We start from the raw sequence: 71906 nt of genomic DNA, 5'->3' as shown, positions 1-71906 counted from the left end.
GTTTTGGAGCTTAAAGATGGTTTTAAAATAACAATTAATAAAATAAGATTGAGTCTTTATTTAAAGTTGAAGAGGTGATTGGTCAACGGGTCAGCTCAGTTTTCCGTGACTCACGTTAACAAATGTTAACGTCGAATGACCAATTTGTTACAAATCGATAACGTTAGTGATCAATTTGTTACTTTTGATACTTCAATGAAAAAAAACTTACTCAAACATTAATGATCATTTGTGTACTTTACCCTTTAATTAATATATACTTATGTCCCTTAACTCACCAGCATTCAGTTGAGTCATGTATTATTTGATATCATTTAAATTAGATCTCAACTTCAATTTTTTATGATCTCGACTCGGTTTTCGAAATAATTAGAGAAAAATGAAGATTTTAGCATGGCTTAGGTTTTGAGTATGGGCCTATGGCCTATGGGGTACTTGGAGATAGGGGTGTAAACGAGCCGAGTCGAGCTCGAGTATTGCTGAGCTCGACTCGATTCGAAAACTCTGAAATGGAGTTTGAATCGACTCGAAAACTCGCGAGCTTTAAATTTTCAAGCTCGACTCGAACTTGAAATCTTGAACTGAAGCTCGTGAGCAGCTCGAAAAGGATCAAAACGATTTTTTTTTTCTTAAACTTAACTCGATTAAAGCCTCAAACTCAAACTCGAATCTGAACCTCAAATACATGAAAAACATACTATATTTAAAAAATCAATACATAAATATTAATATTATTAATCATTTATTTTTTTAAAAATAAAATCTTAATATATTATATTTTCAAGCTGCTCACGAGCTTTTCGAGTTGAATATCAAGTAGCTCGTTTTGGCTCATTAAGAACTTGAGTCGAGATAGAGCTCGAGTCGAGTCCATTCGATCCGAGTATTTATCGAGCCTTGATCGAGTCAATCTCGGGTAACTCGCGATCTGTCTCATCTCATTTACATCCCTACTAGGAGTAGAGTGATCCAAGGAAATGATATGTAGTTATTGAATAACTTGGCACCAAGGGTTGAGAAAACAACCAAGCCAACCCACTCATGCTTGGCTCAGTTTCAAAATAATAATACTAATAAAATCTAGTAGGCTGGTAAGGTACTCAAATGAGATATTATGGCTCGAATCCAGATTGCTTAACTACTCGACTTGACACTAATTTGAAATATACACAGGATTTGATATTAGAATGATAAATTTATAAAGTTTTAAGGAAATTTTAGGAGAACGATCGTTCCCTTTAACTTCTCTTATATCAATCCTGGATAATAATCAAGTTATTTGTAAGTTTTTTTTAGCAAAGTTGTATTACTTATTAACCCCATAAGAAGAAGGATTTCTGCCCTTATTGTACAGCTGAGAGAACTCAGGAAAGCAAGGAAAATTATCAGGCCAAACTTTAATATTAAACTATATTGCGGTATTTATTACGAATACGAATATGAATATATAATCTTCGTAAAAGAGTTTTCATAATAGAGGGAAAATATAAAGAAATATTGAGATAGGGTGCATAGCAGCCTAGTCGCATGCTAAAATATCAATTAATTTCTACACGTAATAAATAAATAGATGAGGAGAATTGTTTTTCATTTCCATGTAGCACATTGCTGAAGCAACGAAGAAAGTTCCATAGAATAAAGGGTAAACTACATATTTGATCACTTTTATTTGAGTTTTATAAACGTATGATCATTAGATTCAAAAAACATAATACACAGTTACTTTTGTTTTATTTTAATTAAGATGTAGTCACTAAAACGTTGACTTCTGTTAGTTTGATGACATGACACATTACTGAAAGGGTTTATTGTTTTACTTTAACCTTGAACTTTAGATAAAATACTAATTAGGGATCATTTTATAAATTCAAAGTAATACAGGGACAAAGTTCTAAAGCGCCCCTTTTTAATATACTTTTATTGTTGTTGTTCTTCTTAATGGTTTTATGCGTACCACAGATCAAGCAATTAGAACAACATCTCGTATATTGACATCTAAACAAATCAGAACAAAAGGATATGCATCGGATTTCATACCCAAGTTCAAACATTACTGGGTCTGAATCAATAGTTGAACTAATGAACATACCTCATAAAACCATCTGCACATTGTTAGAGATTAAACCACCTTAATGCTTCTCAAAATTGAGTTGGAGCATTTAGACTTGTCAGCACAACTACAATGTTCTCTTTCATTACGGAGACCGTAATAATCAAGAGAAAAGATAGGGATGTCCCATGTCCATTTTGTCAGAGAATCAGAGGACTTTGTCTAAGATCAACCATGGCGTCTTCCATGAATAGCCCCCAATAAAACATACCAAATGGACTAACATAATTATATACACTAGACACACTAAAATGAAAGGACACTAAGTTGCCTCTATATCTGAAAGACTTCAAACGGAAACCTTCAAAAGTGAGAGATTGTAAATAGGGGCAATCAAGGACAACTAATTTACAAAGTCCTTTGGACTCTTTTATCTCTAAAGATTATAATACATTGTATTTGGAGATTGTCAAGCTTTTGAGAAATGGAAAATTTGGAACCGAAGAAGAAACTGCCCTATTAGAAAGGTGGCTTAATGATATAAGATACAAAGATTCTACTTTCATTGTGTTTAAATACTGTTGGGTTTGAAGTGGGTAATTTTCCTCAACCCACCAATGATTTCCACATTTAGGTGAAGCAAGATTCAGCTCCAAGAGCAAACCAAATGGCCTAGGGAGTTCTTGTTTACCATATGAAGAATCAAGTTAAAGTGCACCATTTCTGAAAACGCAAGCAACTAAGATGGCTCTCTGTGGCTGAACTCGAATACGAAACTCCATTATTTCTTGATCTGTGGTGTTGGTAAAATAGACTGCTGCAAAACGAGGCATTAGCATTGACTGGAAAAATATATATAAAAATAATCGATTAATTGTGTCGTGGTATTATCCACTGCCTTAGAAACGAATTCACCCCGATGTATGTAATCGCTGCAGTAGGGGGACCGTTCCCCCGAGGTTAACACGACTCTCCAAGAATTTGTACACCCAAAAACTGGAGTGAACTTGGTAATATTGTTCTTCTCTCAACTCAAACAACACTCAAAAGAGAATAGTGTTTCAAAGCAAATGTTTGCTTGGAATATCTCAAAATGAATGAAATTGCTCACTATTTATAGGCTAAATAGTGAGGGCAAAATGGTTATTTCCAATACCAGTGGAATAACCTAATTTGAGTATATTTCAAATACTATTGGGATAACCTAACTAGCATATTTTTAATACTAGTGGTATGGTCTAATTTTGAGCATTATCAACATTCCCCCACTAATGTGAAAGAATTCTTTCGTAAAGATGAGAGAAATGAAGTTAAAACACGAGAAGAGCAATAGCGAGATTAGTTGCTTAAGCACTAGTGAACGTATCTAGAACTAGTACATAGTGATGATGAGCAATCCTTCTCTTAGATAAGTGAAACTAGTCTTGAACTTTCTAAGATGGGGGTAAACTCATAACACACAACTAACCCCTTCATCCACCAAAGTCCTCAATGTGTCTATAAAGAGTATATACAAAAGTGTATATATGTTTAGCCCTCTTTCCTCAGGATTCTAATAAGTGTACTAGAAAAATGGCCTAATGTTTTTCATAGAAGGTGGCTAATCATTCTCACTTACGTAAGTTATTTCATCAAGTTTATCTCGATATAAACCACTCAAACTGAGCTATGAAATAATTAAGAGCTTTTATAATAGCTCAACCTCACAAAGAGTATGGTGACTTTCTTCAAGTTCATTAAAAATGAACCACCCAAACTCTGGATAAGAAGTCATTAAGAATAAATATTCAACCTCATAATTCGGTGAATTCAATATGTCCTTCTCACTAGGAACTCCCATTCAATATGTCATTCTCACTAGGAACTCCCAAACTCTTGGGTTTGAATTCATTAAGAGTTTAATAAAACTCATCCTCTCAAGCAGTAAGTTCATCCAATCCTTCGCGATTAGAACTACCCACTTAACTTTAGGTTATGAACTTATTAAGAATAGATATTCAGCCAAAATCGGTAAATTCATCAAGTCTTTCTCACTAAGACCACCCAAATCCTGGGCTATGAATTTATTAAGAGCAATTAAGCTCATTATGGGCATGCACATTATTCATCATAGGGATAGGCAGTAGGAATATGCACTATGAGTCTTTCCATGGTTTCGTTTGACCACATAGAACTTAGATAACTAAGTTGGGTATCCACCATGAATTCCTCAACCAATGTCTTTAGGCTCACCCCCTCGACGAATCTAGGACCAAAGATATGCTAGGTTCCTTTCTGACTTCACATACTCTAAAGAGAGCACTCCATTATTTATTAAGTGCTAATTGATTCATGTCTTATACGAATGTGTCTTTTCTTACCATTGTAAGCTTGGTTCTTAGCCAGCTTGTGAATCACACAATAAAGAAATCAGAGAAGTCGGTCTTCCCTATAACGAAATATCTGTTAACAAGCTTTTGAGCCACTCGGCTTCTTGCACAGCTAGGTCAAGAGCTATAAACTCTGACTCCATGGTAGAACGAGCAATACAAGTCTGCTTTGATGATTTCCATGAGATTGTTGCTCCATCTAAAGTAAAAACATACTTGCTCGTAGAACTTACCTCATCATTATCAGAAACCCAATTGGCATCACAATATCCTTCCAGTATCGCATGAAAGCCAACAAACTCAAGTTTCCAATCCAAAGTACCCTTAAGATACTTAAGAGCAATCCAGTGTTCACCACTTGGATTATGAGTATATCTACTTAGTCTACTCACAGCATAAGCAATATCAGGCCAAGTATAGTTCATTAAGAACATTAAGCTTTCGATTAATTTAGCATATTCAGTTTGGGAAACACTACTTCCTTTATTCTTAAAGAGATATATGCTAGGGTCACAAGGGTTCGAACAGGGATGACATCAAAACTGTCAAATTTCTTTAACACTTTCTCAAGATGGTGTGTTTGACTTAAAGAAAAACCCTTTTCAGTTTTGGTAATTTTGACTTCTAAGATTACATTGACTTCTCCCAGATCTATCATCTCAAATTTAGTGGACAAGAAAAATGTTTGTTTTGTTAATGGACTCAATGTTAGAACTGAAAATCAACATGTCATCAATATACAAAACTTATGATGACGCAATCAATATCAAACATCCTCGAATACACGCAAGCATCTGAACCATTCACAACAAAACCAAAACTTAAGTATAGTTTTATGAAATTTATTGTACTATATTCTCATATAGATCTCTTTATCTAGATCTCCATTCAGAAATGCAGTCTTAACATCCATTTGATGTACTCGCAACTTATGAATGGAGGCTAGTACAAATAATGTACGTATAATTGAGATGTTCATAACAGGAGAGTAAAAATCAAAGTAGTCTAAAATAAACTTTTGAGTGAACCCATTAACAACTAGCCTTGCCTTGTACCACTGGATCAAACCATCTGGTCTCATTTTCTTCTGGAAGATTCATTTGCTACAGATTGGTTTAAATCCTCTAGGCAAGTCAACTAATTCCCAAGTATGATTAGACATTATCGATTCTAGTTCATCATTAATAGCGTTTTTCTAGAACTAGTATTGATATATCTTATAGCCTTGTTAGGATCCTCATATAATATTTAAGCTATATGATCAGAAAGAGAGTCAAAATCATTTATCTCAGAAAAAAAGGAAGTGGTAAAATTTGGTCCAAATAGCCTTTTATTTCTTCTAGTCTCGAAATCAATTTCTTGAGAAGACCTAGAATGAATAATAGAAGAAGTTGAAAGAATATTTTCTATTTAAGTTTATGCATTTAATCTATATTTTAAGACACCCCCACATTTCTAACATTTTAGGATATCCATAAGTGTCTTGTAAAACGTGTAAACAAATACTCAATAATACTAGAGTACAATTTGTTATGAGTTTTAGCCATAAAACTATATTTTAACAAACTCAAGTTTTGTTTACACATGATTATATTCTCAAAGTTTTGAGAAGTTCCAAATCATTAAGATTAAAATGCATAAACCAATATGAAATTCTTTATGACTTTTTCTCGTTCAAAATGAATTTCGATTTTTCCTAACATCAGGAAAAATGATCTCAAGTTTAATTAAAACAAGAGATTTTAGAACAAATTCTGAAATAGATAATCTTTTTTCTTTCCTTTACTTTAGGAAAATCACTTAAAGAGATTTAATAGATACTACACACTTTTAGTAGCAATAGTGTTTATCATATTCTCTTTCATGATATTCAACATATTAGCCTTAAATAGATCATCATATATTTTATTTACTATGACTAAATTTGGTATTCCACTCAACCAAATTAATATATACTCTTTTAACTTCTGCACTAAGTTTTAAGAGTTTTTATCTTGTCATGGTATTGGAATAGTGAGCATAGTAATGAAAAATGCACCAGGTAGGTTTCTATGAAAGAGAGGTGGTGCACTAGGCACGCTTAAGTACCAAGTCTTCAAAGAACCAATCCTAGACATGCACTTTCATACTCATCACACAACTTTCCAATAAATTATTTATAGATTTTCTCTTTCTTAAGGCTTCTTAAAGAATTATGCTTGATACTTTTAATCATAATAGTATCTTATTAAGCATATATATTTCGGGCTTGCACTACTACCTTGTCCTTAGTAGTACTACCTTAGTCTTTACTAGTGGTTTTATTTTATTTCATAGTATCCACTGAGTTTTAAAGACTATCTTAAAGGCTCATGTAGTCTAATTCATGTATTTAAAAGGCATTAATTAACAAGCAACAAGTCTAAATAATATGACCTTGCAGGTAGAATGAAAATTCCAATTAGACTTGTTCATTCTCACCATGCAAGCAACTTCATTCTTTGCATCATCATTTTGAAGAGTTTTCTCGTTCAACATCATCTTCATGATTCTCCAAAAGTGCAACTGTTTTGTTATCTTTATAAATTTCTTAAAAGAAATTATTAGTACGACAAGAGAGTTGACATTTATTTTCAACTTACTATTCAGAAACATAATAGTCTTAACCCCACATGAAAATAAATAGTTACTCATCTCCACATGAACCAAATATCATACATGCATTACCTCTCATACCGAAATGTCAATGTTCATAACATTATAGTCATGTCACATTTGATTATAGCATGCAAGTTTCAAAATTGAATGTTTAAAAAACACTAACATTTATATAGCTATTAACAAATATTTATATAGCTATTTAATAAATCGTTCAACCTACTATTGAAACTTGAAACATTTAGATCATATAAAGGCTATAATAAACATTGATGTATAAAATTAAATGTCATGAAACTGCCAACAATAAATGTTTTCATATAAATTTCATGTAAACTTTTAATACACAACTTTATTTCATTTAAATTGAATTAATCATGCATAACCTTGATTCATGTTTAAATGTTTCTATGCATTAATCATTTAATGTTATAATATACAACATTTTATAACATTTCTTAATGCACATTAATTTAAACGTTTCTCTCATCATTTTATTGCAATAAAGCATAAAACAAATCATTCTTCATGTTATTTCTAATCCATGCATCGTTAATGCATTAATCTCATGCATTTATCACTTTTAAAACCAATGTTAAAAACAATATTTAATGGCTTTAATTGCTAACGTGCATATGTTTTAAACCTCATACATTATTATGCATTATTATAAAAAAATCATGTGCATTATTATGCAATAAAAACCCCACGCATTAAAAGACTTTCAATGGTTTTAACATGAAATTGAACTGCCAATTAAATTGATAGTATTGTTACTATAATCAAAGTAACATACCAGACGTTTGACAGCTTTTCTTTTCATCAGAAACACAAGCAACTCTTTTGTGGTTCCAAAAATCCCAACAAAAATTACAATTCACGTGGAATTTGCTTGTTCAAAGCCTAAATCTGCTTTGAATTTCAACTATGTTCGAGCATAGCAGCAATATGAATTCGTTTCTAAATTGTTGGTAAAATAGACTGCTGCAAAACGAGGCATTAACATTGACTGGAAAAATATATATTGAAAAATATATAAATAAAGAATTGATTAACTGTGTCGTGATATTAACCACTGCCTTAGAAACGAATTCGTCCCGATGTGTGTAATCACTGCCGTAGGTGGACCGTTCCCCCGAGGTTAACACGACTCTCTAAGAATTCGTACACCCTAAAACTTGAGTGAACTTGGTGGTATTGCTCTTCTCTCAACTCAAACAATACTAAAAAAAGAAGAGTGTTTCAAAGCAAATGTTGGCTTGGGATATCTCAAAATGAATGAAATTGCTCACTATTATAGGCTAAATAGTGAGGGCAAAATGATCATTTCCAATACCAGTGGAATAACCTAATTTGAGTATATTTCAAATACTAGTGGGATAACCTAACTAGCATATTTCTAATACTAGTGTTATGGCCTAATTTTGAGCATTATCAACATGTGGTGCGCATAAAAACCATTAAGAACATGAACAACAAGAAAGGGGTGTGCGGCGGCGCAAGTGGGGAAGCCAGAAGAAGAAGAAAAGTATATTAAAAAAGGGTAAACTAGAACTTTATCCCTAAACTACTTTGAATTTATAAAGTGGTCTCTAATTAGTATTTTATCTAAATTTTATGGGTTAAAGTAAAAAATAAACTCTTTTACTAACGTGTCACATCATTAAACTAACGGAAGTCAACGTTTCAATGACCACATCTTATTTAAAATAAAATGAAAATAAATGTGTATTATATTTTTTGAATCCAATGGCCATACTTTTATAAAACTCAAACAAAAGTGACCAAATCTGTAGTTTACGCTAGAATATAACAACACTTTGTGGGGTTCAGTCCACATCGAACTTAGATCACAAAAAAACATGATAAATGAGATCACGATAGTAACAGTTCCTTGTTCCATTTTAAAGATAAAGGGTACAATGATATCGCCCTGGAAGCCCTTAAAAGCTATATGGGGACCAATCATAAACCCCTTAATCTTAATGCTAACTACCCTTCAATTCAAACCAACGTCCCTGCAAATTAAGGACTTCTTCCTATGATGAATGTCTTCCTCTTAAACCAACGTGATTCACTAGCAACAACAAATGACTAAAAGGACTTGAATCAATAAACACAAACACTAGTAGAGAAAAAGAGAGATGAGTCCAAAGAGGTTGGCAGAGAAACTGATAGAGAAATTTCAATGCTGCATTTCTCCACCTTCACTCAAGTCTTATAATTTTCTAAAGCTCTAGTTTTACTTTTACCTCATCCCCCCCCCCCCCAAGTCTTTCTCTGTCGGTACCATCCATGTAGGTCTCATCTTCTCCATTTCTTTTCTTCTACATTTCTCCACTAAATCTCATGATTTTAAGTGATTATATTCATGTTTTTCTTTTTCTGGTTTTTTCAGGAGACCTGCGAAGATTAACCCCTTAGACCTCAACTACTTGCCTGATGATTACACTAGAGATGGTAAACAGGTCTTCCAGGAAGGTTCCTCCTCCGGTAAGTTTCTTTTGAAGCTTTACTGATTTTTTGTTGGTTTTATTTATAGTTTATACACTGATTTAGGTAGATTAGGGTTGTGGTTTAGTGGCAAGAATGGTCTCATCGGAGTTACTTTAATTGGTGTTTATCTGAAAGCAGGCTATAGGACAAAGAAAAGCGGCGCTAAGGATGAGAAAGATGAGTGCGGCAAGGTCTATGAATGTAGGTTTTGCTCGCTCAAGTTTTGCAAATCTCAAGCTCTTGGGGGACACATGAACCGCCATCGCCAAGGCAAGTCATGTCGAATGGTTTCGTTGCTGAATTTCTCGGTCTGGTCTGGTCTGGTTTTCCATGTTTGTTTGATTTGATGTAATTGCTGTTGTTTTTGGGTGATCAGAAAGGGAGACGGAGACACTGAACCGAGCTCGGCAACTGGTCTTCAGCAACGATAACTTGTCGGCCACCCCTGGCCATCTAGGGTATGTTCCTTCAAGCTACCATCCCAGTGATCCAAATCTGCCGTTTAGACCAGTTTGCCCACCGAGATTGTTTTCCGGTTCTTCACCGACACCGATGCCGCCGCCGCAACCATATTTACACCAGTCGCCATCGCTCCTCGACTCCTCCCACCCTTCCCAATACCCAACTCACGGAACTAACGACTACTATGTAGGTCATGTGCTCGGAATAAACAGCAGCTTGTCACGCTCACAATACCATCAGCAAAACCTAAGCTATCTATCTGGACCGGACTCTAACTATGCCTGCATCGGTGCCCCGGTTGGGAATGGTTTCGGTCATGGTCCAACATGGGGATCGGATTTGGTCCGACCAGGACGAGTCGGTGGTGCTGGTTCGCAGCAACATCTGGACCATCATTCAACGATTCGATTTGAAGACGGGTTCATGAATTTGTGAAATTTCTTTTGATTTAGTTAGTTAAAATCTATCTATATTTTAATAAAAATTCGAGTCTCATCAACCTTAGACTGAGATAACTTGTGTTAAAACTTATTAGAAATGAGTATGGTGATTATATCTATTTTAGCATACGACATTTTATAAATTTGTTTCCAGAAATAAAAGCATTTGTTTGATGGAACATGTGGACAGTAGGGCAGCGAAAGTTTTTGGTTTATGTACAGAGGTTGTTGCAGCTTTTTCAGCACGTTTACACTCTCAACTAGCTTGGCTTTGAGCTCTATGGGTATTGTTACCCAATTGTGGGTCAATGGGGACTACAAGCTAGGGCATCAGACATTAACTTTGATATTGAACCGAAAAACTACTGTCACTCAAATTTTGAGGAACTGAAAAATATAACCGGTTAATACGAAGTTAAAGAAAGTTATAATTGATTATAATAAAAAAATATTAAGTGTAATCTTTTAGAGTAAGTTTAATAACATCTTAGGTTAAAATAAAAAATATTACAGTTTCTACAGTAATTATATAAATTGCATAATTGTTTTAGTCGTTTAATGTTAAAAAATTTATGTAAAATTCTCAGTTGTATAGAATTTATTAACAATTATATAACTTTTTAAAGTAGGCAAAGTAACATTTTAGGTTAATAGCTATCACAATATAACATTTTCAATTGTAACTAAAATTATTACCAATTCAATAACTCTAGATAAAATAACATTTTAGGTTAAAACTCGTCCCAAATTAACTTTAGTTTTCCCCCACCGCATAATAAAACTACCGTTCAAATTTTCATTTATATAAATATTTTATTTTGTAACATAAAAATTTAATGTCATGACGTTAGTCACATTAAACATATTATTTTATTTTAAATAGTCTGATTTGATTACAAAATAATATCTATTAATACTTTTTCTTAACTATCAACAATGTACACACACCCTACAAACGTAGTTGTTTGAACCCAGAGACGAACAAAAGATTTTATGTTAGGGGCATACTTCTAAATTATAGAAAGAGATAAACTTATAAAATTTCACGGAGCAAAAATATATTTTTAATAGAAAATATATGAGAAAAAAATCTAAAATTTAAATTGGGGGAGAGAGAATGCCCCACTCATCTCCCCTTGTTCATCCCTGCTCGAACCCAGAATCTTTAGAAAAACTAACGCTCACTTTAATCATTTAAATTGCTTAATAAATTCACATTAAATACGGATTATTAAATATTAAATATATCATTAAATCTGTTCATTGTTATGCATTAAATATGTTCTATTTGTGACATTTTAACTTATCATGGTAGGGGGAGAAAGTTGATGAAGAAAGAGGAGTTGGTTGGAAGTGGAAGAAGAGAGAGAGATGGGCCACAATGGGATGTATTCATGAGCCATGACTGACAGCATATCAGCAGTACTGCATTAATATTAACTACAAGATTTTAATTTAACTAAAAAGAAAAGGAAAATGTATTCAGTGCTAATCAGACTTTTGTCGATAGAATTGATTGTTTTGTCGTCGGGAAAAGTGTGGTGATGGAGTTTCAGTCACTTTCTCTCTACTCATTGCCCATTCTGTGCTAATGCAAACCACCTGCCTCCTTTATCTTATCCCAAATATGATTTTTGGACGATTTATAGGAATTTGTTTGTTTCCAATAAAGAATAGTGTTTCTAAAACTGGTTTGATTGATCAAATGAACTTTTATCAGCTTCAAAGCGCAGGCAGTTAGAGGAATGGGGAAACAAAGATGAAAGGTCAGCCTCAGCCTAACCCTAGTTATAGACCTAAATTTTGTCATGGTATCATAGTTGCATTCACTCGTGGTCGATGATCCTTTAGCCGCCTCCTCCGTCTTATTTTACACTTGTTACCAATAAATTTAACTTCATCGTTGCGGTTTGTCATTTGATTCTCGTAATCAATTCATTGATTACAAGTGTACTCGTGACATCTTCCCTTATGTTGGGGAAACCGAGTTATTTTTCACACGAAAGTAATTTTAAAATTGATCAAAAAGATCAAAATTAAAACATACAAAATATCGTCTACTCCTCGGACACCACAAAATGGATGATAATTTCACTATTAACAAAATATTACAACAAATGAAATTCCTTAGAATTCCCAAAATATTGCAAAGTGGGAGAATAGAGAAAAAAACGTTAGAGATAATTTTTGGGATGATTTCAAATGAAAGTGTTTAGGCTTATTTATAGTTGAGTTTCAATAACTAAACTTATAAATAACCTAATAGTTCGGGGACCAAATATAAATTTTCCCATGTGCAAAAGTCGGCTACTTGCCAATTTGTCAACTTGAATCAACTTGTAACATTTAGTGTCCATCGTAACCACTTGTCAACTTGAACTTTTGATACATTTAATCTTGCATCCATTTTTTTAAAATGGTTGTCATCTTTTAATCTTTGGTAGTAACAAAGTTGAACTTGAATTCTTTGATGGCTACCAATTTTAATCAACGCTTGTTGATATTCTAACTTATAGGCATGTAAAATTACAAGTCACACATATAACACCTTATTCAATCTAGTTAATGTTGTTGCATTGAACTCTGATCTTCAAATCTACTCATTGTGATTAATGTTAAATATTGTTCATTATATCCATCTCTTTTTAATTTTATTTTGTAAACATGTGATTTATCTTCTGATCTTTAACTCACTTATTATGATTACTACTAAATATATTTTACCATATACATCTCTTATTAGTTCTATTCTGTAGTTATATGATTTGTCTTCTAATTTTCATTGCTCTAAGTTCTCTGTTTTGAGTTAAGCTCCTCTTTCTTCAAAAAGATACATTAGTGATTTGTTAGTTAAAGAAAATATAGTTAGGTCAAAGTATACACCGACACCTATGATAGTAGTATCTAAATTCAAAATTGATTATAGATAGGTATTTAAAGATGACCATCTCTATTGAAGTATAGCAGGTGAACTTCAATATGTATGTCTTATGAGACTTGGTATTATATATACAGTGAACAAGGTCAGTCAATATATGAATGACTCTCATGCTATCCATTGAAAAGTTGTCAAGGACATGGTAAGATACCTATGTGGTACTCTTGACTATGGTTTGTTTATCCAGTCAACTGAAGTATTAAGTTTTGCTTATTACGTTGATGTTGATTGGGTATTTTTGTTGTAGATAATAGAAGGTCAACAAGAGATTACTGTATTTTTTTTTTACTCAAGCCCAGTTGTATGATTCTTTAAAAAGTAGGTAGTGGTCTCACGTTCAAGAACTGAAGCTGAGTATGGGAGTGTTACAAATTTTGTCTCAGAGTTAATTTGGGGAAGGATATTAATGTTTAATTGGTAAAAAGAAATCAATTTGAAATCAGAATCATGATCTAATGTGACTATCCGGGACCAGAATAGAAAAAAATCTGATAGAGAAAGATACAAGTGCATGTTGAGCCACACTCTAGTGCATTTAAACCATGAAATGGTAGTTCAAACTTTGTCCCTGTCCTTTCCCGAGTCAAAATTCTGGCATGAATTTATACAACATTTAGCTTGCAGGTTGAACCTATTCTGTAGTTCCCTTGAAACTCGAAAGACATTGTTTTGGACTAGCTATCGTCTTGTCCAGAATGGTTAGGTGCTCTCGTTGATTAACCTGGACAAGCTTTAAAGAAGGAAATCATTGTTTTGGCACTTTCTTCAACAAGATTCTGAGCGTAAAGCTATTACCGTAGAAAGTTCACCCACATACGTATTGTAATACAAATCTGAAAGCACTGTTTCTCTGCCTGATGAATCTTTCAAAGCCCTGCATGCAGAGGATCTATGTCAACCCTTCAGTCCCGTACCTTTCTCTCGAATATATCTCGGGATCGCACCGGTGAGAGACATGGATATATGACACTCTTGCCTTCGGCTTTAATTTTTAAAACATATATATATAGTAAAAAGAACTCTTTGAAATTGGATAACCATATGGGAGGTTTAAGTACTGAAATGAGAGAGAGAGAGGGATGCAAACGAAAAACATAAGAGGGCAGAGAAAGCTGACGGCTATACTCTATATAGCCTGCGTTAGTTCTACCATATAACACCAGACTGAGAATGTTTAAAGCTGCTGTACGTCTTTATATTTATATATCTAAGCTTATATACTCATTTAGTATGACATCTTATCTTAATTTAATACTCAACATTTTCTTCTTCGGTAATCGGTATACTATAGGATATCATCTAATTAACTTGAAACCTTTATATTTAGATTTTCATTTGCAAGAATAATTGAGTGACTTCAGTGGTTAAATGAAGTATTTTCTTCTCTTGAAGTCTTATATTCAAGCAATTACGTCTATAGGGTTTGTGCTGTCAATAGTTAAAAAAAAAATTTAACATATATTATCTTATAATCATCGTATACTGTTAAAAAAATGACATAGGCAGAAGACATTTACGTGAATTAATTCAATGATTATATACTTAAAATACAACATAAATCATACGTGTAATAGTAATCATGTCGAGCAACTATATATGTAAGGTGTGTGTGTTGTCAATGGCTAAAAATGATAATAAACATATAATATATTTTAATTATTCCGCTATTAAAAAATCTAGATACAAATTAAATTAATATATTTTAATTATTGAGTTAATATCAGAGAACGCTGCTTTAACAAAGCACCCAAACAAATTAATACTAATAAAGAAAAAAAATGAATGACTTATGTTGAACTTGAACCAGACAGAAAACGATCCTTCACAATAACAGGATCAAAATGAATAGAAAAGTAGGACTTTCTTGTTTGCAGATCACGCTATTTCTTTGTATATAACAATGTTATTTTATGTGTAACACCTCAAATCTGATTTGAATAATTACCTTCGAACATTCTTTAAACACAAAAGACACTTAAAAACATTAAGATCGTGCGAGATGCATAACTTTGTTCACTAGTTACACCCCAATCCGAATAACATAGTATATGTATTGTTTCTTCAGCATGGGGTTAGGGTTATTTTCTTTGATTTCTTTTCCTTTGGTGTTCCTTCTTCTGAGAGCTGCTAAAAGAACTGAGGACACATCGTTATCAAACTCCGGTGGCAGCGAGTATCAGTGGGGTTTGAAGGTAGCGTAATAATGCAGGCAAGAGAGAAACGCTGAAGCTTCATGCAGGCATGGAAATGTCTTTTGAGAAAGAGACGTGGGTTTGAGTTGCAAATCCACGGACTAAAAACAAACAAACATACATACACATGTTAGAAAAACATAAACACAGCTGTAGTTTCACTAGTCCTATGATTTTATATGCTCTCATGCAATACACATTTGTCTCTGACTGCATGCTTGGAGATGTCGAAAACATGAAAAAGAAAACTGCTAAATGATATATATATATTTGTGTAAAACTAGAAAGGCTAAAGCTTAAGATGTTAAAGGGTCTGAGAGACTGAGCCTATGGCTTATGAGAGGAAAAGAGGTTGGGTCCTTTTGGGAAACCGGCAAGAATTACAAGTATTTCACAAGTAAATTTTTACTCACTTTTCTCACCACGTATAGTTCTGCTGTACGTAATTTAAAGATAATTTAAATTAATTTCGATATTATTATGTTTAATCTAAAAAGTTATATAAATTTATAACGGTTTTGGTTGATCGAAAAATTATATTACGCGGATTTGAGGTATACAAATGAAAAATATTATAAAAAATATAATATTTTTAATTATAACTGATGCAACCTAAAAAAATTACTCTATTTATCCTAAAAATTTAAACTTTTAATAAGATTTTCGGTTGTAACAAATGTTTATCATATTTAACCTTACAGTATTTTAAAATTTCCTCACATACACGAGGCATGAGAAACTCCTGTTTGATGTGTGAAATTAGTCCATCTGTTACACTTTATTATATCACTTTGCTATTTTAAAATTTTTGTAAAATATTTTTATAAAAATTAAATATATTTTTTATACAATACCTAATTCATAATTTTTTTCAAATTCTTAAATCAAATGTAACTATATTTGAGTACATTCAAACTTATAATTTTAAAGAAGTGTCAATTAAACTGATACTTAATTGACGATTAAAATACTTTTAATTTTCAAATAAGTAGGTATTTATATTATCACCTTTAATTAAATGGATGATGTGAAAATTAATCTAATATTTAAAAATATCATATAAAAATATCAATTCATACGCATCATTTTTTATTTTATTTTATTTTCATTCATAGCCTTAAAAAATGGTATATTTTAAAAATAAACAACACATTGATAAATTAAATGGTTAAGAGTTAAATATTAAATAATTGAGAATTATATTTAAATAGATACTACTTTGTATTTATCTTATGTTAATAAAATTATATATTCGACTCAAAATATCTAACAGGTCGAAGAGTATCAGATTTGAATCATCATAACCACCTATAATTTTTTTTTCAAAATCTTTTACCAAAATTAAGTAATTTAAGATAATTGAAAATTGATTAATTAATACATATGAATTTTTTTATTAAGTTATGGGGATTACAATGTAATATCTGTTTTAAATACTTTCAACCATTTGACAATTAACACCCAATCACCCTTGCAATCGTTGATGCTCGAACCTACAACATTTAAGAACAACAATAATTCCTTTAACCACTGAGATAAATTTATTTGTATCATATGAATTAAAATAATTTACAAAAGTGAAGTTTGAAAATTTAAGTCAATTATACATAACACTAATATTTAGTCAAATGAGTTTATATACTAAAATCATTAATTGAAATATTTAAAAGTTTGAGAATTATATTAGAATGAAACTACAATTTAAAGATGTGTGATTCAGTCAACCCATATACAATATAAGGTAAAGTATTATTCGAACCATTTCACATTTGGAAATTATAGAACGTTGACCTGAACAAAGTGGCCCTCTCCACTAAAAATTCTCTTTATTTAAAAATTAAATAGTAAAGGGAATAGACTGTCCACCTTTATGATAAAAGAAGTAACCTGCTGATCAGCCAATCCACACCTCAGTCAATTCAGTCCAATTACAATAGTTGCATCAAAACCTAGCACCGAGCATCCAGCCATGAAATAATATCATTAAGGACAGTTAAAATTCTGTCATCAGGTTCCCCTTCCAGAATGCAGTGATACCCTTCTTCATACAGCTTCAATGTCTTGTCCTTGCTCGAGGCGCGTTCATAAAGAAAACGACTCACCGCTGGATCCGTTACCTTATCCGCAGCTCCGTGAAGAATCAGCAGTGGAGTCGAGACCTGCAAATGTAGAACCAATGTAGATTGCAGCAATGCAGAAGCATCCGGCGTGCTGTGCATAATGAGAAATATAACAGCATATGAAGCTAATTAGTCGGGAAACCACCTTCTCTACTTGCTTCTCGATTTCCTTTGTGGCATTCAGGAGTTCAACCGCTGTTCGCAGTCGTGTCCGGTCATCGTAACAAATCACATTGTACACAGCCTTGAAGGAGAAGACATGATACAACACCATCATAAAGCAGATGAATTAAAATGGTAGTTTTTGATCATCAAAACTATATAAGCTACTCCATACAAGGTGACTGAAGGAAACATTGACTAACCATCTTCTTTTTCCTTGGATCTCTGAACATCAAATCAGTTAGATCTTTCTGTGGAACAAACTTTGCTGTTGGCATAACTTTAGATAGAAAGGTCAAAACTTTCGCAACCGGTTCCGAAGGCTTAACATCATCTGCGATCTAATCCGCGACAAAAGTATCGAACCTCAGATACAGAATGTGAACTTCAGATGTCATGAAACAGCAAAAAAAGGGTCAGATACAGCACTGGATTTGAACTTACTTTACACATTGGGGCTACAAGGATCATTCCATCCCATCCATGTGGATCCTTGAAGTGGACTTTGAGTGTAACAGCTCCACCCATGGACTGTCCCAATATGAAGCAGGGCAATCCTTTCACTTCAGGTCTTTCTGAATATCAACCACTCCAATGTAAAAGTGCAACAATGCATGACAAAGTTATTGACAAAATTGCATACCTTTGATTTTTGCATATTGTTCTATGACATTGCCAGCTAATTCATCAAAGCTATAGATGTAACCGTGCAATCCTTCGGAAAGGCCAAATCCAGGATGATCGATAGCATAAACACCATAGCCGGATGCCGCAATGAACCTAGCAATGCCTGTAATTCAGAATTCTCAATACGTCAAACAAAGTCCTATGACATGTTTCAACTACAGGAAATAAAGTTTACAATATGAATCCATGATAAAAGGTCTGACCTTCAAAGAAGAAAGTACAAGTATCACCATATCCATGGCAAAAGCACACAGTACCCTTAATTTTAACCCCAGGTTCTGGAATCCATCGTCTAAAGAAAATCTCCAATCCCTTTGAATTTCTCTCGATCCACTACAAAGAAACGTCAAAACAAGATTGTTAAGTTCAAATTTCTAAACTTTATTAAATAGTGTCCGTCATCAGAATAATGACCGTCAATAATGGCCCGCTATCAGAATAATGGTCGTCGTATAACAATAATGGTGTTGTTGAAACCGTTAGTGCTTAACCGCAATAGCACTTATTATATCCACCGCTATACAATAACAAAAGACAAATTCAAATAAATAAAAGAAACGCCTACCTCCTCTGTTCTTACACCAGCAGGAGCCATCTGCCACCAGTCCCATATATTTCCCCCATGAAAAAAGTATAATAAGAAAGCATGTATTAGCTACTGTTATACAATAACAAAAACTAAAGTGTAATTATTTTAGAGATGAAGCTAAAGTATAAGGATTAAATTTAAAATTTTTGAAGTGGTATAGGGACTCTCAACCAGAATGAGCCAGCTAAGTAAAAATAAAAACAAACCTTGAACAAGAGATGATCAAGCTGCTGGTGGACTGGGACGAAAGCAGATCGAACTCTTCTACGAGCAGCAGCGTAGTCGAGATTCTGTGAAGCAATGGAGTTCAACTCCTCGCTGACGCCCTCGATCGTCTTCTTCATCGCTGCAGCGGCTGCCACCGTGAGGCGACGAGTTCCACGAGGTTGAAGCGGTGGTTTGGGAGAAGCGAAGGGAATCGAGATGATTGATCGTGGATGAAAGGATGGAGAGTTGAGTTTCGATTGAAGGAGAGGTGATCGGGATCTGAAAGTTAAATAGAGATCCATGGCTAACGGCTTCGGCCTCCGAGTGACGGTTTGGTGACGCGCGGAACTCTAAATAGTCGGCTGCAAGTTGTCGTGGGTTTACTATTATTGTGGCATTTGGACGGAAAAGCGGAATAGAACCAATTGCATTTTATTACATTTCCTGCCCACTTACCTTAAATTATTGCTCGAGGTAGATCCACGTGCTCTTTTTCTTTTTTAATAACAATAAAACACGTTACCGAAAATAAATTAAAACTTGAAAAAGTGTGTTTTGAAACAGTTTTTCTCAATCCACTAACATTTGAATTTACCTTACAAGAAAAAAAAATATTTCACTTACAAATTTTATAGATTTAAATACGTATTACAATTCATTAAGACAATTAAATAGTTAAAAAGAGTATTATTTATTCTAATATTTTTTGTTCGAGTAATCATATTTATAGTGTATGTATGCATTATCAATAATTTAAAAAGATTTTAAATAGATATTACCGTGTAAATTATAATAATCCTAAACTATTAAAAAATTAATGTTTTAGTTTGTGTAATTTAAGGTTATTGATAAAAGATTTTTATTTTGGATTTGTACCTTCATGCCCTCCATATAGAACTACGAGTGAATCCATTTTACATGTCCTCTATGAACTTGATTCAAGCACCAAGGCATAGTCAATTGGCGAGGAGATTGCTTTGGAAGTTGGACATGGAGACGATGACCCTTCATTTGCCGGCACTCAAATGCACCCGTGGATATAGAGGTGATCATCCTTAAAATTTTTAAATTTATATATATATATATTAGATTTTATTTATTTTCTATTAATAATTTATTTTTATTCTATAAAAAATTTTAAATATTTTTTTAACATAAAATCTTATGTGGTCCTTGCTTCTACGCGTATAAATTGTGAAGTTGACAAGCTTGCATTTGGGTTTCTTTTTTACAGTCCAATTTGCGTGTTTGTATTCTTGCCGCTAGTGGCATTGAGTTGAATACCACCTTTGGGAACTTCTCATGTCATTGCAGCTTGGTTGATGTTAAAGATAGATGTAAAAATTTAAGTTAAAAGTACGAATTTAAAATGTTATATAAAAATTTGTATGAATGTAAAATTAGATAATTAATAAAATTTATAAAAAAAATTAAAATATAAAAGAATTTAAAATTTTTAAGGGTACGATCCGTTTATCCTTGGTTCTTACAAATGTTGAAATGCCTAGTTTCAATCAGAAAATTGCCTTGTAGAGGCCTTTACGAACTTTGTTTATATATTGTTGTTCTCTTCTGATGTATTTTTGTGTCATTGTGTGTCGGGATGTCTAGTGCCTTTGGTTTTAGGCTCTCTAATTTCTCGGATTTCTAAAAGTAAATGGTTTTTTTATTCAGTAAAATTAACGGCTAAAATAGAATGATATTGATAGTTTGAGGATTAATATAAAATATTTAAAATTTAGAGAACAATTTAAGATGAAAGTCATAGTTTAAGGATTGATATAAAATATTAAGTGACATGTGTCATGTTTATATATATTTTAAAATAAATATTTAAATATATATATATATATATATATATATATATAAACACGATTGAATTTAACAGTTGTTACAACATGAACTCCTAAAAGTGTAACATCGAAAACATTTAACATCTGAAGTTAACTTAAAGTATAGTTTGGACATATATTTTTACATTAAGCTAAAATAGAAACATGAGATGTCTCACTTACCAGATTTTTTAACAACCGTTAATGTGTGGGCCTTTAAAAGCATAACAGATAAAATGTTAGGCATCAAAAAGTGTAACGGAGAAAACACTGGACACTTACTTTTAACGAAATTTTTTTTTAAACACCTAAAATTAACTTAGAGTACAGTTTGAATTTTTTTTACATTAAGCTTTTTGAAGGCCTAAACTAAAAAAATCCTTAAATTATATTTTACTTTTTTTAATTCATTAAATTATTTTTTAGTTAAAATAATTATTTAAACTATTATATATAATCATTTTAAGTATTCAAATTATTTATTGGTCAAACTAAGTTCTTGAATTATATTTTTATTTTTATTTTAAGCTCTTAATTTTTTTATTCAAAATAAATATTTAATTTTGTATGACGTGTAGAGACAAAGCTATGATTGAACTATGAGGGGATTAAGTGTTTAACTTTAAAACAAATATGGTCTTAAAAAGTAATTAAATCATAAAAATAAAGTGATTAAGGGTTTAATTTCACTAATTTTAAAATTCAAAGACCTTCTTAAAATATTTAAAAAGCATTTTCTAATCATCAAAAAATATTTTCATATTTTTTTAATATTTTGACTTTTACATAATTTTAATAATTTTATTATTATTTTGACTTTATCATCTTTTTAAAAAAAATCTTTTATTGTATTTAATTCGGTGTCACAATTTTTAGTATGTATAAAAGAATAGCTGAACTGAATTGCAACAAAAACATGTAGCAATTTCAACGTGCCCATAACGTTGGGGCATATTACTTTTGCTATACATAAGCTTGTGACTTGGTCCCTAAGAGAGCTCAGGCAAAGATTTCCAATATCTTAACCGAATCAAATTTTCGACATCCATAATTTATTAATTTAAATTTATTTTTACAAAGATCAAATTTCAAAATTTACTCTATTCGGTTGATTAAGTATCAATCTAGTTTCTTACAAAAAAAATATCAATCTAATTAATATTAGGGTAAAGTATATAAATAGTCCCCTAATATTTAGGATACTTGCATTTTGGTCACCCAATTTTTAAAAATTGCAATACAGTCGTTGAACTTTTAGTTTGTTTTCAGTAAAATTCTCGACGTTACCTCCCGTTATTTTTATCTAACGTGGCACGTTAACTCCGTTAACCCTTCTTCTTCTTCTTCCATAAAGCTGCAACTTCTTCTTCTTCCTCCATAAAGCTGCAAAAAATTCCTTGTCCCTATGTTATGTTTGAGCTTCAAGTGATGATATTCAGTTATTCACTCCATAAGCTGTGCATTTTTCGCTCTCTCTCGTTACAGTTCAGCTGCAATCTCTGCAATGAAATTTAAAGTAGTACTCTCACCTTTCATTCCTTTCTCTATTGCACACATTGCCGATGCGTTAACCAAGCTCACGTAGGGTTGAAGTTGTTTCCACCATTAATTTAAATGATGAGATATTCCCAAAACCTCAGATAAAAGCTTCGAAACAAATGGTAAACACACACTTTAACATCCAAAAGCAAGTTAGAACAACATGAAGACAGAGTTAACTTGCAGACAATCAACTCGAATACAAAGTCAAAAACTTTCGGAGTAGAAACCAATCAACTCGTTTACTTTTAGACAAAGAAAATGTTAACGAGGAGAAGAACTAAGAAATAAGAACAAGGCAATGAACTGATCTTTATAGGGAGAGAAAGATATTCACATTACACTTTGGCGTTTCAGTTTTGAAAGAAAAGTAATCAAAAGAGAATGCTGAGAGTAATGTGGCATGTAACCCTACGTGCATCTCTTTCTATCTGTCTGTCCACTTCCTCTTTTTTCCCCTTTCGTTTTAATCTCAAACTATAAAATATCATAAATAAAATGGCATTTAGGTTTCTAGCTTAGGGTATGTCAAGTCCCAAGTTCATTTGATAGTTTAATGACTGTATTGTAAGTTTTAAAAGTTATGTGGTCAAAATGCAAATATCTAAAAGTTTGGGAACTCTTTCCCTTAAAATTATTATAATATTTATGAAATTATAAATTCAAATATATTTAATAATTTTTTAATTCAAGAATTAAACGGTTATAAATAATTTAACTATCATAATTTACATAAAAAATATTCCGCATTACAAGATAAGATACGTAATACCAATTATATTAATATTATTTAAAATAAAAATAAATATTATGATAAATGAATATTTACAAAGGCGTCCTTCCACCATTCAGAATTTTCGTTGTTCACATTTTAATCAGGTTTTATTCTTTCAAAATAAACGGGGTTAACTGAGTCCCATTGACTCGTCAACCGACTCGTCCGAGACGATGACGGCGTCAGCATCCCACCATGTATCCACGTCGGAATTCGTTACGTTGCTTAACGGCGAGCTAGCCTTCCTCATATCACTAACCGTTAACGTCCCCGTCACGTGATCCCTGATGTAAACCTTATCGACTCCGTCAGCATTAACCGCTGAGATTTTCTCCATTGGTTTTTTGGGGCTCCATTCTGTGAGAATCGCCGGTCCCCGGCAATGAAGGCGCGTGTCCCATACACTCACAGCGACTCGTCCAGTTGAAGAATCGGCGCCGGCGGATACGACAACTGCGGGCGACGAAGCCGAAACCGCCTGAAACTCGTTCTTCCCCCCGAAAATAGACCCCATTCTCGTCTCCTTGTTAACGTCGTAAACGTTCAAAACATTATCGCTTTCATCGAGGTCCAAACGGAACCCTAATCCGAGATTATCCCAGAGCTTCACCACGCTTTTACCGCTGGTTAGCTCTTCAGCCCAAGAAAATAGATCGCCGATGCTGCTTCTCCTCTTCCGAAGCGTGAAACGACCGTTCCTCCACTGATCGTCGATGAAATGACCCGACCCCCTAACTCGAAAATCCTCATCGACTTGTCGCCAGTTTTGAGAAGCGGAGGGCTCGTCATATTCTCCTTCGTCGTCCGATGATGAACAAGAGGAGCTGTCTGTGTCAGTGTCGAAATCAGTGCCGTAAAGAAGAGGTTGGTTGGTTAAAGAACGGTTTCGTCGGGATCTGATGATCAAAATATTGAGTCTATTGATTATGGTAGATAAGGAGGCTAGTAGGACAAGAATCAAAGCTCCCCATTTCCAAAAATGGTAAGCTTGAAACCAAGAAAGGGCATAAATTTGGGAAAGAAATGATGGGTTGTTTAGAAAGGTTATGCTAGCTTCAAAATCGCTTATTCTGTTGATAGCTGAAATTTCCATGGTTGAATCCAAACACTGCCTTATGTTAAAAAATGGGAACAAATCAATGGAAATAAAATTTTAAATAAATGGTAGCGAGAGTTTTGGAGAGTGAAGGAGAAGATAAGAAGAGGTTTGAGAAGAAGGGTAGCCTGGGGATTTAAAGGCAACAGAGAAATAAACAAAAGCAAATTGTTGGTGCTGAGATGGCAGATAAGATAACAATTGGTTCATGGTGCAGAATATTCTGGACCACGTCAGATTGAGATGGGATGGATGAGTCAGCAACGCAAAGGCCATAACATTGGTGTTTTTATTCATAAAACTGCTTCACCAGGGGATGAGTTTGAAAAATTATATCATGGATCATTCTAGTTTTAGTCATGGTCAAATTAATAAAACTTATTCATTTCATCCTTTTTATATGTTTTTTATTTTAAAAATTATATTAAAAATTTAATGATATTTTTTAATATTTTAATAAAATTGAATGATTGATAATTATTTCCTAATCATTTAGAAAATTTAATAAATATTTTTATAACTTTTAAAAAGTTAACAATTAACTAATATAGTTTAATTATCTATGATTATTTTACGCTTTTGTTTTTAAGATGAATAAATCAACATTTAATCTCTTGATGTGATGTGATAGTCGTCTCTTAAAAATTTAAAATTATTATATATTTTATATTTTTTTATATATCTTATATTGAAGAATGTTTTCGTCATCCCTTGAAATTTTATAAGTTTATCCTTTCTAATTTTTTTGTGTTATCTTAACATAAAATCGTATGTGTGTCTCTAATATGGTATTCTAATATTATGTCAAACTATATAACATTAAGGTGTTACATCATTAAAATAACAGAAAATACAAATTCAGGGACTAATTTAGAAAAAAAAATTCAAGGACTAAGCTGATAGAATTATCAAATTTATGGATTAAATGCAGTTTTGTTTTCATCCTCTCTCTCTCTCTCTATTTTAAATAATGTATGCTGTCCTCGAGGCAACTTTGGTCTGTGGAGATTGTGGTTGTGGTTGTTTGGCGGTGAGTGATATCACTGCGAACAGAGAAGTACATAAAATAAAGGGAAGAATTTGTGGTGGACACTAAAGGGAATTGTTCCACCACTTATATTTTGACGTGGTCCCACCTCATTCGCTTACAAAGTATTTAAACCTCTGAAGTTAAATAAAATCAGTTGATCTGATTAATTAAATTATAAGTTTTATAAACAGACTTAACCTACCACAACCCACAATTAAAATAAACCAAACGATTATAAATAATCAGTTGATCTAGTGAGATGAGTCAGTAAATCTCTTAAATAAAATCAAATATTTAAATTATAACGTTTACGAATGGAGGAAACTAAATTAAAAGAGTCGTCATCATCCCTACAATATCCAACCTGTATTAATCATTAAAAAAAACTACTACCATCGAAATTAATTTGGGTGGGTTCATGATTTGGGTGTTGGTGGGTGGTCCCCGAGTCGCACCACCTCCTAGGTGGTCGGAAGATGGGTAGGCGGACACATCCGAATATTGGTATTGGGCCAACTCTCTTTTGTTCACATTTGTTTGTCCGAAAATTTTGTTTGTGTTTGCGAATGAACAATGTTTTACACGTTACTCTTTGTGGGTTTTGACTAATTGTGGTTTGGTAATATTTTTAAAGTACTTTTAGTTAAAAATTCATTTTGATAGTTAAATTAATGTTAAATAAATAAAAAAATTATGATAAAAATAGTGGATTCAAACCAACTGTAAAAATTAAGAATTTTAAATTTTTCATTTTTAATTTTACGTTTAGAAGCAAATGATAATTTTATCCTTATTAATATATGGATTTTACTCAATTCTGTATTTATATTTATATTTTTATAATTTAATACTAACATCCTTAAAAAATAATTTATTACTTAATAATTTATTTTAATTATTAAAAGTAAATAAAACTCATGATTTATATATTAAAATATTTTTAATTTATAACATAATGTATATAAATAAATCTTTTCAAACACACTTTTTAATATAATGTATATAATGAATATTTTATCTTTTCAAACACACTTTTTAACTGTAATCTCAAACAGTTAAATTTTAAATTGTATTTTTATACTTTATTTTAAAATTTTATTTCTATAATAATTTTGAAAGTCATACACCACTCGGTTGGGGTTTTGGAATGGTTCACGTGCTGCCACAACTTATGTTCCATCCTTTGCTATTACATTACACATCCAACTTTGTTATTGGTTGTCAAATGTCACGAAACGCCTAACATCTTCTACACCCTACCCATCCTCAGATTTTGATTCATGGTGGGTGAAAAGTTTATTTGAACATTTTAAAATTATAAATAAATCTTAATGAAATAGATAGCGTTAAATGAAAATTTTGATTTTATATAGTTTTGTATATAAATTTTTATCTTTTGATATAATTTAATAAATATATTATTGTTACATACACATGTTCTATAATTAATAAATATGATCAATTATTAAAAAATATTTATGTTCACCTCAGCAAACAGAGAACAACTGTAGGGACGGCAAACATATACAATTTCGTGGATTTCGCACCGCATCCGCTCCAATTGGAGCTGTGATGGGTATAATTTTAGCGGGTAGTGGACGGGTGTGGATTTATAAAGTGGTACCCGTCGGGGTGGTGGGCGGGTAATGGGTTTGAGACATTACCCGCCCCACATCCGCCCGCCCAGCTAAATATCTATTAAATTTTGGACCATTATGAATTTAGGTGTAATTTTAGAGACTAATTTATAAATTTTAATATTGTATAATATATAACATATAATTTAACCAAATATTAAGGATATTTAGTCTTTAATATGGGAAATATTCGGCTCTTTGATTAAACCCATAATCCCACTAACCACGTCACTTTCTATGTTCTTTAGCCCATGCTGTCCATCCAAACACAAATTAGCCGTACTATAAGCATTAACATCAAAAGCAGCAGTTTACATGTTCTTTAGCCCCTCAAAACCCATATTAGGCGCACTATGAGCATTAACATCGAAAGCAACACAACAATCCAGCTCTGCGACTACATTCTCCCTACAATCTGTCTCCATAACATTCGTAGAGCCACTCCTCTGACAAATTGAAGCATGCGCTGCTATCCCATCACGAACTGTCTGGGAACCAACTCCAACATCACATTAGTTTGATGTCAGGCGGGTCTAGATGGGTATGTCGCTAGTGGGTAGTGGGTGTGGGGATGGATTTGAAAATGTACCCGCGTGGGCGGGTGTGGATTTGAAAATGTACCTACGTGGGCGGGTGTGGATTTGAAAATTTATACCCATCATAGGTGGTGGGCGGGTGGTGGATTGAAAAATATTAGGTGGGTATGGAGATGGGGGAGGGAATATCCGTACCTGACCCGCCCGTTTGCCATCCCTAAGAACAACTCAGCAAAGGGAAATCAGTGTTGTTTTTGTACACCTTAATATCGCTAATCATAGGGGAAGGAAAATGAATGTTTATGTATGACCCCACTCCAAAAAAATGTTTTTTTTTTGGTACAAAAATATGTTTACCACTCTAATAAAGTTGTTTTATTTTGTGGAGAAACATGTTAATTACACTAGTTTACATGAGTTGTCTAATTATTAGTGTTAGAGGAGACTTTCTTTTGTTAAAAAGTCATTTCAAATTGCTTCGTTATCTCTAGTTTATGATACTTCATTAAGATAATGTGATGCACTTTTTTTAATCTAGATTTTATCTTAATATTTTTTTATCCTATTCATTTATTCCTTTGGTTTTTATTTAGCTAGTAACGGTATTAATCCTAATATTGATTACTGACTGTCAGTGGTTATTAGTTCTTTTGTTTTTTCATTGTATGTCTTTTCTTTTTTTACTTTCTTTTTTTTTCAATTTTAAATAAGAATCTATGTTCTTGTGACATATTTTTCTCTGCTTTCGTGACACGTATTCTCTACTCTTGTGGCACGATCCTTATGACTTTTGGTATGCTTTTCGCATACCTTTGTACAGGGACGGAGCTATAATTAAATATTGGTAGGAGCCGAAATATTAGACTATTTAAGAAAAATATAAAGACTTGTTAGGTATTTAACATCTAAATTCAGCATAAACCAAGCGACCTTAGTGATTAAGGGATTGTTGTTATCCTTGAGGTCCCGAGTTCAAGCACGCATGTAGGGGTATGAGCGATTATTGTCAAATAGTTGAAGGTCTTTGTACATATATTACCTTGTATTCACCCTAAATAAAAAATAAAAAAAATTCAAAACTCAAAAGACAACTAATATATCTAATATTTAAACTTACAATGACTTAAATTATAATTATACCAAAAATTTTAGAACACATACTTATCATTCTTTAGTTCGACCCCTACTTGATTAAATATTTTATAAATTTTTATATTTTTATATTTTTTATATATTTTAAATTTAAATTTTTATTTTTACATGAATCAAAATACTATTAAATTAAAATTATATCGAATATATAAATTTTAACAGGGGTTGGGTCCTCCTAGGGCCTTAAGGGAGCTCCGTCCCTACCTTTACAGTTGTTTTGGTGCTTGCACAAAGACTTCATGACATTTGTTTTTTTGATTAGTTTAAACCTTGGCGTTTACAAATGGAGCAAACCAAGTTGGGAAGATCACTCTTACCTCTGCAGTACCCGATCTGAATTAGTCGATCAATAGATCGCATATCGGTGATTAATTAAAAATATTTTTATTTTTGTATAAGTTTTTCCGGTGACTATTGTCTCCCATTATTCTCTTAATGCTTGAATATGTTATAATTCCGATTCCTTCCATTGTTTTTATTAGTGAAATCCAGTTGTCATTGTTGAATAAAAAAAATAATGTGATGCAAATTAGGCGCCTAAAACGATCTCAACCAAGTAATGAACGCATCGTTGTTGCGAGCAGAAACTAAATTCCGGTTTAAAAGCTATTGAATTTGAACAAGGACAATTAACAGCAATACCTTAGAAGGAACGTCCCTAATCTTCTGCAATATCCGATATAGATTAATCGATTAATAAATTAGATATCAGTGATTATACTAAAAAAATAAAGATGCTACCGTTTCTGAACTGAAATCCAATACATCAATATCACGATTCATAAATATCTACCATAAGTTACTGCAACAACCCATTTTTGGCCATTCGAAAACAACTGATTATTGATTTACCAGTAGATGAATGCTGCCAGGGCCTCTAGCCAACTCCAAATATCCAAATCATGTCCGCTTTCCCTTTTGCACTCGGATCAAAGCATGCTTTTTATCGAGTAAATACCAAGCAATGCCAACCAACGTCCCAGTAATAAGCAAACTAGGCATCTTCAGCTTCACACACCTGCTTCTAAGACATGCACATGTCCACCTCACAAAGAAAGGTGCCCAAGTTCTATGCAACTTCTGAACAGAAAATTCCTACATGATTCAATTCAGCAACAGTAAGTCGATAACGAATCTTTCCATCCCGGTAGCTTATTTATGATAAAACATGAATCAGTCTAAGAAAAATATATATATAATTAAATATCCCTCGTGAGTTTCTATTATTCGATAATGAAACTAGTTCAGATCTGGCAGGACATTATAATTGCATGTAAAATGTACCAAGTTTTTAGGTGAATCAGAGAAGCTGCATATATAAGAAGGCCATCCAATAGAGAATGTAGGTGAGTTGTGGTCCACAGTCATAGCTTTCCAGGGTCTGTGTCAAGAGCAGACACTTGGCTCTCAAACTCAACGAAACTGTCAACGAAATTTTCCATCGAGAAGCCCTGCTTTTTTCTCACAGTAAAGGTTGCAGTTGTCTCAATAATGTAAAGACACTGAAATGCTGATCCTAATAATTTTAAATCCAAAATGAATATCCAATTATAAGCAGCATAGGTTTTCGAAACGGAGCATAAAGGAAATTCCTTGATGTATTTTGGCTGACCATCTCAAATTATATGCTTCTTAGTTAAATGTGTTAAAATCAACTATGATACTCTCCAAGTATTCTCTGTGATGGCTCAATGTTGAGGTAATTTAAAATGTCAAATCAACACAGAGGGTTCAAACCCTAGTTACCCCTTGGAACCTATTTTTACCATTTTAAATGAAATCTACTACCATACTAAAGGGCACACTACATTACAAACTCACAAGAGGCAACGAGAATACCACCACCTTGGGAGCTAATACCACTTTAAACATCTAACCTAAAACCGATTGGCTATATATGGAGAGACCCATCTTAGAATCTAAGACCATAGAACACCTAACGTGAGTAACCAATGTGAGATAACACCACCCAACACCAACTAATAAAGGAAGATAATCATTTGAAGGCATGCTTTAGAAAATACTCAACTATTTGATCATGGTGTCAAGATTCCAGCAATTTCAGATATATCTTCTGGAAAAGAAGGAAATATCCACTAGTATTTTAGCATAAAGAATGCTGGAGATTCATGTATAACTAAATGACCTGCAAAAGACTATTAAGATACGTAATTGATCTAACATTTTCTTAGTCCATATGAGTACAGTTACTTTGATTTGATTTTATATAACTATAATAATCAAACAAAAATAAAAAGATAGTTACATGCTAGAGATGAGGAAAATGACGACTCCCAACTGAGTGCAGTTTTATGAAAATATGCAATCGATTATAAGCATAGGAAGAAGAATTTATCCTAAAATCTGATAAGAAAAATACCTCTGGTAACTTCTTTTGCTGGTCTAAATGATCCACACGTAGCTTGACATTTGACGCAGCAGCAATCCAGAAACTGTGATCAACCCCGGAATACACATTAGCAACTATGTCAAACAGTGTTTCTGCTCCATTTTCTATGGCTTTCAAAATGCTTGCTTCTCTGCTCCTTCGGTTCCTGATAAGAAGGAATCTCTCTATAAAATTCTATGTTGTTTGCAATTCCATGACGCTAGAGAGTCAAATTATCCAACAAAAAATGAGTTTATGTATATAATAACTATCAGCCTAACTTTTAATTGTCAACATTGCAAAACTTTGTCCAAGTACCTATGAATGATATCATCAAACTAAAACAAGAAACTTGAAAAAGAAATTCTGAGACGAGAAATGTTAATTGTCAATTGTTTAGACTCAACGAGTTTTCTGATGTCCCAAGATAGATTTTGAATTGATCAAGGTAGAGCGGTAGTAATCGAAGTAGTAAAGATTGCTTCATACTTTAGATATCCACAAAGCAAGTTCTTTGGCCACATGTTCACTCTCCCGTGCATGGGGATCAAGGTATGGGGTGAAAGCTTCAAAAAATTAAAAGTTGTTTGGAAGTATTCCTGCATATAATGTAGAAATTTCATTCAGAAACAATGTTATACAATAAGGCTCAAGTAGAAGAAAAAACTTATTAGGCTAAAATACTAAAGCAACTACCGGACTATTATACAATTCTTAAGTAAGCCCTCATGTTCCATTTGTACCTGAATAAGTTCCTGTTTCAAACAAAAGATTGATTTATATTCAGGGCTTATTGCTCCAATTTCTCATTTTCCCTAAAGTATTGGTATTCAACACTCATATCCAGCACATAATCGGACATAAATACGAGGTTATGATTCTCCAAATATATGGAAAACCTTATAAAAATTTGAGTATACTTGTATACGACGCTCATAGTCGAGTCCATCTACCAAGGTATTTGATACAGATCAAAAGGTTAAGGGTTTACCGGTATAGATGTAAAGGTTAGGGTATTATTTAGGCGCAGCAAATTGAACCCAACTACTAAAGTTTTGACGCTAAAAGAAGCAAAACAGCAGAAATTTCTGCAAGAATACATTTATTATGTGCCAATCTCAACTCTGTTATGGTCTTGTTTCAGAAAATAAAATTCTAGTTAACTATAACACTCTCCATATACCTTTTAGGGCGGAACCAGGAATTTATTAAGGCGGGGGTTAAAATATTTTTTATTTTTCATAAATATAATTTTTTTAAATTGAGGGGGCCGAATAAAGTTTTCTTTATTAAGGTGGGGTTAAAGTATTTTTTTTAATTTTCAGAAATATAATTTTTTTTAATTGAGGGGAGATGAATAAATTTTTCTTTATTTATTCTTTTAAAAAATATATTTTTTTAATATTAATTAATAATTAAAAAAATTGGCGTGGCCAAGGGGGCGGCTTTTATGTTCCCCCATAACATATAACTTCAAATACAATTGAAGGAAAACTTCAGCTAATGTTTAGTTAAACAATAGGAAACAAAAAATAAATCAGTAGAAAACACTGAAATATGATAGATAAAGGTTATTGAATTTTCCATTGAATTAGTATGCAAAAAAAATCACCAGGGCTTTCAAATGTGCTTACAGTCATGTTTCCACCAGAAGTAATGTCCAGAGCAGCACTTCCTTGACTGTGACAAATCCACAGGAGTATTAGCAAGGGAGTTCCATGAAGAAAATAAGAATTAAGAATAGAAAAGCCTATGTTATTAGTTTAGGTTCAGAATCAAGTCATTTTGCATGGGTTCATCTTTTCAAGTATAGTAACACCACCTTCTGCAACCCATTGTAGAATAGGAACATAATTGGATGATATGTAAACTTTCATATGTTAAAAACCTTTAAAAGCTACAGGCCAATCTCAAACCATAGCTATTAATCATTTTAGATTCACAAGATTGGATGGGCTTTAAGTCACACACCCACACCATAAAGTTCACAACCAGCCTGACGGAACTGCTCTGTTCATTAACCAAGATTAAAGTTTTTGAAAAGAAAATAACAAATTGTAAGTAATGAAAAATTAAAGAAGGCTTCCTCTGCTACTTTTTACTGCAAGCATATTAACAAAATCTTATCATGTCATCACTTCAAAAAATATCTTTTAAACTAGAAAATAAAAAATAGGATGAGTTCTAATTATTAACGAATGAAGGATGTGTTTGCTTAAGATGGATCTAAAAATTTTGCTACTTGACAATTTTAATGTTGAATCCTAATTACAAAACCTTTTTAACATATGCATTTCTTTTACTCTTCATGTACCTTCTTTGCAACAAACCTTTTCTCCAAAACCTTATTAACAAATCATACTTCAACAACTAAAGGAAGTTCTTTCTATCTGTTTCTGTTTCTTTTTTTAATTTCTTAAATGAGTATTTTCACGTGCTTGTGGTGTTTAAACAACAATGTCAGTAATTTTATGATTTCTCACTCCAACACCACAATGTCAATAATTGAAGCCTTTCAATTTGAATGATGGCCATAGGTTCAACCTTAGTTTAATCAACAAGAATATAAATCTTCCTTTTCCACCAAAGTAAATATATGCGAACACTCATAAGAGAATATTTTGTAAGTCATACTTTTCATGCCCAAACAAGTAGAGAATATTTTTTTAGATTCTTTTATTTATACTATCCTGTTATTCAAGAGTTTTGGACAAAAAAAATCTTACCCCACACAGTGGTCGCCTACAATTAATGAGTTAGCACTAACATCAAGCAATGCCACATGGCCATCCGTGTGTCCCTGAATTAAGAAGAATGCTTTTCTTAGATCCAGATAAAACAGAAAGTTGCACATCCAAATTGCACATAAGAGATTGAAAAAATTAGTGATCACAAAGAACTGTATTATTAGATGCCCATTAGGTGTTAATATAAACACAAACTAACCAAGTACTGCACGATTATATATTCTTATTATTCCGTTTTCCAAATGCCATATTAATTGATAAACACCTCTATGATCTTGAAATAGCCAACTGGGAACTGCACCTTGGGCTTCCTAATACTTAGTAAACAAACCTCCATAATTAAGTAGTATTAATAAAGCAGCTCATTATTTTAAGTTATAACTATGTACTCCTTTCTACATGAGGACATCAATGAAGGTTTTCCATAAATGCCATTCAAAGTTACCATATCACAACATGAGGATCAGTAATACGCAAGTTAATTTCCAAGAAAATTACAATATCACAACTTCAAAATTGTGACATTTTTTCTTCCTATCTTGCAGTGTGTCTGTTAAGGTAGGACCAAGGCCAACGTCTGGAGTGCAACCTAGCCATTTATAAAAAAATAACAGAAAGAACAAATTGTAGGAGATAGAAAGTTAAAAGAGAAATACTGGAGCAAAAATGACGGTCAATCTCTGACCACCAACCAAAATGTCTTCTCCTCCAGAAACTGAGGTATAGCCAAGAGACCAGTCACCTGTCAACATATGACCACAACCAAACCATGATCTTGACAGAGAATTGTGATGTAAATCAAGGTTCTGAGTGAAATAATTATATGTATGACAAGTTATTCAAGTTTAATGGGGTATATACTTATTTCCATCATTCAATGAACCATAAGGCTTGGATGGGGCAATTACCTGCCTCGCATGGTAGAAAAGGGAAATATGTTTAGTAGTCTTTTGTTTTCTATTAATAGCTGAATGAAAGTGAATTTAGAGTTGGGTCGTCCTTTCCAATTAGTGTAATTAGCAGCTAGACTCTTGAAAGAAAATGATAAAATGATGAGAATTCAAACATAAACACCATTTCTGACCTTTTCCAATGCGACGCATAGTGTTTTCATGTGCAAGCAGTGTAGCATTAGGATTGCATTTTTGGATGACAGAAAGACCTGAAGAAAACCATCAATCAGTATAGAGTATAGAAACTTGAACCATAAATATAAAACTAAGAGAATGTTACTTCAGAAGAAATAATCTCAGTTGGCATGAAAATGGTAATGAATAGCCTTCGTTGATTGTATAACATTATGAAATAACATGGAAATATGGTTCCAAATACATCCTTTTTTAATAAATAGTGAAGTCAGCAGCCTGTTGGACCTCATTATAGGAAGTGACTTATTAGCCTCATAATCATACAAGAGAAAACAGTTAAAGCGTACTTCCAGGAAGATTCCTTGGTCTTCTAGAAAACACAAGGCCGATTGTTCATTCACATCAATCATCAATCCCATTAAATGGATAAATATAAGCTAGTTATCAATCTAGAAAATTATTAAGACTAATAACTTCATTCAAAATTCAAGTTCCATGCCAGTCAAGCATATCCGCGTAAAGCAACCAACATTTAAGATTCACGCATGAAGAATTTTTTTACCGACTTAGCAAAAAAAATTATTGTTGATAAAAGTTCTTGATAAAAAGACTACAAACACAATGAAGCATCAACAGACACCATAAAGGCTTAAAATGAAAAACAATATGAATTCTATGAAAAACCACTGTAATAAAGTGTAGAAGCAGGCCAATTGTCAACAAGTTAAATACAGGGAATTCCTATAAACACCTGTCCTTGCCAATGCATAGACAATAAGCACAATTGCATGAAGATTATATTATAATAAGCACACTTGGGTGATCAATTTATCTAGTGTTCAATATCAATACATTATTACATAGACAATATGAGCATAGGCGCATTTTCTCTAATTCAACCCATTTTTGGCATATCAATAAGCGAGTAAAGCATAATATCACTTGTTGAAATTTGAAAATATCTCAATCAAAGAAAAAGAAATTTGAAAATATCAAATGTTTTATCAAAAGCAATCAATCTCAATGGGAGAATATCAATCTAAAACAATGCAGTTCATAAGATATTCAATATGCACAAGAAAATAACCAAAATCCGATTAAACATAAACATCCAAAATCCAAAACAACAATACTCACACATAGTAAAAACACCCAAATGGTCAACAAGAGCAATAGTATCATCGGTAGAAGCAGGAAGTGCTTCGCTGGGTGGTGGAGCATCACCTTCTATTCCAATGCAACAAATTATCAAGTGTTGGTGATTGAAATTTATAGTTTAAAATCTCCTTGCTTATTCTTGCAAAATTGCAACGGCAAAAAAAATTATTGAAGGGGAACTTTTATTGAAAACATTTAAATGATTTTAGGAGAGTTTTCACCAGCAAGTTTATCTTGTCCTATCATAAGGGGAAAGGTTTATCTTCATAAGCTTTGAATTGATCTTTGTTTTGATATAACAAAACCTTAAGCTTAATGAGTTTCATTCTTTTCTAAAAATAATTTCAATATTGCATATTTTGATTAATTAGTTCAGAATTGTTTAATTGATTTTGAATTCTCAAAATTATGTTTTTAAATACATAAAAAAACATTTTCAATTCAACTAAAATCAGGTTTTAAATATCTCAAAGACATTAGTAAGATGTGAAACATTTTTTTTGAAAAAATGTTTTTCAGAATTTGAAGGCTTGAGAATGTTTGATAAGATTGTGCAATGAACTTTTGACAAAATGGTTTAAGAAATAATTTTTAAAATCGTTCTTATATATATATATATAATTAGTAAATGCTGTTAAATCAAAAGCTTAATAGATTAAAACTAACAGAAACCAACCAATATCCCCCTAATTGTTTTCCTCAAACCGAACTCTTTCTAATTCTCATGTTTAGGCTTTATATTTCAAGTTTTCAACTAACCCAGCCTAATTACTCTTGGGTTAGTTTTTCCTTTTTTTAGCCAAATTATTCCAAAATCTATCATCTATATTCTTATTGACAGGAAAATCCCTTTCTTTAAAATATTTAGGGAAGTGCCTCACAACAAACAAATATTGAATAAATGATGTAAATTATATAGATGAAGAGGTTAAATAATGCAAAATTCATATGATATTAGTTAGAAGTACTTAGTGAAACTGACCGTCAACACGATCACGATGATGATGGGTAACAAAGACAATCAACTTTTTAGGCAAGGAAGCTACAATTTGCTTGAGCTGATCAAACAAAACAGTTATGTCAATATCAAGTGAAAAGTACAGAGCTGAATAACCAAAGGAAAAAAAGATCACATTATCACTAAGGTGTTATAAAATCTATTTTACTAAGCTAAACAAAGTTTCAATCCTTCAGATGATCATTTTCCTTTCCCATTTTACTGGAGCATCTACCCTTTAGTTTGTTTTGACAAAAGAGAACAAAGGAATTGCTATAGAAATACTCTAATCCAATGTGAAAATGCTCCCATACAGTAAAGTGTGAAATGGGTGTGAGCCATCTTGTAAAGCACAGATTTTGCTTCCATGATCAAATTATGAAACTGAACATTATGTAATCACTATCAAGTTGCCTCCGGAAAATAACTTCTATATTGAAATGAAAGATCAATCAAATGATATTTCACAATTTCCAGAGAAGCTGCAAGGTCGCATAAAGGTTATTGCTTTAATTGAGAGTAAACTAGAAAATCCAGCCAAGAATCCTATTTAAACTAAATCATGGATAAGGGCACCTTTTGGTTTTTCAAAGAAGTGAGGTGTTAACTTGGACAAAATAAACTATAACTCAGTGACATAGCAGAAGTTAGCTCAAAATGAAATTAGTTGGTTCAAGAAAGTGAGGGAAAACCATGAAAGAAACAGGTATTTCATACCTCTTCATGGTACTCACGTCGGCATCCTGGATCCACAATCAATGCATCTCCATGAGCAACAAAGCCACAATCACCAAAGGTATCTTGGGCATTTTTGAAGGCCTTCAACTTGCATAGTTCCATAGAATCGAGTGACTTCAATGCCAAATGAACAGTGTTGAAGCCTTCAAATTAGTGTCTTCTTCAACGGCCTCTTCTAGCCCCATTTCCCTTGTTCGATTCATCGCTAGACTCATTTCACAACCTTGGATGGTCGAGTTTCTCCTCATTCGTCGTGAAGTTAATGCCGCAGCTGATTGCCTTGCCAAATCCAATACTAATACTGATGGTCATTTACGCATACACATAGAAACTCCTCACGAAGTCGCCCCTCATCTCTCTCGTGACCTTCATGGTTCGATTTTTATTCGCAATTAGCTCTCTATTGTAATGACCTTGGCCTTCACTTTTATTCAAAAAAAAAATATTTTTTATCTTTATTCGATCATTTTAAAAAGGATAAATTATAAATTTAGCCATTAAATTTTACTCTTTGTCATATTTACTCATTATACTTTTACTTTTTTTAATTTAATTACTGAACTTTACACATTATGTTTTTTTTGTCACTTGACTGATAACTTTCTAACGATGTTAAGATGTGACAATCAACACTAAAACGACGTACTTTTGAATCTTATAGAAAATCAAAATGTTTTGGTCTAAATAAAAATATTTTTCTTTTTTTCTCTCTCTTCATTTTCTGCTATTTCCTTCTTTCTCCCTTCTCTCTCCATTTCTTTCTCAACCTCAATGAACCTAGATTTCAGCCACTAAGCTGGCTAGTATTCTTACCACTAGCTGCCATCTTTTTCGGAGAACAAGCGCCAATGTACTGGCTTCATATTTGTCATCTTGGCATTTCTTACTGATGGTCTATGAATCGGAAATATTTGAATTTGATTCGTTAACACATAATACTTATCTTAAGTTTGGATTTCGAGATCGTCTAGATCGCCGTTGTGAAGTTTGTGGACATCCTGAAAAACTACAAGGGACATTTGTTTTTGTTTGTTCTCATGGATCCTGAGATCGCCATTGTTGAGTTTGTGGATGGAACTCCATCGGTTAGCAGATTCAAAGAAGAGATAATTTTGCATGGTCTTCAAGGTAGAATGTCTGTTAACCCATGCTCACACTGTTGAAAATTAAAAGCCAAGTTGGCCACATGGCCAAAACACTTTCGGTGGCTTTTGGTGGTGCATTAATGCACCGAATGGTGGAGTCAAAAAAATGAGTTGTAATTGTTGAAAATGTGCAAGGGTAAAATACCCAATTTAGTTACTTTACTTTTAGGGTATTTACAAGAATAGTCCTTAAGCTTCAACTATAAATACCCTAGCTCATTTAGCTTCAAAACCATCCCAAATCATTCTAGCTTTCTCCAATACTAGAGAATTTAGACAGTTTTCTTTAGAGTTGTTTTCTCCTTTTTATCAAGAGAGAATTATCATTGTTTTCTCCTTGTTAGATCGATAGAAGTTGTAATTCTTATTTTCTCATAGTGAAATTCTTCTACCGTTGTCCATGGTTTTTACCCTATATTATTTAGGGGTTTTCCACGTAAAACTTGTGTCTTCTTTATATTCATTTTTATTTTCTCAAATTATTAGTTGCGATTTTGCTTTATCCGATAACCGTCTTCCGCAACAATTGGTATCCGAGCCAAATTTGAGTGTGTAATATCTGCTTATTGTCTTTGTGGTTGCCACCAAAAGGTGGATCCTCCAACATAAGAAAGTAAGAAGGTATTGCCCATTATTTGAAGGTTCCAGAGAACTATTCACGATAGTGAAATAGTGGGAACTATCTGTATTATAAGCTATGACAGCGAAATCTGATATTGAAAAATTCAATGAGAGAAATTTCTCATTGTGGAAATTAAAAATGAAGGCAATCCTGAGGAAAAACGGTTGTCTAGCAACTATCAGTGAAAGGTCGGTGGATTTCATAGATGACAACAAATGGATCAAAATGGACGGGAATGTTATGGCAAGCTTTCATCTAGCATTAGCAGATGAAGTATTGTCAAGCATCGAGGAGAAGAAGACAACTAAGGAGATATGAGATCATCTCAACAAATTGTACGAGGCCACATCCTTGCACAATAAAATTTTCCTTAAGAGGAAATTGTACACTCTCTGGATGCCGGAATCTACTTTAGTGACGGAGCACTTAAACAAGTTGAACACTTTATTTTCTCAGCTTACATCCTTAAGATGTACAATAGGAGAACAAGAATGTGCTGAACTTCTACTTCAAAGTCTACCTGATTCGTATGATCAACTCATCATCAACTTAACAAACAATAATGTCACCAGTCTAGTCTTCGATGACGTTGTAGTTGCTGTTCTACAAGAAGAAAATCGGTGTAAGAACAAGAAAGACAGACAAGTAAATCTACAGTGTTGACAACGGTGAGAGGGAGATCAACAAAACGTGGCCAAAGGAACAGTCACAAACATGGTAGATCGAAGTCGAGAAGCAAGAAGAATTTAAATTGCTACATCTGTGGAAAGAAGGGTCACTTGAAGAAGGATTGTTGGAGTCTAAATAAAAACTCAAATCCACAAGGTAATACCGCAAACACTTCAGATGATGGAGATGCTCTATGTTGATAAGCGTCAACCACCGTGGAAAGTAGAAATAGATTTACATATATATGACTCATTGATATGGAGCAACATATCATATGACCTCAAGAAAAGAATGGTTCCATCATTATGAACTTGTCTCAGGAGGATCTGTGTATAGTTGCAATGATCATGCCTTAGAGATTGTTGGCGTTGGAACCATTAAATTGAAGATGTATGATGGAACAATTAAAGTTGTTCGAGATGTGCGGCACGTGAAAGGTCTGAAGAAAAATTTATTATCCTACAGATTGTTGGATAATAATGCAAGCAAGATTGAAACACATAATGGAATCATGAAGGTGTTATGTGGAGCGCTTGTGGTGCTTAAAGGCGAAAAGATAGCATCAAACTTGTACATGTTGAAGGGAGAGACTTTGCTAGAAGTAGAAGCCTCTATTGCCTCATGTAGTTTAGATTTTGCAATGCTATGGCATCAGAAACTTGGACACATGTCAGAATAAGGAATGAAAGTCCTTATGGAGAAAAAACTACTTCCAGGCTTAACAAAAGTATCTCTTCCTTTGTGTGAGCATTGCATAACAAGTAAGTAGCATCGGGTGAAATTCAACACATCAAATTTTAGAGGCAAAGGTGTTCTAGAATTGGTTCACTCTGACGTATGGCAAGCACCAATTACATCCCTAGGCGGAGCAAAATACTTTGTCTCATTTATTGATGACTAATCTAGGAGATGTTGGGTGTACCCTATTAAGAATAAGTCAGATGTGTTTTCAACTTTCAAAAACTTCAAAGCGCGGGTAGAACTTGATTCTAGAAATAAGATCAAGTGTTTCAAAACAGATAATGGAGGAGAATACACAAGTGAAGAATTTGACGACTTTTGCAGAAAAGAAGGCATCAAAAGACAATTCACAGTGGCAAACACTCATCAACAAAATGGAGTGGCAGAGTGGATGAACATAACCTTGTTAGAAATAACAAGAGCAATGTTGAGGGATGCAGGCCTAGAAAAATCATTCTGGGCAGAAGTAGTCAATATCGCCTGTTATTTGGTGAATCGAGCTCCATCAACTGCAATAGAGCTGAAGACATCAATAGAGATGTGGACTGGTAAACCAGCTGATTATTCAAACCTCCATGTGTTTGGAAGTGTTGTGTACGTGATGTACAACTCCCAAGAAATTTCAAAGTTGGATCCAAAATCCAGGAAATGCAAATTCTTGGGGTATGTTGATGGTGTAAAGGGGTATCGCTTGTGGGATCCCACTGCCCACAAAGTAATCATTAGCAGAGATGTTATTTTTGTAGAATATAAGCTACAAAGAAAAGAAGAAGATAGTAGCACTGAAAAGTCAGAGACTACACATATACATGTGGAAAAGGAGGTTGAACAAGGAGATTCTTCTGAAGCAGAAGTAGCACATGATGAATAAAAACCAGAGAGTTTTGAAGCTCCAACAACTCGTCAATCAGATCGTGTGAGAAAACGTCCCAATTGGCACTCAAATTATGTTATAGAAGGTAATATTGCATACTGTCTTTTAACAGAAGTTGGTGAACCATCAACATACCAGGAGGTAATAAACAACTCAGATGCTTCACTGAGGATGATGGCGATGCAAGAGGAAATTAAAGCCCTTCATAAAAATAATACATGGGATCTTGTGTCACTACTACAAGGAATAAAGGCAATTGGTAACAAATGGGTTTTCAAAATCAAGCGAAATCGTGTCGATCAAGTGGAGAGATATCGTGCAAGACTGGTGGTCAAAGGATATGCTGAAAAAGAAGGTATTGATTTTAATGAAATATTTTCTCCTGTGGTTCGACTAACAACAGTTTGAGTAGTTTTAGCAATGTGTGCTACATTGAACTTACATCTAGAGCAACTAGATGTTAAAACAACTTTTCTTCATGGAAATCTTGAAGAAGAGATTTATATACTCTAGCATGAAGGTTTTGAAGAAGACGAAAAGAAGAACTTGGTTTGCAGGTTGAACAAATCTTTGTACGGTCTAAAGCAGGCGCCGAGGTGTTGTTATAAGAGATTTGATTCCTTCATTATGTGCTTTGGATACAACAAACTTAATGCATACCTTTGTGCTTATTTCAAGAGGTATGGTGATAACAATTTTGTTATATTGTTATTGTATGTGGATGAAATGTTGATTGCAGGACCCAAGAAAGATCATATCGAAGAATTGAATGCACAATTGGCTAGGGAATTTGAAATGAATGACTTGGGATCAACAAACAAGATTATGGGGATGTAAATTCACTAAGACAGAAGTAATAGGAAAATTTGGCTTTCACAAAAGAATTATTTGAAGAAGATATTGTCAAGATTCAACATGCAAGATTGTAAGCTAATTTATACCCATCTTCCTATTAACTTCAAATTATCCTCTAGTATGAGTCCTAGAAGTAAAAAAGAGAGGATGGAGATGTCTCGAGTACAATATGCATCAGCAGTGGGAAGTTTAATGTTCGCTATGATATGCACAAGACCAGACATTGCACAAGCAGTGGGAGTGGTTAGTCGGTACATGGCGAATCCAGGCAAAGGGTATTGGAATATAGTAAAGAGGGTATTGAGATACATCAAAGGGACCTCAAATATTGCATTATGTTACGGAGGATCAAATTTACTAATCAATGGGTATGTAGACTCTGCCTATGCAGGGGATTTTGATCAAAACAAATATACTACAGGATATGTGTTCAAAATTGCTGGTGGAGCTGTAAGCTGGGTTTCAAAATTACAGTCAATTGTGGCTACGTCCACAACAGAGGCAGAATATGTAGCAGCTACACAAACCAGTAAATAAGCAATTTGGTTGAAGATGCTATTGGAGGAGCTTGGGCACAATCAAGAGTATGTCTCTCTATTTTGTGACAGTCAAAGTGCCTTGCATCTAGCAATGAATCCAACATTTCATTCAAGGACAAAACACATACGAGTTCAGTACCACTTCATTCGTGAAAAGGTGGAAGAAGGGATGATAGATATGTAGAAGATCCATACCAAAGACAACATAGCATATTCCATGACAAAGGTGGCAAATGCTGATACATTTACTCGGTGTAGGTCCTCTTGTGGCCTGTCAGAGACGTAAGAAACATGAAGGTACAAGGTAGAAAGAATGGTGTGAAGATATAATTGTTCCAATTAAATCTTCAAGTAAGAGATTGTTGAAAATTAAAAGCCAAGTTGGCCACATGACCAAAACACTTTCGGTGGCTTTTGGTGGTGCATTAATGAACCGAATGGTGGAGTCAAAAAATGAGTTGTAATTGTTGAAAATGTGCAAGGGTAAAATACCCAATTTAGTCACTTTACTTTTAGGATATTTATAAGATTAGTCCTTAAGCTTCAACTATAAATACCCTAGCTCATTTAGCTTCAAAATCATCCCAAATCATTTTAACTTTCTCCAATACTAGAGAATTTAGAGAGTTTTCTTGAGAGTTGTTTTCTCCTTTTTATCAAGAGAGAATTATCATTGTTTTCTCCTTGTTAGATCGAGAGAAGTTGTAATTCCTATTTTCTCATAGTGAAATTATTCTACCGTTGTCCGTGGTTTTTACCCTATATTATTTAGGGGTTTTACACGTAAAATCAGTGTCTTTTTTATCTTTATTTTTATTTTCTCAAATTATTAGTTGCGATTTTGCTCTATCCAATAGCCGTCTTCCGCAACACACACATTGGGAGGCATATGTATGCAAGAAATGTTATCATATTTGGATCAAACATCAACGGAGAAGTCACGAGATACTGGTAGGAGTGATCTTTTTTCCGTTGGTTGTTTTGTTGAATCTTCATTAATCTGTTAATTAAGCTAGCCTAGTTCATTTCCCTTATATATTTTCTAAGCATTTAAAATAAAGTACATACATATATTCTGTAGGTATGAATATGTTACTCCTGATATGTACCTACACTACTAGAGTGACATATTGGGAAGTGAGCAATTACAGACGTGTTATGGAGGTAACTTTTTTGGCACCAACTTATTTTATTGCTATCATCGATCCTTCTTTTGGTGTTGGTTTCATGTATATATTATAGTAAGAGTATTAAGAATGCAATATGCATGTAAAATGGGGCCTAGAAGGTGCTCGAAATCTTCACCTTCTATTGTTGTGTAGTGAATAGGAGCTAGGGTAGTATATTGGCGTTTGATTTCCGACGAAGGTTGTCGATAGTGGTCATAATAGCGGTTGGTGTGATGGTCGAAATTTGGGCTAATTGAGGTTAAGAAGAGAAACGAAGAGAGAAGGGGTGAAAAGAAAGAAAAAATAAGGAAAGAGTAGAAAATGAAGGAAAAAGAAAAATAATTTTTTATTTATATTAAAACTACGTCATTTTAGTCTAAATTTAATTTTTTATAAGATTCAAAATTACGTCGTTTTGGTGTTGACTGTCACATCATAATACCGTTAGAAATTTAACGGCTAAGAGACAAAAAAACTCAATGTATAAAGTTCAATGATTAAATTGAAAAAAATTAAAAGTACAATGAGTGAAATAAAAGAGAGTAAAATTTAATGAGTAAATATATAATTTACCCTTTTTAAATTAAACTTTAGATGAGGAAGTTTTAATTTGAATATTTAAAATTTGAAATTTAAATTTTTTTAGCACGAATCTAACGATTTCTGTAGTAAAAGAATTTTTGTTATTCCTTAAGATACGATATTACCTTGTACTTACTCCAACTTAATAAAAAATTAAAATTTAGATAGAATTCAAATATTTTTAAAATTTAAGAGTTAATATAGACTTATCAGTAACCTTTGGTTTAAAAAAGGAACCCGAGTATGATAATTTCTTTTCGAAGATTCAATTATATCGTTTTGAGGTTTAGGACTAATTTAAAATTCAGCGTATAGTTTGAGCATGTATAATAATATTAACCCTTTTTTAAAATATAATTTTTAGTTTTGCTTTATGACCTCTTGGTTTTCTATTTGTTAGACCCAAGTCAGGACTCGACGAAGCGTGCACTGTGGTGCTGGCTCAAACTCTCCCAATCAGATAAAAGAGAGAATCCAGCATTTCTTAGGTCATCTCACTGTCTTCAGCTCTGGCCTTCTATAAATTTGAAAATTTGAAAACCCTAGCTCATTCATTTTGCAATTTAGATTATTCTGTAAGTTGGATCTTCACTTTATCAGTTTTAAAATATTTGTTTGCCTTTCCTTTTCTCTAGAGAGAGATGGAGAGATCCAATACAGCGTTGAATTCCGTGTAATTCTTTTTCTTTTTCGTCTTTGAAAACTTTTGATCTTTTGTTGCCTTCTCTTTTTTACGTTTTTTTGAATTTGTAGATTTACTCCTGTAATTTAGGCATATCAGAAGGGAGCTTTAGATAACAGAGGAAAAAAACACAGAAGCGTTGAGTTCAAAGGAGATGGAAGGGCCATCGGCTCCAGCTATCCGTCGTGACCCTTATGATGTTTTGTGCGTTGCGAGGGATTCCACTGATCAGGAGATTAAAACTGCCTATAGAAAACTAGCTCTTAAGTAAGGGGATTTTTTTGTCGCTTTAATATAAGAGTAATTTTGTGCTAATAGGAAGTTGACGATTTCAAAATTTCGCATTTAAGTTTAATTGCAAACTATATCATGGCTCAAGGAGGCTAACGGTTTATTGGGGGAAATTTTGCAACATTTTGTCGGGGAAATGATCGAGATTTTAATTGGAAACTTCTATGAAGAGTTCTTATATTTGTAGGATGTCTCTTTCCTAGTGGGTTATGTAGTAGAATAGCTGACAATGAAAATGTAGTCGAGCCAGATTGTTAAAGGAACAAATGTGTGTTGCTAAGCTTCCAGAAATCTTTCTTCGACTGTCCCATTTCCTTTTCTAATTAAGTATAGTGGGCATTTATTTTTGTTTTCATTTGCAAGTTGAGTGCTTCCTGTGATCTGTAACTTATTGTGCAAAGATTTCATACATGCACCACTGACATTATAACGATTGTTTCCATACAGCTGTTAATAAACTAAAACCAATTAATAGAATTAGAATGTGGATGTAATATTACAAATGTGATTGCTGTCGTATTCTTATCCATTTATAAATGATAGATCTGTAGCGTTAACCTACAAGAACTATGAATGAGTTATTAAGTTAGATATTCCAATCAAATGCTTACATGTTTGGCTTGATTTTTACCAGAATTTCCTTTTATTTGCTTTTTTTTTCCTTTTGGCAGGTACCATCCTGACAAGAATACCAGCAATCCTGAGGCTTCTGAGCGTTTTAAGGAAGTTGCATATTCTTACAGCATTTTATCTGACCCAGAAAAGAGAAGACAATATGACACTGCAGGTTTTGAGGTGCTTTCCTTTCCTTTCCTTTTATTGTCCAGTTTTTCTTTATATATATATATATATATTTGTATATTCCTATCAAAAAAAATATATATATATATTTGTATATTGTACAGAACTAAGCATCACAACATTTCTTTCAAGGTTCATTTTTTCTTTATTTGAGTCTCACTTTCTTGTTGAGATACAAAGAGTTTCATTCTAAGAGAATGGTGCAATTTCTCTAAATTTAGACTTTACTGATGATTTTCAATTCAGAATAAAAATGTATCTATGACTAGAAAAAAGTTCTATGAGAACATTGGTTTTATTTTACCGTTGTAAAATTAGAGTTACAAATTCATGTAGAAATGAACTATTGATTCTTCGAAGAAGAAAAGATTTTCCTCATAGTATGTGTAGTTGACTATTATGAAATGCTGGATTCAATTCGTAAAAGTGAAATGTTCGTATTAACACTATCTAGGATATATTTTGCCTCTGATTCCCTCTATTATTAGGTTTAAAGTAGGTTTGCTAAACCCAAAACCTTAGAAAACACTCTCTACAGAAGCAAATAGTTAGAGGAAGTTATCTCTGACATTTTGTTGTGGCCTGGGTACTCATTGAATTTTTTCTTACTTACTTTGGCATGAAGTAATTGGCTATTAAAGAGTCTTGGTACCCAATGTGAAGAACATGTATAAAACATTCCAAATTTAGCCTAGTATTGTCAAGAGCACAAGGCGCACTCTAGGTGCTTGAACCACTATATTGCTTAAAGTGCAAGGCCAAGAAAACAACTTGCTTGAGTATAGTAAGGTGCAATATGTGTCATATATTTGCATGTGTCTATATATATATATAATAATAATAATAATAAGTTTTAAGATATATACTTATGATAAAAAAACTTTATGATAAAAAAACTTTGAAAAGCAGTCTAGTATATCTTACATGCTTTTTTTTGGTTGGCCAACATGCATGATTTCCTTTTGTCCCGTGCAAGTGTCTGAGGTCTGAGGTGCTTTTGTTGTTTGGTGCTAAGGTGTTGCATCTAGTTGCAAACCTTAACAACATTTTTTATATAACCTTAACTGGTCTCAACATCCTGTCCATAAAATTTGTTTTTTTTTTTACTTTGGGTGGTCAATTTTAATGTTTTCATATCCACCATATCTTTTTCTCTCTCGCACATACATGCACAGAGAGAGGTATTAATATTCTTCCTTTGATTCATTGATTGAGACATGCCATGGAGATTGTATTGATGGAAATCTACCCTCCATAGACTATATTACTATAATATCTCCTCAGATCACTACTAAGGATATTGGATTTCATTTTCTTTTGAACTTCCCTCTAGTTTTATTTTACCCATGGAAACAAGAAAACCATCATTTTCAAATTTTCTTTAGGATCTCATTCTCTTCTTACTTCAGATTATCTACTTGCAACACTAGTCTGCATTATAACCTACATTTGCTATCTTGTGTCACATCACCACCTCTTATTCCCATGCTGCTTGGTATTTGTTGCTGCTCTGCTTCTGTTCTGTCTAAATCTATTAGATATTGATGTGCAACCTTTTGCCACTGACTAGAGGTTTAAGAATCTATCTGCATTTATAATTGAAGGCTCTATCTTAGTTCTTAAATTTACTTGACGATATTTTTAACTTAATATTTACTTTTTCCCTCCAACTCTATTTATTTTCTTTTTGTTCATAGTTTCTGCCTTCTATTCCTTTTGTGATGACAAGCCAAAACCTAAATATTTTTCTCTTTTCTCAACAACTTTACAAGGCTGTTGAAGATTCGATGGATATGGAGATTGATTTATCCAATCTAGGAACTGTTAATACAATGTTTGCGGCATTATTCAGGCGAGACATCCATTAAATATTGTAACTTTTATGCTGCATTTACTTTTTTTTTCTAAGTCACTTATTCTTTCTTTTACCCTGCTTAAATGTTTTAGCAAGCTTGGTGTCCCCATTAAGACTACAATCTCAGCTAATGTTCTTGAAGAAGCTCTAAATGGAACCGTCACAGTTAGACCCCTTCCTATTGGAACATCAATTAGTGGAAAGGTGTTTTCTTTTTTGTTTTTCTAGCTGATTTACCATTTTCTTTCCTACACTTCCACAAATTCTCATGCATTTTGCTGCAGGTAGAAAAGCAATGTGCCCATTTCTTTGGTGTAACAATAAGTGATGAACAAGCTGAGGCTGGGATTGTTGTCAGGGTAACTTCATCCGCACAAAGCAAATTCAAGGTATCTAATCTGTAAATTATTATTATTTGAATGGTCTTATGTTCTTTCAAAAGGACTGAAGTGTTTCTGTGTCCCCTATCTCGTCACTTCTCTCTTTCTGTGTGCTTTTGTGTGCATGACCATTGCTCATGGGTATGCATCTCTTCTATGTGGCACTATATCAGATGTATATAGTAACTGACTGTTTTATTAATGTAAAAATTCCAGTTACTTTATTTTGAACAAGACGTCAATGGTGGCTACGGTTTGGCCCTACAGGTACTATGCACTTGTCTTTGATTGTTGTCCTTTCCAATTTGTATGATTTGCTTGTAACTTTTGTAGTACATGTTAAATTTTAAGTGTTAATTTCCAAGGTAATCCATGCAGATTTTGTTTCACTTATTTATTTATTTGTTATGTGATTGTTTATGCTATATCTTTCTAATAATATGAGAATTGGAACTTTAAGTGACAGAAACAAAAAGAAAATATCTATAGCCATATTGAAACTTTTGATGTCTGTCAGAATGCTTGTGGAAACCTTACTATTGATTTCTTAGAAAATTACTAGCTATTGCCCTATTTCCCATGGTAACAATGCAAGATCATGGTAAGTTTTGATTGTGTATTTCTCGAACATTTTTGATTTTTGGTCACAATGAAATTTGTGGAACTTAAAATTAGTGGTCCTGAAGTCAACTTGTTAATGTTTATATACCTTTTTCATTGTTACACGGTCTCCCTATTTTTTGTCCCCTCCCTATCCGTTGTGAACTATCTCTGGAAAGTTTAATCTCCTAGCACGGTGATTCTATTTTCTCGGCATTTTTTTTAAAAGAATTTCAGACCTCATTAAAAACCCCCTTCTTGATTAATGGAGCTTGTAGGGAAGCTCCTTAATCAGCGGAAGGAGGAAAAGAGTGCCTTAGGATTTTATTGAAACAGAAAATTACATAAGATACACACAAAATACAACCAAGAAAACACCCCAACAGAACCAAATAAGCTGAAAACACCCATAAAACATCCAAACTAAAAACACAGAAACAGCGAAAACAACAATAGTAACCCCCTAACAAAACACAGAAAAAGAAGAAACAACTCTAAACAACCATCAACAACTTAACTAACTCAGCCTATGCCTTCTTTAGCTAAGGCATCAGCCTCTAAATTGGTTGTCCTATTAACCCATCTAACAACACCTTCAAAGGCCTTAAGCCTATGAACAATATCTTTAATCAAGAAGGCATATACAACAGGACATAATTCAACCCCCTTTATCCAATCCACAACGACCTTACTATCACTCTCTATAATCAGACGGTCCTTGATCCTCTCTCGATGGGATGCAAAGAAAGACAACCCCATAAGAATAGACTTTAACTCCATCAACGTAGGAGGTCCCGGACCAACAGTTTCCTTGAAATAGGCTATAGTAGAACCTGATGAATCTTTTAAAACACCTCCTAGTCCGCTTTTCTTCCAATCCCATGTAGTGGCAGCATCGACATTTAATTTAACAAAACCTAACGGAGGAGGAGACCAAGGCAAAGAGGAAGTAATTTTACTCGAGTGTATAGAAACTAAGTACCCAAGAGAAGGATCGGAAATGAGTGAGTCCTTAGGGATAGGAACTTCTTTATACTTTGCTAAGAACCAAGAAGCAAGCCTAAATCTAGCTAAAAAGAAGAATTCTGCCTTATCAAACTTTCCCCCTTCAAACACCACGAAATTCCTCATTTTCCAAGTGGTCCAAATAATGACCCCTGGAATAAAAGGCCACATCAAAGAGTTTGACTTTAATCCATCCCAAGCTAGAAAGAAACTTTTAGCATCCGCTGGTAAAACAGAACAAATCCTCCAATAACTTAAAAACTTATTCCAAAGGGACCACACCACCGAACAACAGAAAAACAAATGAGAGGGAGACTCATCCGACATCTTGCATAGGGGACATAATACATCTTCAATTCCCTGAACACCTCTTTTGACAAGTTCAGTCCTAACAGCCAGCTTCCCATGAGCGATCTGCCAAAGAAAACACTCTACTCTTGGAGGCAGAAGGCCTCTCCAAATAAACTTCTTCCAGAAAAGTACCTCATCCAATCCCAAAGTCTCCGATGAACATAGATTAACAGTTGATCTAACAGTAAAAACCCCATCTCCAGTCCCTTTCCAAAGCACACGATCAGGAAAATCCGAAGAGAGCGAAAAATTCGAAATGATAGCCAGCAAGTTAGACCATTGTTCAAGTTCCCAGTCATGAAGAGTTCTTCTAAATTTAACATCCCAAGTCCAAACGGAAGAGATATACTCACCGAATTCAGATAATTTCCCAAACTGATTTAAGGAAATAGTAAATAGTCTTGGGAAAATGACAACAAGTGGATGATCCACAGCCCAAATATCTTGCCAAAACCGAATATTTTTACCATCACCAACATGAAAACTACACATGCTTCTAAATTTAGTGCCAAAGAAGTCTTCTTTAAAATAATTATTAAGCAATGATCTCCAAATCCAGGATACTTTAGGAGGTACCTTACTGTCAAGAGTTAAAACTGAAGAATCGAGTCTATATTTGGCACAAAACAACTTCCCTCCAAACTGCGTCCCTATCATTGGCAAACCTCTAAGTCCATTTCCCTAAAAGCGCTCTATTCATCAAGTTGAGATTAAGAACTCCTAAGCCCCCTTCACTCTTCGGCTTGCTAACATTGGACCAGCTAACCCAGTAGATTTTTCTAATGCCAGTTCCCCCTCCCCATAGGAAATTGACATGATAGAGTTAAGGGTTTTTAGAACCGAAGCTGGAATTTTAAATATGGAAAGATAATATGTAGGAAGCGAACAAAGAACCGCCTTGATTAACACTAGCCTCCCTGCTAAAGAAAGAGATGCAACCCTCCACCCGGTTAGCTTGTTAAAAAAATTATTAATGACTGGTTCCCAAATAGCTGCAGAATTTCTAGTAGCCCCAAGGGGAAGCCCTAGATATTCGGAAGGAAATCTTCCAATTGAACATCCAATAGAAGTAGCCCATTCCAGCAGTTCCCCCTCATTAACATTAACCCCAAACAATTTGCTCTTCTTCAAATTCAGTTGTAGACCAGAAACCTTTATTTTTTTGGGTGCTATAAAGTATAAACCTTTATTTTTATTTGCATTCTGTCCTCCAGTTGTTTAGCAGATAAACATTAAATGTGCGGTTGCTTTTGGAAGAAAATATTGAAATGGTTATGTTATTAACTACAAGGCAGGATTTGGTGATGATTCTTTTTTCATAAAGTACAAACGAAAAAGGAAAACCCTTATTCTTTCAGAAAAGCTCTTCTCTGATTTTTTTTTTATTTTCTGTAAAGCATGCTAGAAGTATTTAGTTTGACATGTCATGTACTAGCCGCTAGGTTGCCCGTTGACAGTCAAAAGAATCTGAGTATCTGACACCGTCAAGGGTATTTCGAGAAGCATGGCTATTCCTATTATAGTTGCTTGTATCTAGTTTCTAGTTCATATAATAATTATGAATGAACAAATGATCCATCCCTTAAACATAAGTACAATCCAAGTAGAAGACTCTAGATTGGAATGTGTTGCATTTATGCTATGGTTGATGGTTGATAGGACTGTTATTTTTTTCCTCATGTTTAGTACAGGAGTTAGCAAAAAACTAATTTCACTTGGTAATTTTGTCACTCACATGACTTAGTTGGAACAAAGAGAAGGAGACTATTTTAATTATTTCAAAGAGGTCTTATTTTTTACTTTGAGTTTGTACTCTTTCTAATTTCAAGTTTAGAGTTGTACTAATTTTACTTTATGTTATGGCAAACTATTTTAATACTCATGTATTAATTAAGCTTTTCCTTGTGTTAATACTTATGTCACCAAATGAGGCATTAGAGTTGACTTTTAGAATTACTTTCTGTTACTTTTATATGCCTATTTCTATTATGTGCATATGCCACTATTTCTATCTATTCCAGTGGTATTCTAGATGTAAAAAGTTATCTGAATAAGCTGCTATTCTTTAGTTCTATTTTGTACATATCATACGCAGTATTATAGTTTATCTTTTTTAAGCTTGAGATTTCAATTTTGCCTTTGTCATTTTCTATCAGATTGCCATTGTTTTTGACACAGTTGTTATACTAGCTCTATGGTTATATGAAAGCACGTGTTACTAATGGTTCAGTGGTTTTGCAGAGAAAAGCTCTTGTGGTAAAGCAAGGATATTTTGTTACTTGTAGTTATATTTCTAAAGTAATTGGGCGTTATTCATACATTTTTTACTTTTCTATTTATGATTTCACTGTCCTGTGTCCAGGAAGACAGTGAGAAGACAGGGAAGGTGACATCTGCTGGCATGTATTTTTTGCATTTTCAAGTATACAGAATGGATTTGACTCTAAATGCGGTGTGTGAGTTTTCATTTCTTACTTTTATCTTCCTATTCTCTGGTCTTTGTTTGACTTGTTGTAGTAAGAGGTGGTGATATATTCATGTATTATGCAGTTAGCAATAGCTAAAGACCCTGAATCTGCTTTCTTTAAAAGGTTGGAAGGTCTTCAACCTTGTGAGGTTTCAGAACTAAAAGCTGGCACACATATATTTGCTGTTTATGGTTGGAGCATTTTTGTTGTCTGTTAATTTTGTTTGAAGTATGTTTAGGAGTATTTCTGTTTTTAGTTGACTGGTTTGGCTATATTTTCTTAGGAGATAATTTTTTCAAGACTGCTTCTTACACAATTGAGGCACTTTGTGCAAAGTCTTTTGAGGATACCACTGAGAAGCTTAAGGATATTGAAGCTCAGATTTTAAGCAAGAGAAATGAGTTGCGCCAATTTGAAACAGAATATAGAAAAGTATTAATCCAACTATGTTCTTTTTTCTATTTTGCTGAAAAATAGTATTGTGCTATTTCAAGTTTGTCATAAGTACGGTTTGTACACATTTTGATCTTATGGTGGGATATTTTGTAGGCATTGGCACGCTATCAAGAAGTTACCAACCGATACAGTCAAGAAAAGCAGTCCGTATGTTTCAAAACCTTGTTCTCTGTATTTTTAGTTTTATTTTTTAATTTTTCTTTTTTATCTGTTCTTATCTTCTTGTCATACTAGTTTTTTCCCTGGATTTACGAAGTCCTTTAAATTTGGCAAATGGCTTTCTTATAAGCGTAAGGATATGCCTTTTCTATATTTATGCATATTTAGTGCACCAGCCTGAAAATACATATTCCTTCTAATATTTTGATAAATGGCTATAGAAAAGGATGAGTTTCTTGGTCTTTCCGAGAGTAATTTTGCTTAGATTCGCATCATTATTGTGTAAATATATTGATGGTTTGACTCCATGTTTTGGCATCCATAACACAGGTAGATGAGCTGCTGAAACACCGTGATAGCATCCATGCTTCATTTACTGTAACAAAAACACCCAACAGTGTTGGTGTTAAATTAAGTAATGGAAGCACTAGCAAAGTTCCTGGTGAGGCTGAGAGTCCATTGGAAGATGGAAACTCGGACGGGAAGGATAAATCAAGCAAAAAGAAATGGTTTAATCTGAATCTGAAGGGATCAGATAAAAAGCTTAGTTGAAATGGGATTCAGGTTAGAAATATTTGCCACCGCTCTCCAGCTTGCTTTGTACTATTTATTCAATTCATTTCCTATCTTTCTGATCCACCATGGTTTTTGAGTGAGTCAGTTTTAGAGTAAAGATCATGTCAATGTATGACTATATGGCTGTAACTTTTAATTCCTGTTTTTGCTTATTTGATCAAGTGAGCTCTCCTTTGATACTTCATTTCAGTCTTAAACTCAACGTTTATAGTTATCATAGATTTGTTTTTTCATGCAATTTTGCCGGTTGGTTTGCTCTAAGATTAATTACGTTATGCTTGATTGATGCTTTTAGAGTTGGTCTGTCTGTGTATGTGTTTCTCCATAGTTGTTAATAATAATAAAAAAAGTGAATAAAAGCAAAGGAAATAGTTTGAGTACCTATAACCTCTGAGATTTTCGTTGCAGAGGTGTTCGAATTTTTCTATTTTACGGGTGAGGATTCTGGTTATGAATAGACCAAATGCTATTACAAATGAAATGATTCAATGTGTTTTGGTGAAATAAGCTAGTTTAGAATCTCTGCAATAACTAGCATACGGGTTTAGTTTAGAACGAATAGACCTAAATCTTCTGGATTTTCATTTTTACTTGTAATATAAACTAGTTCTTATCGGAACAAGGCAAAGTAGTCATTTTCACGACCGTAGAAGTTTATGGTTAATGTATTTTTGTTTTCTTCCTTTTTCTTTAAGAAATATACGACTAAACAAGATCAAACGTTGAACAATCTCTTCCACAGAGGCTGTGAGCCTGTGACTATGGCTGTTCTAGTCTTTAATCTACTGTTAACCTGTATTGTTTCCCTTTTACGATTAATGAGCGGTTTTTAATTTTATCAATTCCCAAGTTCAATATACTTTCTGTGAGAAATTGGCTCGAGAAATCATTCCCAAAAAGTATCGAGGGCCCACTGTGGCTCGCACTCATAAAACAACCCCGTCCCTGGTTGAGACCAACACTAACACTCGGTAAGAGCTTCTGCATAATATAATACAAATTGTGTTCATGTTAATAGTACCACATCAATTATTCTCTTCTTGGAAGTGGGAGGATAATTATTTATGAGAATAGAATTTAGAAGAAACCCGAAAACCTCTCTTTTTCGTAGTTAGTAAGATTCGGATAGATCTTGGCATTGTCAAAGCAAGAAAATTACATAAAGAAATATAGGTTTCAGCGTCAATCACGCTAAACAATTATTATCCACCATCAACACGTAAACACATGGGTCCATTATATATATATATATATATATGTTAAGATCGAACTAATCAAGTAGTTTCAGTAATAAAAGTAAATATTGATTTCCTTATAGATCCTGAGTTCGAACAATGACATTTACAAAGTAATTCTAAATAGATATTGCTACCTTGTAATAACTTGAACTATTAAAAAAATATGTGTTTACCCTAAGTTCCATGAGTTTTATCTAATGTGAAACATGTTGCTAGGTGTTCAGCTGGGACACCAATCCTTCACTATATTTATGTGATCCATAAATAGGTAGAATATCATCTAATTATCGCCATTAATGCACTCAATATATGCATGCATGGATTTTACATGCTAGATTTAATTTGACACCTTTTTAGAGAGAAATGAGGAGCGAGGGTGGTGGTGTCGGCTCCTGAGGTTGAGCTGAACTGAAACGCGGGACACAGAGAGATGGCCATCACGGCGTCTCATTGGACACGGTTCCACCACCATTATCACTCACTGTTTTTCGCTGATTAATTAATTAATTAAAAGAAGGAATTCATGGTGATTACAAAAAGGTCTCCCAGATTTCCAACATGTGTCGTCATTTCTAATGGAATTTTCCCATTAGTACACCCTGCTTTTGTTTGTTAGTATTTAACCTAAAATCATTACAATAATATCCCCTTTATATACTTTTTAAATTAGATTCTTATTTTATCTAATATAAAAATAAAATTAATGCATATATAAGTCAGATCGGATCGAGTATAAGTTATTATCTCAAAAATCGAATCGAATTATGGATCGAATAAGATTCTCATAAATCTAAAACAAATCAAATATAGTGAAGAAAATTAATTTACGAATAAAATTTAGATAGACTAAAGATCTAATCCAACTCACGATCAATCTCTAGTCATACACCATGTTGATGAATGATGCCCACCATTAACAGGCATCGACCTTGCTACCTATCATAGTACTAAATTGTGGCCGCAACTCAGCGTAACGCCTGCATCGTAATGTTTTTTAAGGTTACCGCGACGTAATATCGGCGCAACGCGATAAGGGAACCGCATCACGATTGTTGCGGTCAAAAACCGTTACGTAACACCGCAACACGTTATAAATTACGCCGCAACACCGCAATAAACTTTAAATTATCTAAAAATATAAAATTACATAGATGAATTGTTCTAATTTAATTCTTAAAACTGAATTATAAATATATATCATTAATAATATCGTAATAGTTATGTTTAAAATTAATTACTTAAATTTAAATTAATTAAAATATTTATTAACATTATTTTAAAATTAAATTAATTTAAATTTAAATTGTCTCATATCTAAAATTGACGTGATTAATTTTAAATTAAATTTTTATATTAACATTAAGTATAATAATTATATGTTTACTTAATATTATATAAATTTTGTATAAGAGAGGAATTCAATTTATAATACTATAATAATATATGTATTTTATCTATTTACTATGATACTATAAAACTTTATCTAATCTATTTATTATAAAATGTTATCGTACAACATGTTTCTTACCAATGATGCATCTTATGATGCACATAATGTGATGTCTTCTTCACATGGAATAGGAAGGAATCAAAACCAAGACAATGACGAAGATAGAAATGCTTTAGATCCGCTATGCCATTCATTTTGGTGGTGAACCATAAGATATAAAATTTTTATATTTGTAGTTATGTATTTTTTTTCTTTCTAAGTTAGGTAAATGAACATTTTTATGTTACAATATAAAAAATTTGATATGATTTTAATGATATTGTTTATATGTTATTAATTAACATTATAATTGTTATTACCCATTATCCAATATGATAACACTTCTATGATTTATATTTGTTTTTAATAATTTTTTATCTATGAAATTTAATACTATGCTACCTATACAGCCCTACTAAAGACCTCACTTCACTTTAGATCACCCTTAACCAGCTCCTTGGAATTGTACGTGTCGTGTAAGAACATATTATCATATTGACCCAACCTATGTCTGAAAACAACTTTGTTACCTTCTGATTCGTCATCCAAAAAACTCTCTCTCTCTCTCTCTTTTAATCTAACCTAATTGCTTCACGTTCTCAACCAAAGTGTTCTTACAAAACTTATGCAGAGGCCAGAGGGTCAAAATCAAGTGTTCTTGGATCGTGTCGGACTCCCTTATAATCTCCTTGGAATATCCGAAATCTCTCTCTTTCGTTCTTAAGTTTCTGCTGTTCATATCCTACAAACCTTTTTATTGTATAATTATCGGTTTGATACACTAATCTAAATCGAATATTATAAAATTCTATTATGAAAGATCCTTCTAATTTAATTTATTCTATTGTCAAGATGCAAATCTCTAACATTACTTGAAAAAATTATTATGTATATATACCCCCACACATGCAACCTTTTCCCTTGCATTACATCAACTAACCCCACGCTTGTTCATTTATCTTTCTGTTTTTGTGTTTCTCCATCATGGCGGAGCTAGAATACCAAGTTGATAATACCAAAAGCAGCAGCAGCACCGCACGTTTAAAGCTCTTCGGCTTCAACGTCTCGGAAGATGATGATGTTATGGATTCCAGCGCCACCAAAGATCCGTCATCGGGGTTGTCTTCGGATCCGGGCGTATTCCCGGCTTCCGGTGACCGGAAGTACGAGTGTCAGTATTGTTGCCGTGAGTTTGCTAATTCTCAAGCTTTGGGAGGTCATCAGAACGCTCATAAGAAGGAGAGGCAACAGATGAAGCGTGCTCACCTTCGAGCCTCGAGAAGCGCAGCCGTTTCATTCGCTAGGAATCCTAATATCTCGGCCTTTGCCCCTCCGCCGTATCTCTTAGCGTCAGCTACACCCGTCGTGGTGCCGGATGCGGTAGGACCGTCGTGGGTGTACCTGCCTCGAGGAGGTCCACCTCCTTTCCACGTCTCACATGGTTGCGTGATCCCAGGCGCTGGTGGTGGTGGTGGAGCGGGGAGGGGCCCGGCTAGTGTACCTTATGGTGGTGGCTTGGGGGATACCGGCGTCGGCGTTGGTCCACAAGTGATGCAAGGTGGGGCCCACCACCATGGGAGGGCGGTTAATGGACCGTCGTTGCGTAGGTTTTCAAAGGGAGATGGTGGTTCCAGTTCTGACGAAGCATTGGGATTAGATTTGCACCTTAGTCTTGCTCCGGCCAGGCCTTGACTCGGGCTTTGCCGTTTGGAGATCTTTGTACATTTTCAAAACATTTTATTTTTCATTTATTTGGAAATTATTTGTTTCACTTGCACATACTTTTTTATTTTTCCAAAGTTACAATCACTTAATTTCCCTCGCCAATATGAATTTTGTACCATAAAATCTAAATTTAGAACGAAAGGTTTCATGTATATAAATTTCACTTAGGTAACGTTTGGTTCGCTGGGATGTTTCTGAGGAAATTGAAATATGTGAATGAATTGGAATTTGAAACCTGTTTGGTTGGCAGGAAATTGAATTGGAATTCATTTCTATATTCTGTTTGGTTCATAGATATGTCAGATGAATTTAATTTCAATCATATAAAATGACAGAATTGTCCTTTCTTGTTTTTTTTTTGCTTAATTTTAGTTTGTTTTATAACTTACATGTAGCAATATATTATAGAAATTTAAAAAATATTAAAATTTCATTTTATTGTTTGATTATTCATTTCAATAAATTATAAAAATCATACTAATAAACATCATAAGTTAAAATCATCTCAATTAGGGATGGTCATGGGTCGGGTTGGGTCGGGTTTTTGGTCCACCCGACCCGACCCGAGAACAAGGGAACTTCCACCCTAGACCTGACCCGACCCGAATATATGAATTAGAAACCCGACCCGACCCAAAATAATAAAAAAATATTTTTATTCAACAAAAACAGTGACTTAATTGAAAAAATTATATATAGAGGGGTATTATTGTAATTATTCCTAAATATATAAGGTAAAATTATATATTTTTTTCGGGTCTGGTCGGATATTTTTCACCCTAAACCCGACCCGACCCAAATATCACACTTAAAAAACCCGAACCGAACCCGATTTTTTTTAAAGCCCGACCCGACCCCGATTTTTTTTTAAATCCGACCCTATCCTGAAATTTTTTAAAAAAATCCGACCTGAATACCAAAAGATTGATGAAGATAGTATGGTCAAATTTCACATTCTCTCCTCCAAAGGATTTTAATTTCATCATATTATGGATGAAATTTACTTTCCCTCCCTTGATGGAATTGGATTCCAATTGCCACCTTATAGTTTACAGTTTTTTTTTTCTTATTATTATTGCTATTTCTATAGGTGGGTAAAAATTTGAAAGTTAAAGTCAGGGGTTTTAAATTTAGATTTAGAATAAAAAAATTTAGTCTGATTTGATTCGATGATATAATTTTATAATTATTGTTTATATATTTAAAGGTATTCAAAATAATATTTTTTATTTTATTTTATTTTAAATTAAGTTTTTATTTTTCTAATAAAAATGAATTTATATATATATATATATAGGTCGGAACGGGGGCAAATTTTAACCTAAAATATTTAATTAGGTTTCGGGTTGAGTATACTCCTCTTAAATCGGAATCAAGTCAGGTACGAGTGAAGTGCTTCAGTTTTTGAATAGAATTCGAGTGGGCTAAAAATCTAACCCGGCCGTTACCTCCCCTAATTAAAGTTAAATGAGTCTTAATTCAATTTACACGTTTATTATTATAGCATATACATAACATGTAGATTTAAGTTTATTTAAACTCGTAATCTCCTTCAAATTATGAATAATAAAGAGTACCAATAATGATAAAAAAACATGAAATAGGATCCAAAGCAATTAAGAAAATGAAGGAATTAGTTGGACAAATGTTGTGTGCTCAACTTACAAGAAGGGATAGATCAAGGTCTTTGAAAATTTAAATTCTCATAGTATATATTATTTTTATTTATAATCTAATTCCATATTCTCTGAATATTTTATATAACTTTTTAAATTTATAGTCTAACATAAAATGTATGGCAATGTGATCCATCAAATGAAACACAACGTCACAACCTACTGCTCGACTACTGGTTTGCTTTGTCAATGGTTTGGTTGGTGATTGATGACACTCTCCAAAGGTAACACCACACTTTGTTTCTTCCTTTATTTCCAAAATGTCAAACGACATGACGAGATTAAACAGGTGATGTCCAAAAGCACTTTAAACCCAAAATGCACATTTAACTGTTAGAGAATCTTTGCCTGCTAACTCGGTGTGGGGGAACTCAAGTTGGAGACATAATAATCACCATCAAATCCACCTCAGCTGTTGCCATACAACATGTGTTCTATAATTTGTCTGTTACTAATCAGATACCTAATTTGCAACCTTCAATCTTATCTGTAACGAATGCATTAACAGTAAGTTGTCTGTGTGAGCACAAACAAAGACATGTTGAAGTGAAGTGTAACAGTCTTGAAACCCAATATTTGTCTTATCACGTGCTTGGAAAAGAAAGGGTTACAAGCTGTAAACTCTTCTTTTACTTTCAGGGGCTCTCCATTTCAACAACCGCTGTGTTTTGATATTAGGGCAACATTATTACTCTTAACTTTCTTCCTACATGCAGCATTACTTTTACCAAACATGCAAGGACAAACTAAGTAACCTTGTCATTGTTTCTTCCTATGAAAAACGGTGTGGTGATTTAGGGTATTACAAATACATTTATATTTTATTATTTTTTTATATTCAGTTATTATTTTTTCTTTATCCACAATTTCTTTTTTAAGATAGGGTATTATCATTTTTATTTTGCCATTTTAATATCCTTACCATTCATTTATACCAAGAGTTTTAAAGATTGCAGCATTGATAATTAGATCATAAGCTGCTGCAATCTTAGTGTCTGGTAAGATTTCCTTGAGACTCATTACTAACATGAGAGAGATTAGGAATTAATAATGTCTTAGGTTGGGATTGTTATGAATCAGCAACTAAGAGAGCTTGTGGGCAATAACAAGCTTACGTGTAAGCAACTAAGAAACCTAATGCATCATCCTAGGGTTAGTCCACTAATTTAAAACAGCTTATTAAATTAAACTGGTCAAAAGGCCTGTTTTTTTTTTGGGTGCAAAGTGAAGTTGAGGATCTTAATTACCTTTCAACATGTCCATAAAGGCCGGTGACAAATCTTTGAAATACTATCTGTCGTATAGGTGATTGATAGATTCTCAACAGGTCCAATATAAAAAAACATATTAAACAAGTGTAAATGGAGGTTTCTTGGATTTGAAATGGGTGGTTTGGAAGGAGTTGATTATGTAGGTGCTAAATATATTCATAAGTTCGAAAATTCGTGTAATTAGAACGTGTTTAGTTCACAGAAATAATTATTATTAGAGACCATAATCTTTTCTAAAATTACATTCTCACGATTGACTTAGAAGAATTCTCAGAAGATAGTAATCCTTTAACAATAGTGGCACTTTCCTCCCAAATAGTAGGAATGCTTTATTTTTTAAATATTTTTTATTTCATATTAGTTTAACATTTAAATGATGTTACATATATTTAAATAGTACTTTAATATTTAATGTATTTTTGTTAATATTATATTTATGATGTTTCTAAAGTTGTATAGTGCAGTTGCATGTTGCTTGAGAGTGAATTAATTAGGAGGTAACACTAATAATTTTATTCTTTGATTTATAAGATGTTTCTTATCTTTAAAAAACAGTAAATTAAATTTATGATCTATAAAATTTATTACTATTTTATTATTTTAAGATTTATTATTTTTATTATTATTCCCTCTAGTTTATTTGACGAATATCATAAGTAATAAAAAATTAAACATATTAAACGTCTAACATGTGACAATTCAAAAAAAAAGTTAAAGAGTGACGTGGACATATAAATATAAATTATATTTTAAGAAATTAGTTAAAATATAATAATTATATTAATAATATGATAGATATAATTTTTTATATAAAATTTAGATAGTGTGATGAGTTTTAACGAAATAGTTATATGAATTTTTATGTAATTTCAATGTAATATTATAAATATAACATGTTAAAAAATATATCAGAATAATTACTTGATAATTTTTCAAATAATCTTATATTCTTCTAACCAAACATCATAATCTTACATTCTTATTAAATAAACGGATACTGTAAAATTCTTAATAATGTACCAAATAACGTCATATTAAATATTCTAAAAAACAATCTTTCATTTTTTAATAGTATGTGACGATTATAAGGTAATATAATATATGTTTAAAACTTTTTAACTTTTTGATAATGTATATATACCATACATATACAATTGCTCGAATCAAAGATTATAAAAAAATAAGTAATTAACATTTCAAATTTCTTTATTTTTATAAGATGAACTAACTTTTATTTTAACGTATAGTAGTAGTTGGCGAGACCGGAAGCGGCAAGAAAATGATATTAAATTTCCCACATCAAATCAAACCCTAGATCACAAAACCAGGTGTGGATTGGGACCCAAACTTCCTGCTTCGTCCATGTCAACAACCACTTGACTTGAGTCGCCTCCCTCATACTCTTTTTAATTTACTAATTTGTGGTGGGAGACACCGCCCAGTGAAAGTTCCAGTCTGTGTAATTAATTAAAATAAACCAAAAGCCAAAACCGAGGGATAAAAGGGCCAACTGCCTATGAATCTCTTAGTCATTTTGATCCAATCAAAACCCAGTGCTTACTCATATTCCAATCAAAATTTCATCACTGGAGTTCGCGTGTTCAACGTTATTGTTGGGACCAGGGCTTTGTTCTGCCAACTGGTTGGAACTTGATATACAACATTAAAAGTTAAGCAATCCCTTCAACATTCTGTATGATTTCTGTTGTTGACAGGAACAACTATAGTCGGTGCATTTTCTATTTTCTTTTATTTGGATGAAGAATCGTAATCTATAATTAAACAACTATTAATCAATGTTAAAATACTTAGTCTTTCAAAAGGAAAAAGAGGATGAAATGGTGAGTGTGGTTCCAGATCCTTCTCTTAGTCTTGTTTTAGATGTTTTGTAATGACTTTTAGCGTAGATGTCAAACATAAAATTATGCTGGCTATTTGTAGACCGATAAAATGAACATATATGTACATAGAAATTAAATTTGTTGTTGGTGGGTAGGTAGATGTGCTCTAGCACAAGGCTGTCTAATTATTTATTGTTGCCTTGCATTGAGTTTTGTAATATTTTCCCAACTAGTTATGACTGGAAATCATTTGTGTAATCCAACATGCAGTACCAAAAGAAATCCAGTGCTAGCTCACCAAAATATGACATTGACAGTGGTTAATTTCTTTTCTTTTTTTTTTAAATTATTGAAGTCTCTCTAGGTGTGAAATGCACCAACATTTAGTATTTTTTAAAAAATATTTAAATTTATAAATGTAATAAAAAATAATATTTGATGTACTAATTATTCTATCTATTGTTAATTAATGAGGGGAAAGACTCAATTGAAAGGGGGGAATGGTTAATTTTATTTAAAGAAAAATAGTAATTCTAATAAATTTAATGAGAAATGAGGCATTTAAAAAAAAGGTTAGGAATTTTAAATATTTAAATTAAAAAATGTTTTATATGTCATGTAATGATTGGGACATACTTTTTCATTAAAGCATTTTTAATGTTAAAAGAAATATTACTATTAGTCTTAAGATGGTAATGTGTGCTGTGAATTCAAATATTTGTGTATATTTATTTCATAAATTTAAATAACATTTAGTTTAAAAAAGTCAATTTTCTTTGCAAAATTGGGGAAAAGAGAATATTAATACTTACTAATTTTTTAACAATTTTTTAACAAATTAAATATTTAATGAATAATTTAATTAATTAAAATATAGCAACACTCCAATTAAAAAAATCGAATTTAAATATATTTACATATTTGAATTCAATTACTACAAGATGTCCAACACCCCAACCTACCGCAGTGCTAATGCAAACTAGTCCTTTGTGGCGGCCATTTCTACCGAAGATAAAACTTGCACCGTCTAATCCCATTTCAAATGCCACTGTTGCTCAGGCATTAAAATCCGGCTCTCGACTCACTACATCTCGTTGTCGGCGAGTTGACACGTTATAGTCATTGGAATCTTTTTCATAGATAGAAAAAAATATAACAAAAACCATAGCAAAATGCTAAGGAAGATGCAAAAACCATAGCGAAAGAGCAATGCCCAACAACTTCGTTTGTTCAAGGATAATGGAATGGCGAAACGTGGATTGCTTAAACAAATTGTGGGTGATCTTTCACTTCCCGACTCTTCTCCTTTTGCGAAGCTCTTGGATTCCTATATTGAATCCAAATCTCTCATTGATGTACGTCGCCTACATGTACGGATCATCAAATCTAATTTTGCGTCAGAGATTTTTATCCTGAACAGACTAATCGATGCTTATGGAAAATGTGGCTCCTTGGAGGATTCCCGGAATGTGTTCGACAAAATGCCTCAAAGAAACATTTTTTCTTGGAACTCGGTCATATCTGTATTGACGAAGTTAGGTTACGTTGATGATGCAGCGGGGATTTTTGATTCGATGCCTGAGCATGATCAGTGCTCTTGGAATTCGATCATTTCTGGGTTTGCTCAGCAAGATAGATTCGAGGAAGCTCTTCACTATTTTGTTGGGATGCATAGAGAGGACTTTGTGCTTAACGAGTACTCGTTTGGCAGTGCTCTTAGCGCTTGTTCTGGGTTGAAGGACATTAAACTCGGTTCCCAAATCCATGCTTTTATATCGAAAACTAGGTTCTTTTCCAATGTTTATATGGGCTCGGCTCTTGTTGATATGTATGGAAAATGTGGTAATGTCAGCTGTGGCCAGAGAGCTTTCGATGATATGAGCGAGAGGAATAGAGTTTCTTGGAATAGTTTGATCACTTGTTATGAACAAAATGGTCCAGCTGGTGCAGCTCTTCAGGTGTTCTTGAGGATGATGGATTGTGGAATTGACCCAGATGAGCTAACATTTGCCAGCGTTGTTAGTGCTTGTGCTACCTTGTCAACGATCAAGGAAGGCAAGCAGATTCATGCTCGTGTTGTGAAATGCAATAAGTTGAGGGAAGATCTTGTCTTGGGCAATGCGTTGGTTGATATGTATGCAAAATGCAATAAAATCAAAGAAGCAAGATTCCTTTTCGATAGGATGCCAGTTAGGAATGTAGTGTCCGAGACCTCAATGGTAAGTGGGTATGTGAAGGGAGCAAGTGTGAGAACTGCAAGAATAATGTTTGCGAAGATGATGGAGAGGAACATAGTATCCTGGAATGCGTTAATTGCTGGTTATACACAAAATGGGGAGGATGAAGAGGCTCTGAGGCTTTTTTGCCTCTTAAAGAGAGAATCTGTTTGCCCAACTCATTACACTTTTGGCAATCTACTGAATGCCTGTGCTAATCTCGCTGATTTGCAGCTGGGAAGGCAGGCACACACACACGTTTTGAAGCATGGTTTTCACTTTCAATTTGGAGAAGATTCTGATATTTTTGTTGGCAACTCTCTTATAGACATGTACATGAAATGTGGATCGATTGAAGATGCTAATCAGGTCTTCAAAACTATAATGGAAAGGGACTGGGTATCATGGAATGCCATGATAGTAGGATATGCACAAAATGGTTATGGGAAGAAGGCTCTCGAGTTGTTCAAGAATATGTTGGCATCCGGCGAGAAACCGGATCATGTCACTATGATTGGTGTTCTTTGTGCTTGTAGTCATTCTGGGTTAGTTGAAGAGGGGCGACATCATTTCTCCTCTATGAGTAGGGACCTTGATTTGGTACCATTGAAGGACCATTATACATGCATGGTTGATTTACTTGGTCGAGCTGGTTGCCTCAACGAAGCAAAGAATTTAATAGAGACAATGCCGATGAAGCCTGATGCTGTTGTATGGGGATCTCTTCTCGCTGCTTGTAAAGTACATCGGGATATTACTTTAGGAAAGTATGTAGCGGAGAAGATTTTAGAAATCGATCCTAGCAACTCCGGACCTTACGTTCTTCTCTCGAACATGTATGCGGAGCTTGGGAGATGGGGAGATGTTGTTAGAGTAAGGAGGTTAATGCGGAAACGGGGAGTAATAAAGCAACCTGGTTGTAGCTGGATTGAGGTACAGGGTCGTGTAAGTGTTTTCATGGTGAAAGATAAGAGACATCCTCAGAGGAAGGCAATCTATTCAGTCTTGAACACACTCATTAAACAGATGAAACGAGCTGGGTATCTACCAGAGGCCGGTGACGAAGAAGCTTTCGAGGAGCTTGCCACTAGTGCTGCGGTTGGTTGATAAATAGGGTAGTACCGCGGTTGGTTGATAAATGTTTTTTGTAATGCAACTTAAAATGGTAATCTTTTAATATTTTCGCAATAATTTTTTAACCTTATTACTTTATATGTTGGTTCTATGGAGTAGTGGTCCGCACTCTGGACCTAGGTTCGACTCCGGGTAGGACCTTTCTCATTTTCTTTCCCCAAAAATTAAAAACTGTACTTTATATAGAAAGTTGGGCCTCGTATTTTTTTTTTCTGAATTTGTAAATTCAAACAAACCCTACACTCTGTCATCTTTCTATATTGCGTCTGTCCCTTTCCGCAACCGAAGGAGGAGGCTTTTCAAATTTCAAACTTTGAAGAGAAGACAAACCGAAGAAGAAGAGCATGGAAGAGAGTTTAATACCCAAATTAGAGAAAGACGAGAAAATTAACCGGCGGTCAATAACATGGGCTGCTGTTGTTGAAGAAACAAAAAGGGTGGGTTACCTTGCGGGACCTATGGTGGCTGTGACCATATCGCAGTACCTCTTGCAAGTTGTATCGAAGATGATGGTGGGTCATCTGGGTGAGCTTGCTCTCTCTAGCTCTAACATTGCCATATCTCTCGCCGGGGTCACCGGCTTCAGTTTTCTTGTAAGTCAAATTTGCATTTTGCTTCCACTTACTTTATCAAGTGTTAATATTATATTAGCACGTGGAAATTAATGCCGCCATTTGATATTGTTTTTCTGTGGTATGTTTGTTTTTTATTTGTAAGTTTTTTATTTATACCACTTCCTTTTCCTGTACATTTTTTAATATATTTGTAAGTTTTTATTTATGGTATGTTTGTTTTATGCATAAAACATCTTTGTCAATATAATACCGACACCTTCTTCTCGATGACGGCAACGATAATAATAAAAAATTATTTTCTTTTAGATTCTTTACTTTATATAGTATAAAATGATTTAAACAATCAAACAAATGTATACTTAATATTTTTGGACCTGTTGGACTTAAGTTGCCCAATTAAGATTTTAGCATTGTGCAATGAACATATGACTGAACACTTTTCAACTGGCTAAAGTGCGAGCATCAGTTCAGTTTTGTCTGCTAAATCTGCACTAGCAAGACTTGGATGCTAATGGCAGTAATTGTCACTACTATTACTATCTGCTTATAGAATTTCAACCTACTAAATTTTGAAATTTGAATGTGATTACCAGCTAGGAATGGCTTGTGCATTGGAAACATTGTGTGGACAGTCTTATGGAGCTCAACAGTAAAGAAAAGTGGGAATCCATACCTACACTGCTATATTTTGTTTGATTTTAGTATGCATCCCTCTGTCGCTCCTATGGCTATACATTGGAAGGCTGCTTGTTTTCATTGGTCAAGATCCCTTAATCTCACACGAAGCCGGTAAATTCGTTCGGTGGCTTATCCCGGCACTATTCGCCTATGCTGCTTTTCAACCACTTGTTCGCTACTTTCAGACACAAAGTTTGATCACTCCCTTTCTCATATGCTCTTGTATCAGTCTTTTAGTTCATATACCTCTATGTTGGGCTCTGGTCTTCAAGTTTGGGTTAGAAAGTATAGGAGGATCATTAGCCTTTAGCATCTCAAACTGGTTGAATGTGATTTTCCTTGCACTTTACATGTGGCACTCTCCCACCTGTACAAAAACTCGTGTCCCCGTTATGATGGAATTATTCCAAGGAATTACGGAGTTCTTTCGATTCGTTATCCCTTCTGCCGTTATGATTTGGTATGTTATCTCCTGTTCTTCTCACCTTAATATATATGTCTATGCTGTGGAAGCTCCTTAATGTGTTCCTAGTTCAAACAATTGCAGCCTTGAATGGTGGTCATTTGAGCTACTTATCCTGCTTTCTGGCCTTTTACCAAATCCTCAGCTGGAAACATCAGTCCTGTCTGTGTGGTATGTTTTGTTTTGGATCGATGCATCATATTGTAATTATTCTACTAATAAGTTTTTCTACTTACCCAAGCAGTTTCAACACCATATCAACACTTTATGCAATACCATATGGACTTGGTGCAGCAGCAAGGTATGTTCTGATTTGAATGCACATACATTTTAATTCTTTACCGACTAAAGTTGCAACTTTTTCAAACCAAGTTAATTTAATCAAGAATCATTTTTCGATTCGTATATATAGTACTAGAGTTTCGAATGAACTAGGAGCAGGGAACCCCCAAGCAGCACATGTAGCGGTGTATGCTGGTATGGCTCTTGCAGTTTTAGAGACCCTTATAGTGTCTTGATCCCTGTTTGCAAGCCGACACGTTTTTGGTTATGTTTACAGCAATGACAAGGAAGTGGTGGATTATGTGACAGCCATGGCTCCTTTGGTTTGTGTGTCTGTTATTCTTGACAGCTTACAGGGGGTTCTTACAGGTTAAACACTTAAACTCGTTATCTTCATGGTGAAGAATTAATATATTTCCAAGGAGATGAATGTTATAGTGGTAGTCTTATAAATGGTTACATGCTTGGATTAGGTGTTGCAAGGGGATGTGGATGGCAGCATATAGGAGCTTATGTTAACCTGGCAGCATTCTATCTTGTCGGAATCCCTGTCGCTGCCACCCTCGCCTTCTGGCTACGGTTGAAAGGGGTCGGCCTGTGGGCCGGTATACAGTCCGGTTCTTTGACCCAAACAATCCTGCTCGCCATTGTTATTGTAACCCCCCAGACCCGGTCTGTAAGATAGACCCAAACCTAAGCGGGTCACATATCCCATTCAGAGGTTTTTTTTATCACTTATAGAACGTTAAATATAATATAAAACATAATATTAATAATACAGATATGTCTAAAACGATAATAAATTACATGTCACCAAACATAACCGAAAAACATATAGAAATATATGTTCGTACAAAATAAAGTAGTTGATTTATCCTGATGCCAAATCTGCTAGCTTATGGTCTGATGTTATCTGAAAAAGGGTAAAAACTACAGAATGAGCTAAAAAGCCCAGCGTGTTCCATACAGTGTATATAAAAACATATTGATAAAAATATTCCAGTAAAGTCGGTTTATGCAATCATGTCGTTAAAAAAAATATGAACGCTACCCCCAGCCCATCACAACAGAATGTGTAGGTTCCCCAGAACCATACACCCAGCCCACACAACAAATAAGGCTCTGAGCACAAAGTCGATGAACCTGCTGATATACTTCCTTCAACAATACCCCCAATGATGGAGATGTTCATGAATGTATTTGAATGAAAACAATGATTAAATCTTTAAAACATAAAAGTGTTCATGCTTAACAATAATATACAGAAATACGGAAATCAGAAGACAAGTCAGTAGTATACAGAATTTCAGATATCGAATATTCAATATTTAGAAAATCAATATAAAATACCGTAACCAGAAATCATATCAGAAATATGTGGCAAATCAGATGTCATATACATAATGTTCAGATGTATATTTTAAAACAGAAATAATTAACACTGTCGGGAAATACACCTGTAACAGTCTGAGAAATCAGATAGGGAAGCCTATTACTGGGTCTGTCGATCACGTTTTGCTGCAGCGCTAGATCCTACGAATTGGAAAAATCCATATTGGAATCCTAATATAAATAATCTAAATATTATTTAAATAATATACGGAAACCTACGGGTAATTCTCGTAGTACGCGGTTCAGGCTGATCTAACGAACGGATAATACCGGACCTAATTGATCATTGTTCAGGTGAAACACGAGTACTTTCATAAAATATTTTATTGAATAAATCCTTGACCAAATCTCATTTAAATAATCAAAATATTAAAATATTAAGCCTTTTGGGTTTACAAGCTCGATTTGGGAATTTCGGGTCAGAATTTGGCAAAACGGACTTCGGAATCAAATTCAGGACGTCAAAAAATATAAAGTATGACCTTCCAAAATTTCGAATTCTTGGTCAAAGTTAAAGTCAACGGGGTTGACTGACGATTTGGAGACTTTCGGATTTGAATTTAGCAAAACGGACCTCAAAAACGGATTCGGGACGTCGAAAACTATCAGAATAGGTATTCTTGGTCGAAAACAAAGGTCGTTTAATAGCTGGTCAAAGCCGGTCAAAGTTCTGGTCAAAGGAGGTCAACAAACTGTCAAACATTTTACACAAATAGCACTTTTTTTAAAATAATTACCAAAATAGCACCCTTTTCGAATTAATTCCCAAAATAGCACCAATTTTGAATTAATTCCCATAATATCACCTTTTTTAAAAAAATTACCAAAATAGCACCCATTTCGAATTAATTCCCCGAATAGCACTAAATCGAATTAATTCCCAAAATAACATCGGTCAACGGTCAACGGGTCAGGTCAACGGGTCGGGTCGGGTCAACGGTCGGGTTGGGTCAACGGGTAAATGGGTCGTGACCGGTCAAACCGGTTCAAAACCGGTTTCCAGCGTTCACTCGCCTGCGGCGGCGCGTGTGACACGTGCGATG

The 71906-nt window shown here is 33.6% G+C and overlaps 7 protein-coding genes and 1 pseudogene across 9 annotated transcripts; 5 read left to right on the top strand and 3 right to left on the bottom strand.

Annotated features, from left to right (window-relative positions):
- The first annotated feature begins 9460 nt into the window (after positions 1 to 9460).
- LOC120215109 (zinc finger protein JAGGED-like) lies at positions 9461 to 10449 on the top strand. Its single transcript, XM_039212877.1, has 3 exons — positions 9461 to 9549; positions 9691 to 9822; positions 9929 to 10449. Exons 2-3 carry the CDS (start codon positions 9804 to 9806, stop codon positions 10447 to 10449), a joined length of 540 nt encoding a protein of 179 aa, XP_039068808.1. The 5' UTR covers positions 9461 to 9549; positions 9691 to 9803.
- A 7057-nt stretch (positions 10450 to 17506) lies between these two features.
- LOC120215229 (caffeoylshikimate esterase-like) lies at positions 17507 to 19737 on the bottom strand. The gene is made up of 8 exons (XM_039212953.1): positions 19349 to 19737; positions 19119 to 19148; positions 18757 to 18886; positions 18510 to 18656; positions 18311 to 18441; positions 18070 to 18207; positions 17850 to 17948; positions 17507 to 17743 (listed from the first exon to the last, which is right to left on the bottom strand). Exons 1-8 carry the CDS (start codon positions 19649 to 19651, stop codon positions 17534 to 17536), a joined length of 1188 nt encoding a protein of 395 aa, XP_039068884.1. The 5' UTR covers positions 19652 to 19737; the 3' UTR covers positions 17507 to 17533.
- A 3749-nt stretch (positions 19738 to 23486) lies between these two features.
- Positions 23487 to 24620, bottom strand: LOC120215230. Of its 3 annotated transcripts, none has more exons than XM_039212956.1 (2): positions 24210 to 24620; positions 23517 to 24179 (listed from the first exon to the last, which is right to left on the bottom strand). In XM_039212956.1, the coding sequence occupies exons 1-2, from the start codon at positions 24586 to 24588 to the stop codon at positions 23626 to 23628; spliced, it is 933 nt and encodes a 310-aa protein (XP_039068887.1). In that variant the 5' UTR covers positions 24589 to 24620; the 3' UTR covers positions 23517 to 23625. The 3 variants fall into 3 exon arrangements, with proteins under 3 accessions (XP_039068885.1, XP_039068887.1, XP_039068886.1); XM_039212955.1 differs by having other exon boundaries at positions 23517 to 24184; positions 24215 to 24620; XM_039212954.1 differs by having other exon boundaries at positions 23487 to 24620.
- Positions 24621 to 29773: 5153 nt separating this feature from the next.
- On the bottom strand, positions 29774 to 38165 carry LOC120215108 (endoribonuclease LACTB2-like). Its single transcript, XM_039212876.1, has 9 exons — positions 38043 to 38165; positions 37311 to 37386; positions 35167 to 35244; positions 34739 to 34824; positions 34062 to 34135; positions 32970 to 33015; positions 31825 to 31934; positions 31327 to 31501; positions 29774 to 30041 (listed from the first exon to the last, which is right to left on the bottom strand). Exons 1-9 carry the CDS (start codon positions 38163 to 38165, stop codon positions 29847 to 29849), a joined length of 963 nt encoding a protein of 320 aa, XP_039068807.1. The 3' UTR covers positions 29774 to 29846.
- Positions 38166 to 45672: 7507 nt separating this feature from the next.
- Positions 45673 to 55067, top strand: LOC120215228 (chaperone protein dnaJ 15-like). Its single transcript, XM_039212952.1, has 12 exons — positions 45673 to 45834; positions 46013 to 46208; positions 46904 to 47027; positions 48806 to 48885; positions 48981 to 49092; positions 49173 to 49277; positions 49485 to 49535; positions 53587 to 53676; positions 53775 to 53883; positions 53976 to 54124; positions 54242 to 54295; positions 54638 to 55067. The coding sequence occupies exons 2-12, from the start codon at positions 46096 to 46098 to the stop codon at positions 54857 to 54859; spliced, it is 1209 nt and encodes a 402-aa protein (XP_039068883.1). The 5' UTR covers positions 45673 to 45834; positions 46013 to 46095; the 3' UTR covers positions 54860 to 55067.
- Positions 55068 to 58161: 3094 nt separating this feature from the next.
- On the top strand, positions 58162 to 59476 carry LOC120215084 (zinc finger protein GIS3-like). The gene has a single exon (XM_039212862.1). It carries the CDS (start codon positions 58595 to 58597, stop codon positions 59300 to 59302), a length of 708 nt encoding a protein of 235 aa, XP_039068793.1. The 5' UTR covers positions 58162 to 58594; the 3' UTR covers positions 59303 to 59476.
- Positions 59477 to 65152: 5676 nt separating this feature from the next.
- Positions 65153 to 67450, top strand: LOC120215227 (pentatricopeptide repeat-containing protein At2g13600-like). Its single transcript, XM_039212951.1, has one exon. The coding sequence runs from the start codon at positions 65368 to 65370 to the stop codon at positions 67444 to 67446; it is 2079 nt and encodes a 692-aa protein (XP_039068882.1). The 5' UTR covers positions 65153 to 65367; the 3' UTR covers positions 67447 to 67450.
- A 185-nt stretch (positions 67451 to 67635) lies between these two features.
- On the top strand, positions 67636 to 70262 carry LOC120215107 (annotated as a pseudogene).
- Positions 70263 to 71906: the final 1644 nt, after the last annotated feature.

Source organism: Hibiscus syriacus, unplaced genomic scaffold (genome assembly GCF_006381635.1).
Source record: "Hibiscus syriacus cultivar Baekdansim isolate YM2019G1 unplaced genomic scaffold, ASM638163v2 tig00110114_pilon, whole genome shotgun sequence".
Classification (NCBI taxonomy): Eukaryota; Viridiplantae; Streptophyta; class Magnoliopsida; order Malvales; family Malvaceae; genus Hibiscus; species Hibiscus syriacus.
This window is presented reverse-complemented; position numbering and strand designations above follow the sequence as displayed.

Bases quoted from the DNA above. Each gene is read 5' to 3' on its own strand.
- LOC120215229 (XM_039212953.1), bottom strand. From the start codon at position 19,651: ATGGATCTCTATTTAACTTTCAGATCCCGATCACCTCTCCTTCAATCG. The intron at 18,208-18,310 runs GTAAGTTCAAAT...GTCGCGGATTAG, and splicing joins TTGTAGCCCCAATGTGTAAA to ATCGCAGATGATGTTAAGCC. The intron at 17,744-17,849 runs GTGGTTTCCCGA...CTACATTTGCAG, and splicing joins TCGAGAAGCAAGTAGAGAAG to GTCTCGACTCCACTGCTGAT.
- LOC120215230 (XM_039212954.1), bottom strand. From the start codon at position 24,588: ATGGAAATTTCAGCTATCAACAGAATAAGCGATTTTGAAGCTAGCATA.
- LOC120215108 (XM_039212876.1), bottom strand. From the start codon at position 38,165: ATGGAACTATGCAAGTTGAAGGCCTTCAAAAATGCCCAAGATACCTTT. The intron at 31,935-32,969 runs GTAAGCACATTT...CATTATATGCAG, and splicing joins CTTCTGGTGGAAACATGACT to GAATACTTCCAAACAACTTT. The intron at 30,042-31,326 runs GTATTTTTCTTA...TGAATCATGTAG, and splicing joins AGCAAAAGAAGTTACCAGAG to GAATTTTCTGTTCAGAAGTT.
- LOC120215228 (XM_039212952.1), top strand. From the start codon at position 46,096: ATGGAAGGGCCATCGGCTCCAGCTATCCGTCGTGACCCTTATGATGTT. The intron at 46,209-46,903 runs GTAAGGGGATTT...TCCTTTTGGCAG, and splicing joins TATAGAAAACTAGCTCTTAA to GTACCATCCTGACAAGAATA. The intron at 53,884-53,975 runs GTTGGAGCATTT...ATATTTTCTTAG, and splicing joins ACATATATTTGCTGTTTATG to GAGATAATTTTTTCAAGACT.
- LOC120215084 (XM_039212862.1), top strand. From the start codon at position 58,595: ATGGCGGAGCTAGAATACCAAGTTGATAATACCAAAAGCAGCAGCAGC.
- LOC120215227 (XM_039212951.1), top strand. From the start codon at position 65,368: ATGGCGAAACGTGGATTGCTTAAACAAATTGTGGGTGATCTTTCACTT.